Source organism: Sturnus vulgaris, chromosome 10, assembly GCF_052056855.1.
Source record: "Sturnus vulgaris isolate bStuVul1 chromosome 10, bStuVul1.hap1, whole genome shotgun sequence".
Lineage (NCBI taxonomy): Eukaryota > Metazoa > Chordata > Aves > Passeriformes > Sturnidae > Sturnus > Sturnus vulgaris.
In genome coordinates this window covers 7,384,409-7,456,497 of record NC_142252.1, presented here as the reverse complement: position 1 = coordinate 7,456,497, position 72,089 = coordinate 7,384,409, and the positions used below count along the sequence as shown (strand labels likewise).

The following is a 72,089-nucleotide window of genomic DNA, read 5'->3' as shown; positions in this document are numbered from 1 at the left end:
ACAGACCATTCGACAACATTTAAAACTCCAGTTACGGTCATTGCTCCATTTGTTCTACAGTTTAAAGGATAGCTCATATTCCTTTTCATTTAAAAGACAAAATATTTCCTTTTTAGTTTGTTTTGGGTCATATTAGTGAACCCAGCATGCCCCTCAGAGTGGTTATGTATCCCCAAACAATCCTGTTATTGAAGCTGATCGTATTTTGATGGAAAGCATTCTTTGACTGCAAATTCCCTGTGGTAGTATTTTAGAGCAACCAGTCTAAACCTCCTTAGCTTTTTTTCTCCAGAAAAAAAAAAAATTATCAGTGAAAAATTATTGAACCTGAGTTGTTCCAATTAGTTCACTCCTTATCAGTGTTATTAATTCAACAGTCAATGTAATTCATTCAATAACCTGAAGCAGGTGTTAAAAGACTTGACAGATTACATTCAAATAGCAAATGGCATATTTAAATTCAGTTTCTTGTTACAAAACAGGATTTTTTTTAATAACAGGATCTTGAAATAACATTAATATTTCCAGAGAATGAAATTATTTTAAATTATAATGGACTCTAACCTTATTATGGTTATAGGCTCAATAAGCTGTTTATTTGATCAAGTAATCCTTTAGGTAGAACCATTAAAACTTTTAAGTTTGTTTTTAATAGCTTCTGCTGTGGTAACATTTATGTTCACCCAGCATTTCTGAGGTTTCTATTTATTCTATTTAGCTTTGACCATATTACCCTGCTTCTTGTTACAGTACATCAGAGCACATTTGTGTCTCTGTTTAATAAAGACACCTGTTGCATTTGCTGACATGAAAAAACATGAAAATGATCACTAGGTGGGTGTGGATCCCATTTTATCATTATCTGTAGAACATATCTTCAATAGCTGCAAATTAATAAACTATTTTCAACTGAGGATGGAGGTCTTCATTCTGAACAACTGGCACATCTTTTCTTTTTAAGAAAAGCAATCCCTAGCCACATGTTACCCCCTTAGATCTAAATAACCATTATTTACATTGGAATATTTCTAATATTCCATTTATGTAACCATATTCCATTCCATATACAATTACACCACTTCAGAGCTAGTCTTTATCAACAATATCTGGATCTTTCTGAGTGTAAAAAAGGAGAAAATCTACAGTTTCCCCAAAAAGAACGAAGTCAAAAGAAGTTCTTATTGCTGAGGCTGATTGATCATTTTAGTGTTATAAACTGACTCTGTAAACTTTGTAAGGGCTTTTGCAAAGAGGTGCTCAGTGCTAAAGTCAATCCTGAAAGAATATCCAGATTTAGCTGGGAGTCTTTCTGCATGAATTGCGATGGAGAATACTTTAGTAAATGTGAGTTTTTATGTAAAGTTTTTAAGTTGGGAGATAGGAACAAGAACTGCAGAGGAATCACTGATGCTGTTCTGTACAGGACGATCAATGTACAAAAGTCTAGTGTACAACTTAGAGCACATAAATGAGAACTTTATTATTGCCTGCTCCTTTTCCCTCATCTTTTTTAGGTAAACACTGGTTGTTAGCCCAGAAATAAAAAGGCACCCAGCACTTGTGTGCCAGATGTGCCTTGGTATGGCAGGGCAATCTACCTGCAGAGCATGCTTCATACCTTCTGCTTTACAGAGCATGGATGGAATAAATTATACAATGCTCTCGGTCTGATCTCACAAAGTCATTAGTGTGAATGAATTTTTTTGCACAACATCAACACTTCAGAGTGGACCCCTGAGTCTCCTAACACAGGCATGAGTAAAAACTTCACAATGCCTTTAGTTTTTTGCCAGAGTATTGTGATACAAAGGGAAATGTCTATATCTAAAACACAGCTGGACCCCAAAGGCCTCTCAAATACTACTGGCTTGTAAGATTCCTAGGTAATCAATTAGACAATCCTGTGTTTTTCTTGGAAGCTGTTTGGCCAGGAAGAATCAGGTGAGAGGAATTGTTTCACCTTTCCCGATGAAGGTCATTGACTATTGTCTGACAAGTCAGCAGTAATTAGACAAAAGTGCATTGCAAGCCTTAATAAATAAAGCTGTTGCTCTGCTCTGCAGAACTGTGTCTGGCACCCACAAGAAAACTGAGCTGAAATTAAGTCTCCATTCATTACAAAAATAGTCTCACAGTAATTCGGAGCTATGGACTGTCTGTTGTTTGTCAATGGCATTGAATGGCTTCTATCTACTATAACAAATCACTCAACAGTAAAATAAATGGCACTTGATTGTATGCCAATGGTATATTTAACAGTACTCTATTGTATTGAATGCTGCTGGAAATGTAACAGGTCTTGATAGGGGGAAAATACATGCTATTTTTAAAAATAAAATATTGATGTAATTGGCTTTCCCACCCACAGTGCTTCACAAGCCTAGAAGCAAGATTAGTTTAATAGTTCGTTAGAAAAGTTAGGGAGATTGGAGAAAAAGAATCTTGTTGACTCCAAGGCATTTTAAAAGTATGTAATTAAAAAGAACAACTATCACAGACCTCTTTACAATGAATTCTCAGATTTTCCTCTGCCTCCCCAACAGTTATAAAAAAATCAAGTAGCATCCTACAGTGCTAAAAGAAAGAATGGAATAGTAATGTTCCTCCTAATGAGCACTCTCCAGCAAAGAGGAGCAATCACAGAACTAAAGCTGTAATCATTCCTTACTGGCAGCCAGTTTTACTGCCTGACTGGCAGCAGGCAGGACCAAACAATGGAGGATGGTTTGCACTTACTGCAAACTTACTCTCAGAGGGTAGAATTTTCCCTGCTGTCTTCTCTGCTTGCTGTTCTGCATTTAGGTCTCATTAGGTCACAAGAATACTTTCTCCTCCTTCACTTTTCTTTCCTTTAATCCCAGAATTCTGACTTTTTGTGAGCAGACAAGTTGACAGATACTGCAAGGTCCCATCTGGTTCAGTCTGGACCAACAAAGGGAAACTAAAACTGTTTTTATTTTTGTGTCTGTTGGAAGAGTAAGACCATCACTGTTTTCAGATGAAACAGCACAGCTCTAAGATCATGATAAAAACTTTTGTTTGGGGACTCCCACTCATAATTTCTATGGCAAACAAGAAATTTAGGAGTATTTTCTTTGTAACTTTCCTTGCTGGCCCATGAGGACACATGTATTCCTCTGTCCAAGGGATACCTGGATGATGATCCAAGAAAAAAAAGTCATTGACATGGACTACCATGCTACATTTAGAGAAATAAAGGACAGCAAATCTTCCTTCTTTGAAATGTAGTAATCAATGTTTGCTATCATACATCATAAAAACCTCAAGCAGGAGAAAGTGTTTTTCTCCCAGCAGGAAAAATAATAATAGCAAGCAGGACCAGCAACAATGGAAAGATCACCTATTGAAAGAGTTTTTTAAATTGGCAGCCAGCTGGTAAGTACTGATCTTTCACCTGGCCTAGCTGGAGAATAGGGTAGCATTTAAAAGGTTCCTCTCTTCCCATAGTTTACATTAATGAAATTTTCAGGACTTCAGTAATTTCTAGGTAATTTTGAGCTAGAAAAACATAATTAAATGAACAAACAAATGAAAAATAAGCAAACACATATGTTTTCCTTTGTGTTTCCTTTTCAGGTGTGAAATAACTTAAATATTTCCAGTATACTATTTGTAGGATCAGGAGAGAAGAGGGAAGAAAAGGAGACAAATTCTTACAGCCCACTAGGATCACTGTCCTGGTTATACATATGAACACTTTAAATCACACTCTACCTTCAAATCCCCATCTGACATATCAAGTAACTGCTCATGTATACATTTTACTCATACCACTAAAAGGCAGTGAAAACACAGCACTGTGCAAAACACGTGGGAACACATGCACACACAAAAAATTCTCTCCCCCCTTTCTCTTTTCCATGTACCTTTCCATAAGGTAAAACCAGTCCAATTATCACAAGTAATCAGCAACCAACATATTTTCTCTCCTATCTCTACAATGTGACTGTTTTCAATCGTTATTATGAAGTGGTTTAAGAAACTTCTAAGAGCAGGTTTAGCTCAAAATTGTTTAAGCCCAGGAGAAGTGGCACATTCCATGATACCAAAAATGGTAGTGAGACCAAAATATTTAGTAAGGGATTGATAAAATGTGCAAAATGTATCATATCATAGGCCAAATCTGATTCATTGATTTTACTGACAAAGCAAAATATACTCAAATATTTACAAATATATTCATACTCTCCTTTTGATCTATGTGAATGGATCCAAGAGACTGAAGACTACATAAGCACAGGTTTGTGGAATTAATCCTAATTCTTTGTATACATACCTGGGGAAGGATGCAATTTTCACTAAGGATTCATCTTCATTTTACTATTTTGTCTGACTAAAAATAATGCAAGTTAAAATATATTTTTATTTAGACTCAGGTACATGGCACAGTAATTAATATACTTTCTCAGCAGATTGCTTTTTGCATTGCAAGGATTATTTCTATCAAAATTATTTTTAGATTGAGTGTGAGTCATGTGGATGCCAACAACATAATTAGAATAGAATTGATACAATAACAACCCACATAGTGTCTGATTATATTTCAATAGCCTTTTTTTTCCTCTTAAACAAGCTTCTATTAGTAACATGAAACTGGATCATGCCGAGGGAAACAGGCACATTGCTCTGCAGATGAGCTGGGGATTCTCAAAGAAATGCTCAAGTTTATAAACTGCAGAATGGAGAATCAATTTTGCAGCATGGAGAATACTTAATTACAGGAACATTTATGCCAAGAAAATGACATTCTGAAAACTCCATGAAAAACTGACACTGGCATCCCACTGAGAGGCTTTTTTTGCTTTCCATAAATAGACTGCTGGGCCCAGCTATTTATTGCCTGTGATACTAAGAAAGGAGGAGCAGAATGAAGGTTTGTGAGGGTATTCTGTAGGCTGCATTCATTGAGAAAGTAGAAAACATGTAAATACTTAAAACTGCTCAAAGTCAGCAAAAAAAAGGCCTGGAGCATTTGTGAAGCACACAGATCTGTGAGCTGGAAGAACAGGTGAAAGAAGGTGAGCAGATGTGGCACAAAGTAACAAAAACATTCAAGCTATTTTATTAACCTCCTTATCAAAACTGGGGATCATGGAAGGCAATTACAAAGGGAGGGGTTTTCTGAGGTGATGACAGGAATGAACAGCTGTAAAGCAACTCCTTTACAGGATAGATGAGAATGGATGCAAATTCATTTTTCAAGCTCAATCCCTAATAGCCCAAATAGCCCCTCCAACAGCCTGGCAATGAAAGGGTGCATGGCTACTGGAGAGAAACAACTCCTTGCCCAAACCCAGCTAAGGAGGCACAGTCTCTCTTCTATTCCTTCTCTATAACGAAATTTGGGAAGCCTGGAGCCATCAGGCTGCCAGAGGTGGCATGACAAGGATGCCAGAAGATTTAAGTTAAATTACTATAGTTCCTACCTCAGCCTCTGACAGCATTGGTATATATAAGTATTGAGGGGGGAGGAAGATGAAGATGATAGAGGATGGAATTAAAAAACAATCCAAGTAACTCTCAAGGGAAGAAGAATGAAAAGGGGAACCACAGAGTGGAACCACATCCATCCAGGATCAAGCACTAAAAGTAATAATAAGAGTTACTAAAGTAATAATAGTAATAATAAAAGTCTATAAGGTAATAATAAAAGTTACTAAAAGTAAATAATAAGAGAATTTTCCTATACTTTCAAATAATTTAATGTTTATTTCTGTCAAATTTTTGTAATAAACTTCTGTAAAACCCTTCATAACCCTTCATATGCTGAAACTCAGAACAAAAATAGATCCTTTGAGAAATTTCATCTGTGACACCTACACCCACATACAAGTTCGTCAAAGACTCATGGAAGTAAGTAAATATAAACATTATATCAAATACACCTAACAACAGGTTAAAAATAAATTGCAATATGCAAGTGCAGACTTTACAATCAAAGATTATTAGCCTAACTCAGTTGAAAGATAAAAAGCAAATTTTCTGTATGATTGTACTATGCTAAAATATAAATAAAGGGAAAATATGATCAGCCTCATGGGTTTAAGAAAATAGTTAATAAAAACCTAGTTAATTTTTTTTATGATGAAAACAAACCTATCTTAATGGTAAAGACACAGTACTCATTGTGATCAATTTTTATGTAGCTTCTTTAAAGGAAAACTTATTGATGAAGATAAAATTTCATGCTTCTTAGCAGGCTGAAATTGTCTGATGATGGAAGCTACAGAATTCATTGCTTCAATTAATAAGCAATAAGTTAAGAGCAAAACTCTGCAAAAATTATTTCTAATCAGATTTTTTGCTTTGCTTGTTGGATAATTTTCAGATCACATTTCAAAGGAGGCATTGTAATAAAAAACTGATTAAATTGAAATATTGTACAAGTATTTAAGCCTGCAGAGCTCTAGCTCCTCTTAAATAATACTGACACGACAAATGCTGATGCCAGTGTGTGCTAATGCCAGCATTAAAACAGAAACTTTGTTTGCTTCTCAGCCCTGCCATTGGAACAGCACAGCTGTCACTCCCCAGCACATTAAATGCCCTGCCAGAAGAAAGAGCAAATCCTGCTCTGGGTACAGAGTCTGGAAAGGCTTTCAGGGCACCACACCAACACCAGGGTCACCTCTGAGGGTGCCTCGCTGCCAAAAGGAAATAATGCAAGAGAATTTTTATTTATACAGCACAACCAAACTGGAAAAGTTAAAAATATTAAAAGAACTCTTATTTGTTAAGAAATTCATCTGAGAAAGATGAATCCAGAAGTTTCTTTGACAGTAATTAATCCCTTTTCAGCTTTGCGTGCAGAAAGAATTAACTGGAATTTCATTACAATCCCTGTTATTTAATCAATTACGTTGGTAGGGAGGTTAAATTTACTATCAAGTGAGAATTAAGAGGAAATTAAAAGGGTGTAGGAGGAACCACAATAATGAGATATTACAGTGCTCTTTATGCAAGCCTGAATTTGAAGAAACCATTCATGAAAACATTTTGGATTGCTACTAATTAATCAGATTGATACATATAGTCTCAAACCCACATCTGACAGCTAATGGTACTTCTCAAACAGCCTGATCCAAAGCCTATTGAAGTCAAGAGAAAGATTGTCATTGACTTTGATTATGCCACACAAATGTAATTCCCATATGTACAGAGTGCCCAGTAAATGATCTGCATTATAACAATCATATTGTTATAGCAATATTATTGCATGTTTCTAATGACTGGTCTATTATTTATAAGATGCCAAGCATTTGTTGAATAGTCTATACATTCAAGAGACTCATTTTTAGGGCACAATACAAAGTTAGTGAGAGCCTTTACACAGATTTTAATAACAGATTCCACAGGACTAATTTCAGCACAGAGTGCCAAGCATGAATGAGAATGACAGAAGGCTTTCCTCTGAGGCAAAATTTATTTTTCCCATGTTTTTAAGAATGGTATTTAATTTTGTAGAAATATTAATTTCTTCCCCAAAGTAAACCCCTCCGGTTGTTTTTCCTAATTTTTCTAAGCACAGCCCCATGAAATCAATACAGGCAGGTTCTGTCCAACTGAGAGAAAACAACGTGCTGGTAAAGGTGCAGGATTCGAAGAAATCCTTTGATTTGTCTTCTTTGTTCCTTTCCTTCACCCACCCTCCTTTTCTTAATTTTTACCATGAAAACTTTTTCTTTCCTTATCTATAAATAATGATGTTTGCCAGCAAAAAGTCATTATCTTACATTAACTTATTGAGAAACTCTATATTAAAATTTCTTTGTGTAAGGGAAAATTAGAGAACATTTATGGAATCATGAATACAATTAGGATCAGCAGCAAAACCAAATCAACAAAGAGGATCCCTATTTAATTCTATATTGAATATACATGGAAATTACCTGTATGTTTTTTGGTGGTATGATAATTAGTAATAATGATGAATTTGGTAATAATGATAAATGATTACAGGTCTTGGCAGATACTTGTGATCAATAAGATTTGGAAGTTGCAGAGGATCTCACACTGACAGGATTTCAGGAAGAAACTGTGCTCGTCTCTACCCATAAGTAGAGAGTGCAGTTACTGACATTTCTATAAGATGGATATTGGATAAAGCACTTAAAATTCTAGAGAGCAATTAAAAAGCTGTAAAAATGGACCATTCTTATAGCACAACAGGATTTTCAGGAGTTCATTGCATTCCAGAATCTCCTGTTTTCTAACACCATACACAGCATCCTATCCACCTCCAAAAACAATAAGGTGACTACAATGTGTTAATATAACACTAAAACTGTTAATGCTATCATCTGAAAATGAACAAAATGAAAGGGACATTAAAAAGATAGTTAAAGCTCAGAACAGAGTCAGTTAACAGACACACTTGGAAAACTGAATCAACAAAACTGAATCAACAACAAAATTATGGCTTGATATTTCATTCTTCTTCCATTTCAATTTATTGCAGGCCCAGGTAGTTTTGCATATCTATAGACAAAATAGTGTCAGTCAGGCAGAAAGGTTGTCACAAGGATGGGGGAAGAACTTTTTTCAGTTTTTAATAATCAACAACCTCCCCAATGACCCAACACAATGGATTTCTTAATTTACATATGCAGCCTATAACTGTGGGACTGTCTCCTTTCTTTGTATGTTCGTGCTGTTAGCAGTGGTTAACTGAAATTAAACTGTCATGGGCTTAACAGAAAATGTCATCTGACATGAAAAGAAGTGTGCTGTTTCACTGGGGTGTGAAGCTGGAAACACAGTAGTGGTTGCCTTGTATTATTTTACTAAGACAAAAAGAAAAAATAGCAAACCTTTACCAATTTTTTTTTTTCCTAGGCTGACATCATTTTGCTAATCCCTTGGGCTTTTTTCTGCTGAGAAGGTTTCTTCAAACTTATGTCTAGAAAAGATTTTGAAATGAAGCCATAATTCAGTAACTTTCTCTCTGCTTCCATTTTGTTGCCAAATGGTTCATGACTTTCCCAAATATCTCTGTTGTAAGCAATTTTTAATACAGCTTAACTAGTCAAACACTGCCAACTCCCAGCCACACACTGTGAAACAGTAGCAATTAAGCTGCCTCCTGAAGGCTATTCCTACCTGGAAGCTCAAGATGGAGCTGATTTGACATACATGCTGACATCCCCTAATTGAAGTGGTTTTGCTGGAGAAGCTTAGACATAATAAAAAAAAAATAAATTAAAAAACCCTCTTGTCTCTATTTCTCAACTATTTGTCAAAAAGAAGAATAGCAATTTTCTCATAAAATAAAGTTTGTCCTGGGTAAAGGAAAATGGGCCTGTCTGAGCAGCAGTATCTGAACAAAGCTCTACATTCAAACAGCACTTCAAAATTTGACAAGACACATGAAAATGGCTCTGTATATGTTGCATCACCCACTATCATCTCCCACAGTTTTGTATGTTCCATGAAATATTTTGGAACATTATATACTAAATACTATAAGTGGAGTGAAAGCTCCTTCTGCATGTGTAAAACTGAGTTTCTTGAAACATTAACATTTAAAGAAAAACAAGCAATATTTCTGCCAGTCTTGAGGAAACATTATATGTTACAGGAAAATTAAATGAAAGCACAAGAATTTTTTTCTGTACATAACTGACCTCAAAATACAATAAAATAAATTAAAAAGCACACACCTTCATAGGGGAAGTTTATACTGGGGGGCTGAAGGAATCATTTCCCACATCATTATGAAAGAGTTCTGGCTTTTAGCCTCATTACCAGTGATATAGGCAGCTAAAATGCTTCAGAATGGAATTATGTTTTACCTAGAATTATAGAGAAGGTTTTGGTTGAACATTGCCAAAATGTTAGTTTATTGTGTTCAGTCCTTACCCCCTTACTTCATTTTATTATTTCACTTTGTTTCTTTCATTTTTTTTTTCCACGAGTGTTTCTTTACTGTGTGTGATTCTTTTGTTCTCACCACTGCTCTTTCATTCTATATCTTGCAGTGCTCAACACAATTAGGATAGCTAAATCAACAAAACCAACCTACTCAAATTTTCTCGGCACAGTAGCTATCATTTAAGATTTGTGTGTCCTACACAGCTTTGAGCTTTTTTTATTCTGGAAGGTCACTTCAAAGTCATCTCAGAATCACTGAACTGTTTATTGATCTCCTAATCATCCTCTGTTTGCAATTCTTCAGCTGCCTCTCTTTGTGCTATTTTGTTATATTAGCTTAGCTATTTAATAAACAAAATAATATTAATAAAAGGAGAAGATTATAGAATCCTTACGTAGTTCAAATGAACAGTTAATTTCCACTGAAATATGAGGATGCAGATAAAAGTAAGACTCTGAAGTTTGATCTACATGGCTGTGCTCTCCTGAACAAAGACCAAGCAAAGCAATAACAGCGTTTGGGTTTGAGTAATGTGGCTGCAAAGTATGATTATAGTGTGGAAATCTCAGCCTGTTTTTGCTGACTATATTATCCAGAACCATTTCAGACTTGGGTTTGTTTGGCGTTTTGGGGCTTTTGTATGTAATCCCTGCTCCCTGTAAAATCTTCCTGATAATGAATTTAGAGACACCAAGGAAGAGAATAATATTTCTTTAGAGAGGCAATTTGGTATTGATCCTTAAAGGTATTTCTACTGTTATAAAATACATTCAACAAATTAAATGAGACCAGAATTAGATTCACAATACAAATATTTAAAGTTTTTTAACTACAATTTACCATGTGGTTCAGACAGATCAGCCCTGCATTTTAAGAAGCCAAGCTTCTGTGCTGTGATCCAGACAAGGTCTGGAGAGTAGTTGTTATTTTAAAGATGCACCCAGTGACCCCACCAGCTAAAGTTAAAATAAATGTCTCTGACCTCATTTGTAGTCTCTAGCACACTGCTAGCTATAGCTTTTGCCAGCTCAGCAATCAATAAATATCTTCCAGATTTTCAATATTCCTCTAAAGGGAAGGAACACACCTTTCTGGTCCACCTGAGCACATTTACTTCATGAGAAAGACAAGATATTGTCCCCTATTTTTGGTAGCCATTGTTCACTGCTGACTTTAACTTCATTTGCACACTCGTTATTCAATACAAAGCTCGCTGTAGGGCATGACCTAAAATTGCATCCAGACCTTTCTTCCTCAAAGGGCAATCAAAGAATCCAAAAGGACCTAAGCAATCCATGGTGCATTTTCTCTGCACCAGCACAGCAAATTGCACTCCCTGCCTGCTTGGTGTCTATAAAGATTTAGCAAACCTAACCCATATATCTCTACTTGAACTACATCTTTACTGCAATTATCAAATAATTTTATAGGCAGAATAGCAACCCATTGAAATGCTTCTCAGCACCTCCTTCTGTTTTAACATTGAAAAATTATGATTTTCTAAGCAATTTTGCATGACTCCATGCTGGTTTAATCTTGATAATTTGCCCAAACTTGCTTCAAATGCTACTGATCTCTTTGTGGTCTCAAATGTTTAGCTTGGTTATTTGCAGCATTTTCAATTTCTATGGGTTATAAACTAACAGGCAATCTTACAGAGCAGATTATGGGAAAAGAAAAAAGCTGAAGAATACGATCCTGAGACATCCAAAAAAGCTGCAAAGAACTCCTTTGGGAAGAGCAAAGCAATCATTTGAGGTAGGAAAATTAGAAGCCTCCATATTTGCTTGGTAATTATTTGGAAAGCCAGTGGAAGTGTTTAATTATTAATGGAACCAGTTAAGCATAATTGTCTTCCCAATAAATCAAGATAACTCTATTGTGAGAATTAAACATTTGCAGTTGTCTTGTACTGAGTAACTTCTGCCACACTGCAATATTAAAAAGTGACAAACTGGAAGGTGTATAAAGTGCTATGATTTTTAAATTTTTGTTTTCCCACCTATGAGAAGAACATGGGCTTCACACAGTGGCTTTGGCTTAGGGAACACTTGCTGGAGCCCCTGCAGAGTATCATTTACATCATGATCAAACAAAACCATTTCGTTTTTCTAATGAGCTCACTGAGCCAAGATGACTACCATGTGCAGATAGCAAAAGCATAAGGGGTTTTTTGGTGTTTTGGGGTTTTTTTTAAGTGTTCATAATAATTACTAATGGTCTTTCCTGTCGATTTCGTGGTAGTTATGTGCACAGCCATACATTTTATAGTACAGTTGTTCATTATTACTGGTAAAAAACCCTACAGAGTTACATGAAACAACCACCTGGGCTGCAGGGTAGTATAAAATTTTCTACATTAATGTTTTATTTCTCCTTACTCTAAGTTATTCACTGCTTATCCCCATTCTCCATCCTGTTCAATATTTTTATCTTCATAATATTTTGCTCAGTTTATTTATTTGTTTCTATTCTTAATTGCTTTAATAGTCATTAGCCCTTCAAATTACCCAAAATGTGACTGATATTTTCCTTTGAAATGATGTAAGAATTTATGGAAAAATTATTTATTTGCATTGCCATTTTTCTTACTATTAGAGGGAGCTGAATCTGCTTCAGGTTGCAGAAAAGTCCTGTGTGCCCAGAGCCCTGCCCAGTCAAGCTGGCTCAGAGCAGTAAATCCTCCTTCCTCTGCAAGGATCTGATTCCTTTGAGTCTGATTGAGAGCATCGACTCGGATTACTCAAGTGCTTAAACACCAGCTTAAATCATTCATTTATTTCCTTCTGGATCTGAAGGAAGGGATTCTGTAGATCCAGAATCCAGCAGGATCCAGAGAAGGGGTAGAAGAGCTCTGTCCTGGGGCTGCAGTTGCAGAATGAGCCAAAGTACTGGGAAAGACTGACAGAAAGTTTCCTGCAGTCAATGGAAACACGTTCCCTGCAATGGCCTTTGGACCATAGCACAAATACTGAAACAATAGCACTCGACGTGAAGGAAACAAAATATCTCAACAGAGCAATAGGAACTGTAAACTTTCCTGAGTTGTACAGCTTTTTGAACGGCTGCCTAATTCTCACTGACGAAAGGCAGTGACACAAGTAAGTGACTCTACAGAAACACATTTAAATCAAAGCAGATGAGTCATCTGACAATCTAGCTGTTGCGAAACAAAAAAAGAGAAATGAGAAAATTGTGTCAGTTCATTACTCGATGAGATTTTGTTTCGTGTATTTTATTTTCAATATCTGATTACCTCTGTTATTTATGTTTTTATAGAATGCTTTCATTGGCTCACTTGCTGATTTTTAAAGACAAAAGTCTAAATTACAATTAAGTTGAAACTGGATTTGCTTAAAAACAAACAAGAGAAAGAGTAAGAATTTCCTGTGTAATGGCTGACAGCGAAATTGTTTGAAGTACTGGGGTCCCATTTAAATACCAAGAACTTGGCAGACCTAGGAGAACTGAATTTGCATAGGCTGTAAAATCTTAGGCGTATTTGGGAAGCTTGCTGGAGAGCTTCACAGAATAGAAAACTTTTTGGCATCGCTACAAATCTTGATAAATTAATAGGAGAAAGCAGAACACTGTTCACAACTAATTTTCTTTTCCTGGTATGAGGTCTTCTTCTTTCTCCATCCCCCCCTGCTCCACATTTGTGTGCCAGCTCTTCCCTCCGTGCCCCTCTATGCCTCACAGTGAGCAATTCCCACTGATTCAGGAGATGCCTGCTGGTGAAGGCACAGCTGATCAACGTGGCTTTTGCTGCTGCCAAACTTCAGCCAATGAGCTATTCATGGCTCCAGTCCCTGTTTCTGTTCATTAGGCCACTGGGAATTGCATGAATCATTTTCGTTCCCTGCCGGGAAGCAATGCCAGTGTTTACTATTACTTATGCAAAATAATTTTCCAGAATCACTTTACAAATGCTGAATGCTCGGTTGACTTATAAAAACTGAAATGAATTAATAAGAAATAAATAAACAGTCCCAACTGCCTGGGTTATCAGCTTTAAGCACAAGATGAGTAAAAGGCTTACATATTTCTACTAAGCTGGAATTACAATAACCCCCTTTCTCTAGGGAGAAACAAAGGCTGAAGTACAAAATTGAGATATGTGTTATTTTTCTTTCCTAAAAACAGGGAGTGGACTTGGTCGAATTGAATTTTACAGGGTATGCAAGTGATGCTAAGCTATAGTTTGCCTTTAGCCTCCTCTTTTTTGCCTTCCTTCTGAATGGTTTCTCATTCCTTTTTACTCACAAAGGACACAGCAGGGAAATAATACTCCTAAACTGTACAACTGCATCTACCCTGAGATGGGGAAAGGAAATGCTCTTGCAAGCATTAGATTAAACAGCCAAAGAACAAAATAAATATTGACATAATGGAGATATATAAATATATATACACATTTAAAGAATAAATGTGTAAATATATGAGTCAGAGCAATAAGTGTTTTTAATAATTTGTGTGTCAGTTAACTTGACTACATTTGATCAGCTATAAAGACATTACTGTTAACCCAATAGAAAGGAAATTCTATTGAAAAACAGAAAGAAGTCTTTGTTGGAAAATCAGCAGAAAATTGTGCATAAAACCTGATGGGAGCCTCAAAATAATCTCATTAAAGTGGAACACACTTATTCAAGACAGACAAAAAGGGTTCACAGCAGCCTTAAAATCTGTTTTAAGAATGTCATTTTATCTCTTTCTCGAGAAGGGCTCTTTCCAATTCTCTATATTAAACTCTCTGGTATTTTAATGTTCTCAGCGAAGTAAGGATTTGTCCAGAGAAAAATCATTTTAATACTCAAGCTACAAACCAGATCAACCTGATAAGGACCAACCCATAAATCTGCCTTTCTGCAACTCAGAAGGATACACTGGCCCTAACTTTTCCTTGGTGCTCACCCTCTCCTCCCAGCAGGATTTCTGCAGACTTGTCAGGAAAGCCACTCTTTGTCAGGCTAAAAAAATGGACAAAGGAAAGAGAGGTTTGCTCTGATTTCCTCACTACACTATTACTCATATCTAACTCTATTATTGATGGAGATCTTTTTTTTCTATGAAGATTTTAGTATTTGAGTGTTTTTATTTTTCACTCTCTATGGAAACAAATCAGTTTTAGCTGAAGGACTGAAAGGCCAGTGGAACATGTTCATATTCAAACACAGGAGAGTCTCTGTGTTTATGCAAGAATGTATTTGTATTTATTGTGAGACCTCACTTCTGTGGATTTGTGCCTGAAATCCCCACACTTCTGTACTTGAGCAGTAACTTTTGTTTACACCTAGGAATCCACCTTTCTTCCAGTCTTCAGCAGGATCTCAATGCATCCTCCAAAGCCTCCCCATATCCTCAGCTTCTTTCCTGTTTGTGCCTCTGCCTGCTCTGACAGGAATACCTGACTTGATCTCACATCATAGTGAGATTGTAGCCTTTATTGTCTCTTTGCTTCAATAGAACTATTAATTTAAAATATTATACTCCTGTCAAATTTAGTTGCAACAAGTTAACGAGCACAGGATGGACAAAAATTCACTATGTTGATCTCTTTTATTAGGAAAATAGAGCTAAAATAAAATGTAAATATTTTCATTTAGTCTAAAATATTTGAAACGTGATTTGAACTGTGTTTAATAATTCCTTTAGGCTCCCTGAAACAAAAAAATATCTAGTGATTTTTATAAAATCTGGAAATACAGTAATATGCCTCTCTAAGTAAGGCAGCTAGAGACTTAAGAGCTTCTAATCCTTGATTTTATGCCCTCAATGCAATGTTTTCTATGATCCAATTGCAATTTGCAGACTTTCAGCAAATTTTCCAATTATATAAATGCTGTCTTTCAATAGATACTTATGGTAATACATTATTTTCTGTTCTGCAATAAATCAGTGACTGCTGCCAATCTTATCACTGCAAAGTGACCTCTCGTTCACAGAAAGAACACAGAGCCACCTCCTCCCTTCCTTGCCACCCACAGGTGTGACGGCTGTGAAGGCAAGACCCAATTTTTGGTGTCTCAGCAATTGTTTCTAATTGCTTCATCTATCACAGATTATCCCTCCTTTAGCAATGGAAACAGCTGGAAACATTTCCCTCTTGTCTCTATGGACATCTTGCTTTCTACATCTTGCTTTCTACATCTTCAGTCTTTCCCTCCAGGGCCCCCACATTTTGTCTCCCACTGACCAATTCAGGGATTAGCTCAGCAGAGCCACTAACAAAGAAAGTACCTGCTTTACTGGCAACTATCTGAGACAAAAGCATGGAGCCCAAGACTGCTGTGCCATTTAGAGGAACGTGAATGCACTCTACAACACTGCAAATTAAAGTCGGAGAGAAGAAAAAGAGAGAAAATCAATACTAAACTCTTCAGTCAGATTACTGAAGTTTTAAGTAGGACTGGCTTTGAGAGTGTGCCCAATGCACCGTCTTGTTCAGGACAATATTTCCTGCTTTTACACTTCAAGTGACATTTTCTGCATGGCTGCTGACTACAATTGTAATGAGGCAGGAAGAAAAATCCTATAAACCCTTTGTGAAGTTATGTTTGAAGGATGCCCTTCTGTTTGAGCAAACAGCTTCTTAAATACTAAGTACAGTCAAAAATAATATGAGGTTCATCTCTCTCTCATAGAGGGGTCTTTTGGTGGTTACATTCAGGAATAATTTGCATAGAAAAATAGAATGGAATAATAGAATAATAGAATGATTTGCAAGGTACATAGCAGGAAGTACTATAGAAAATCCCATGATGCAGATCTAACGTCAAAAGAATAAATTCAAGAAGATGTTCCAAAACCATTTAAGAAATAGGAGAATACTTTTTTATTTTGTTTTGCTTATTTTTAAATCAAAAATGATGCAGTTGCAATTTTCAGGTTTTGAGCAAATTTTCCAATTATACAAATGCTGTCTTACAATGAATACTTATGGTAATACATTATTTGCTGCTGTCTGATAGATGAATGACTGCTAAAATAAGAATTCTTCCCTCCTTATTCACACCTTCCTGAGAGTTATTCTTTTCAGACCCTTCCAAGAGAAGGTAAATCCAGTAACAAATGAATGAACTATATATCCCACAATGTTCAAAATCACATTTTAAATGTGAAAAAATTAATACCTTGATTCCTAATGACCACCCGACCCATATAACTTCCTTTGCTGTCGACTGGACAGGTGATAAAAATTGTGCAGCATTCACAAGGTCTTGTTTATAGCTCAGATCAGTCTCAGTGCTTTTCAGTATTCATCTATGAGCTCGTATTCAACTGACATCGCAGACCAAAGGTTCTTTAAAAAAACAAAGCTTATGTTAGCTCTTATTTAACAGTTACTTCATATCCAAGGTATTTGTATTGATTATTGTGCAGAGAATGGAATGTCCTTTCTTACCATTTCTTCCTATTTTTCTTCCTCTGAAAGCACAATGCCAGGGTGAGATACAGCTACCAACAGGGCTGCCTAGAATTTAAGGGGAACATGGAATATCTGTGCTCAGATAACATCCAAAGAGAAATAAGAAGCTTTATAAGAAGCAGAACAGGTGAAGGTTGACTGAATTTACTAAGAATGTGCAACCAATCAGTAAAAGCTCCAAAGAGATTTTCCTGTTGTTTAGACATCAGTCAAGGTTGTATCAAGTTTAACAAGGACTGAACACATACTCTCACCTTTTCCTAAACAGGATACACTGGAGATATCCCTCTGTACCAAATGTTTTCATTCCACGACATTTGTTGCATTTCTGAGACCTGATTGTCTGGGTTCAGCAAAAGAGGCAATATTTCTTAAGGAAAGACAAAAATATCGCAGACATCTCTTCCTATATTCATTCACAAACAGCATAATGTCATAAACCTTCATTTCTATGGGAAAAAAAAAAAAAGCTGTAAGGCTGATTTTGCTTATATTTATCATTTGTAAAAGAGTGTCACTGATGTAAATTAAAGTTAAGGTTTAGACTTCTAAATACCAAACAGTGTGAAAAATAATCCTTCGTTTCTCTTTTTGAGCAGCATTTACTGGAGGAATTAAACTCTCCTGATATGCATTTTATTTATGTATGAGATATTCTACCCACTACAACACCAATAATTTGAAAAAAAAAATATTTAAAGGTTATTTTGAAAATATATTGAAAATTTGAACTTACTGAACAGCAGTAATTGTTCACAGAAATTCCTTTGCAGTGAACCACTCAAATAATACCAAAATGAATTTGAACTCTAATTTCTAGTTCCCTGGTTTTTGTTGATTTTAATTTTTCTCTTTGAACACATAAATGCATTCTAGGTTTGACATCTTAGCCCTAAAGAGCCTTTAGTTTGCAGAATATTGAATAACTATAAAAACATTCCACAAAATGTTAGAAGCTAATTTGGCTTCGTTAAGCATTATGTGACAATCGTCCTGACCCCCATGTGAACCTTCCCACACTAATTTCCATTCCCACAGTGAGATTTAACATTTCTAACACTAAAATCACACAAAGTATAACTTTCTAATACAGCTGACAAATCATGCTGCTACTAAGCAATGAAGGTCATTTCAATAAGTGATACTCAACCAAACTATGGACATTTCATCCAGGCTTCCTGGGGTCTAGAAAAGCAGAACTGGGGATTCCCCAGTATCAAGTGACATTTCTGCTGATTACTCAGAATTTCATTCATAAGAAGTAGGTGGAAAGGAGAATCCTGGAAATCTACAGAGTTAACTATCACTTTGTGGTAATAACATATCTGGGCTCAAGTATCCAAAGCCAGAATGAAAGTGAATTCCCAAGAGACTGCTGTTCTGCCCCAAACTCACCATAATATTTGTGTGGGATCTTAAAGAAGTCGTTTTCCTTCTCTGTGCTTCATCTCCTCGTCTTTCAGACAGGGATAATAGCAACTCATTCCTCCCAGAATGTGTGTGAAGTGTGTAGAGACCATGTGACAAGGCAGAAATACCTATGTATTATTACAGACACAGGGACCAGATCTATGGCAGAAATGCAGGTAAAGCTTCAAGGCCAGGAAGAGAGGGGTAGATACATTTTGTCATCCCGTGTACGAAGGATCAGAACCAAAAGGCAAATAAAGCAAGCAGCTTGTACTCTGGCATATTTCCTTGTATCTGGAATTGGAAACAACACAGCAAAAACTATTCATTCTTGGATGAAAAGTACATAAATATATAACAGACGAGCCCTTTTAGTGACTCATTGACAACAACTGCCTACTGACTGGATGTGTCTGGAGTATGCAGAGTGGATTCAGGAGAAACAAAGGGCCCTAGGACTCTGGGAATGTGTGCAAACATCTGGAGTACATACAACACATACCTGTAAACTTAACCAAACAAATCAGCTTGCTCTGCTCCTTATTTGAAACACTTTCCTTTTACAATGCATGGGAAAACCATAGCAATATCTGTTATACCATTTACGATTAAGAAAATCAGGAGGTAGACAGCTTAGATCTATAAAAGTGATTTGATATATTTGGCAATCCAACTTGGCCTGCCTGCAATGAGCTGTTAAATGAAATTTTGCACAGCCATGCCATCAGGCTTTATTCACTTGCCACATTTTATTCTGAAGGCTAAAACTGATGGCTAATACTAATCACTTCAATCACTGCCAGGATTGTGTCAAATTTTGGGATGAGATTGATCCCATCTTACATAGGGATGGGGAATGAGCATGATTTGTAAATAAATCAGAAATCACCAATCAAATTGAAGAGAGAGGTGGCCTAAAACACCACCAACCTCCCTTTCTAGGGGTGCAGTAGATCAGCATTCTGAAGAAATCCAGGTGAGATATTTCATGGATTTGTTTTACAATAAATAATTAATTAGATAAATACATAAAATAATGGAGGCTTTGGGGTTTTTTTACCTGCAGTAATTGTTGGATAAAACCTTAGTTATTCAGAGAAAATTTTTCAAATTATAGAGAGAAATGGCCACGCCAATCTCCCTGGGAACAGCAAATTCACCAAAAGCAGTGCTGGGGTGAAGGACATTCAAAGCTTTAAATCTATGACAGGTTTTGCCCAAGACTTTCTTTATGTGGACAAGGTGCTGACTTTTTCTCATTTCTATTCCCCTAACTTTTCATGGACAACTCCTCCTCCAGTACTTCTAGATAAGAATAGGCATCAGAGTAGCAGTAATTGCAGCATTTTCAGCTAGAAAAAAAAAAAAAAACAACATATTTTTATATAAAATATATATTATATATTATATATTATATATTTTACATATAATATAAAAAAAATCTATTTTTGTCACACATTGTCTGATTGAACTGAACATAATGGTGGGATTCCTCAGTGCCATATATGTGACCATGTCACTACCTGTTCTGTGTCCTCAAGTGCAAAGTAGAGAAACAATTCTAAGAAGAAGTAAAGTATTAGTTATTAAAGGCAGAAGGTTGAAGAGATTTCTTGTTCTAAATGTTTAAGGTTTTCCTTTTACAGAACCCAGAAACGATATCAGTGCCAGAAAAGAGTCTGGTTCACCCAACCTCCTGGTGCTGTTTAAACAATTTATTTCATCATTTCTCGCAGCCAACACTCGGTTGCATTTCTGTTTACATACTCAGCAGGGGCCACCACCTTTGGGAAGAAAGATGAGAACATACTCACATTATGGTATCTGTAAGATTCATTGAGTCTTTAATGATTTTCATGAAGAGTCTTGCTGTGAAAGCAATGAACAAAGTCAACAAAAGGTCCAGATACAGTATTCTTGTAATAAAATTAAAATTACTAAAGTAAACTTGTAGGTGTCTGACAAAGAATTGAAAAGTACAACATATTTAGATATAATGCATCAGCTGATACTAAATGCAGCACATGCGAACAAGGCTGGGCTCAGTGAGAACAGGCTGTGCAAACTGATCCAGACTCCGAGTGTGTGGCATGTAGATGGATGGATTTTGTTTCATGAACAGATTTTCTTTTCCCAACTTGCTGTTTTAATGACAACAAAACTCAAGACTCAGGCATGAAGAAGAAATATTGTCCTTAAAGTCTCATGGGTTTAGCCTCAGCAGCGACTATAAAATAGCAGTAATTTTTAAAAACACAAACTTAGAGATAACAAGAAATTCATTAAATTATATATACACACACAACTAGACCCACGATAGGAAGCTAATTCAAAGGAACTTTTCAATGAATATTGGTATAGAGATGCTTTTACTTCACACTAGAACTTAAGTTTTGTTTTAAGATTTACTACTTTTTGAATTTTTGGATGACTTACATAAATCAAAACTAGGTACACAAGGATTAGTTTCTAAATACTTCGAGTGTTTTTAAGCCAATTTGTTTTGTTTGATCTTGGTAAAGTTACTGAAAAGAGAAAGAATGAAAACCCTCTCCAAACCGTACTTGATAGCATTGTGATGATTGCTATTGCAGTGGCAAATGCAGAACCAGCCCATCTATCAATCAGCACCAGAAAAGTGAAATGCTTTGCATTGTCAAGAAACAGCCTCTGGCAGTTCAATTAGGGATTACTTGCTGTTGTTCAGGTAAATGTTCTCCCAAGTGCACCATTTCAAAAGGACTCTTGAAAGGCATTTCTAGATAAGTGGGTGGCTCTCCACTCCTCCTTCCCAGATGTTCCCAGCTGTATGGGCAGGAAGTTTCCTCTCTTTTCTTTCCTGTCTCTGGCAGACTGCTCCCAATTCCATCTCTTCTGCACCACAGAGCTACCTCCCACATGAAGCCAGATAATTCTGTTTTCTTCAGTAGTCCAATGTCTTTTTTTTATTAGGCACGAACATTTTGGGGTTCTGGCGCCTTTTTATCTACGGTGTATTATTTTATTTCCTTACTACTTTTTTACCCTCTCAAAGCAAAGTTCAATGATGTCTCTCAAGTCAGGAGTGTCAAACTTATATCTATGCAGCCAGCAGCAAAATGCAATGGCCTTATGCAGGATTCAGTGTCAGGAACACAACAAATGGGCAGCTCTGCAATTAAAAGTGGCTGTCCAGGAGAGAGAACTAGACTTCTAAACTGGGGGAGTAAAGAATCTCCCTCTCCTTTTACATGTTTACCCAGAAATTACTGCTGTTCCCAGAACCTAGACTTACTCTAACAAAATATGACTCTTTAGAGGGTATGGAAGCTTTTTGATATGGCAATAAAGGCAAAAATAGAGCAAAAATAGACATTTGTATCCCTTTTCTTTGGAAATTTTAAACCGAACAAGTCTATGAATTTTCTCAGAATGTCACTTGGTGATACACCAGTGAATTCACCAAATTTGGCAATTCAATGAAAACATTAACAACCCAGCATGGGTTGTTTTCAACTGGAATTTCCTATGCTGACCATGAACCACTGCATGAAGATCTAGATGATTACATTAAAAAGCCAAGAAAAGGAGTTGTGTTTTCATAGGTAAAATCACCAGGATAACAAACAGAAAGCAGCCATAAGCCTTTCGGTTTCCAAAGCACTGCAAAAGTAAAAGCAGTAAGAATAGGGATATACAAAAATGCTGACTAAACAGGAAGCTGTGCCTGCACTTACATTTAGGCCATGATACCACAATATTACTGATGCCCTAGGACTTACACACTCTCCCAATTTCTATCTTTGCAACAGAGTCAATTATTCCTTGACACCACCTAGTTGTTTTCTTTTATTATAAAATATAAATTGTCAAATACAAAAGTATACTCTTTGGTTACCTAAACTGGGATAGATTAAGCCTACCCTAAAACTTCTGGAATGCATGGGCCACTAGGGTATTTTGTCATTACTGGTGGCATTTGTTTTGTTTGGGAAAGAGAGGGAGAGGGTGTCTTCATTTTGGTGATCCCCTTTTTACATCCTCATAGCTAATACCAAACCCTGGGTTCTTAACTTTATCCCACTTATTTTTGTGTTTTGCTTTTTCCCCCGTCCATCTTTGTCTGCCTCCAATTTTCTGTCATTAAAGAGGGAGAGCTCTTGAGCACCACCACACCTGAAAAACAAACAGAATTTTATATGAGCTCAGAGCTTTTCTTTCACAAAACAGAATGGAAAACGTGTGACACTAATGTGATATTCAGAAAGCAGCACGGCTTATTTTATTTGTCTCTTACTATTGATTCCTTTATCCTTGGTCTGATTTGGTTAAGTTCTCCAGGCCCATTGTTAAGCACAGCATAACCCACCTCCTTTCCATCCTGACCCTACACAGAATAATAATGAGCATGTCCTTGAGGGAGAAGAGACAAAGTTACCTGGGTGGCATTTTATGTTTGAAAAAGGAAAGGAATAACAAATCCTTTGGTGTGTCTTACTTGTTGTTGTCATACCCATGCTGATTTCCTGAGCCGGGTACTGACTCATTTCCCAAATCTGAGATTCCTGCTGACTCCCAGGCCAAGTGGGATGCACTTGGACACCCTCATTTTCCAGCTGCAGACCTCTTTATCTTGCCAGGCACATCATTTTGATAGCTTGTGCTCAAAGTCACTTGGTGAACTATGAAAGAAGACTAAAGTAAATGTATTCTCGCTAAGGTGCTAAGGACACATTACAACTTTAAACATGCAAGGATGCATGAGGACAGCTGGTTTGGTTTATAGAAACAAAACAGTGGCTGGTTAAGAGAACCAATTTGACTTTAAAGAAGATTGGCATAGACACTTGACACATATTTCGTTCAGGTTACAAATAAAAAAAATCAATCACAGATTTAAGTTTTGAATCACACCTGACTCCACCTGTTTAAGCTTTGAAACCCTGACCCCCTGTTGCTCAGGAGGTGCAGCCACTGCAGTCAAAAAGGCAGAATGAGCACAGCAACTACCATGTTAATGCTGTGACAGACCAAGGGGAAGATGGGAAAGGCACCTTGGAGAACGAAATTTTAATATGAGCCAGATTGGACAAGGACTAAACTAGGAGATAAAATTCAGAGCCAGTCTGAAATTTTAAAAACTGAACCTATATTATCGGGACATAATGATATGGCCTTTGAAAGCTGGCAGAGAACTGCAATTTTCATTCAGTTATATGTAAATTACCTACGTAAAAATTATTGTTGGGCTGATTAAGTTCTTGCCTCCCACAACTTTTAAAAAGAAAAAAAAAATATAAAAGAAAATAATTTGTCAAACTCAAAAAGGTCCCTTTGAGGAAGACAATACTGTCATGTCTATCAATAACTATAAGAAATAAATTTGACTGAACAACACAATATAAAATTATCTTAGAAAAGAGAAAGCTTTGGTAAAAAACGAAAAAGTGCCCAAACTCTCATGTAAATTCTAGCAATCCAACTTTAATGCACACAATTCTCTGAATTCTCTGTGCCTACTGGCAGCTTTCTGAGAGCAATTGTTTCAACAGATATAATTTCTGCCCCAGACCATCATTGCATGATCTGTATGATGCACACTTGCTCTCTTATGAAAGTCCATTTCCAAAGAGGTAAACTTATTCCACAACAAAAGGGAGAATAAGACACTTTGGCCACGTAGTTGCTTCACTATTAAATTAAATTATAATATTAACAGCAAGGCAAGAGCTCAGTTCCTGGTCAGAAACACCTTTAAAATGGAAGCAGCTGCTTCACATAAGAGTGATGGTTATTTAGGCTGGAGAAGAGCAGAATAAAGATCCCCTGCTCATGGGAAAAGGGCCTGTGCTGCATTTTGCAGGATGTCTGCATCCTCGAATAAAAGTCTGAAAATTTTACTCTAGATTGAAAGGAAGAATTGCAACAGCTGAAGCTAAAATAAAAATTCAGTATTGCCAAACAAAATCAGTTCTGCCCACGGAAAACGTCAGAAAAAGCTGTGTTTGCCCAAAAGATGTGTCTGCCTACACAAGCAGGGGTCTGAGACACACAGGTGTGCCAGGTTTAGTTCTTGGAAATGGATGTACCCTCTCCTGCACACATTCAAAGCACTTTTCCAGTTAAGCCTGTATTTTATTAGAAATCTTCATTCCTATTCCTATGGAAGACCTATCATATTTATAAGGTTGCAATTTAAGCAGTTTTGCCTCTCAAAGGAAGTTTTATGTCCAACATTAATTCCGCTGAATCCATTTCACTAAGAAAATGAGTGATACATCTGCCAACTTCCATCAGTAAAAGAATTACTTTTTTCATTCTCCTTCTTTAAAATAATTTGTGGTAGTCAGTTATAGAGTTATGGGTCTTCAAATACTTCATAAGTATTTTCAGCAGATTTTTAAGGATATTTTTCATAGCATATCCTACACCAAGTATTCATAAGACATGAAATTACTTCATTTCCCAGCAACACAGGACATCTGGAATCACACCAAAGTTGCCCTGGTAAAACCTTGTTTAGTAGAGAGATATGAGGATACAAATGTCTCATAATGTCATTCATATCATAATCAGCAGGTAAGGAAAGGGCACTTTCCTAAAGCATGTATAGATAACAACATGATGCAGATAAATAGCATTTGACTCCTCTGAAGTCTCTGTTACCCTCCCACCTCACACACTCATATCAACAAGGTTTTGGCAAGCAAAGGGATTTTTTTGGAACAAAACCACCAAGCTGATCTGTGATAAAATTACAGTATTATCCTATCCACCTTGTGTGAACATCACAAAAGCAACAAACACCTACACAGTTGAAATAAAAACAAAATGCAAAACAAAACTATTATTTGTTATACAATATTTTACACGTTTCAAATAGTTTCCAAAGTTCTGTAGCTACCGACTTTTTTCAAAGGGGAAAATATTGTTTGTATTTTTACTTGCAAAGAAGGTATTTTAGCTTCCATTCATTGTACATGAATTATTCATTGCTAGGTAAAACATCGGGATCTGCTGCATTTCCTTTCCCCAGAAGATACTTTCTTTTTGAGAAAATGAGACCTTCTCATTGAAGTAGACTTAGAAGCACCAGAGTCTTTACAGTATCTTTTCAATCCACAGAAAACAAAAGGAAAAGGGTAATATTTTGACCTGCAATGTGTATGAGATACTTTATACATTCACATATATATGCATATATATATAATTTCTTACACAATATCAGCAGAAATATCTCAGTATCTAACTTATGTCCCAAGCAACATTCTTACACCTTAACTACGAACTAGTAAAGTATAAATACAGAGAATAGATTTCCAGAGGAGTAATATATTGTTTCCTTTTATCCAGAGGCCTACACATGTAGCAAAACAATTAAAAGCTGATTTAATATTGCCGCAATTTCAAAACAAAGATACACAAATAAATCCCAAAAATTAAAATACCAATCTGAGTATTGTCAGTAAAAATTCATTTCCTTTCCTTTGTTTTTTTTTTTTTTTTTTTTCCTTTTCTGTCTTGTAAAACCATCAGCACTGTTAGATCTGGCAGCAGTTCTAAGCTTATTTGCTAGATTCATTTTTCTTGAAAGTCATTACATGTATTTCTCACATCCTCACTGAAATGCTCTGCTTCTCACATCAGCCCTCTCATTCCACAACGGCCAATTTCCCATCCCCTGTCCTTCAACACGCTGCATTTCCTTGCACTTGACCATTAGCCTGCAAGCAATAGGGCTTTTTAGTGCCATTTTGGACATTAAACAATTACACAGGATGAACATTTATTTTATGCCTAGATATTACTTCCCTTAGAAAAATCACTCTAGTAAGACCATCCCTATTACCAGTATTTGACAGAGGCCAGTGCTCACTGACCAGGCTCTTTTAGATATTTTACAGCATAAGGTGCATTGTTTAATAGAAAATTTACAGATTTGAAGGCAGTCAATGTTACACCAGGTTTCTGATTTAGTGGAATGGAACAAAATATCTTGCATACAGGTAGGTTTTACTCGAAGGCAGAGATATATGTCAGCTGCAATATGCAGTGTGGTTCCCACAGCAGCCTGCAGGACAGGCTCTGTCAGGATGCTGGGCAGCACATGACACTGCAGCAGCTCATGGGTCCAAACAGCTCCAGCCTGTTGCTGTCTTCTTAATCCTCTGATGTTGGTTTTAGGGGACTATTGGCAAATCAGAATATATTAGCTGTTCTTTCAGATCTTTTTGACAATCTTTAGTTTCTTGTGTAGAGGAAGTGAAATCCTCTGTCCATCATTAATAAGCAGCATTCCTTACCCACATATTCCCATGGTCTCAAATTGCCAGGGGAGAAAGCACAAGGCAAGTCACAGCAATTTTATTTCTGAGTATTTAAATTATTTATATAATAACTTCTAAGAGAAATATCTTGGTACATTCCTTAAACACCAATAACGTATGCCTAACATACCAGATGAAAGACAGATTGAAACATATAGAAGAGCACAGTATTTAGCAAAGAAAATTAACACATTTCATTCAATGATAGCTTGCAGAAAACTATAAACTCCTCTGGCATCCAGCTCAGTTTAGCTAAGAGAACCAAGAACCAGCCTTTTGTTAAGAATGGTGAGAGCAAAAGACTAAGAAACTTAATAGCAAAAAGAAAAAAAACAAAGGTCTGTTGCTTTAAGAACTGCTTTACCTAAGAGCTATTAGCAAGAGTAAAATTATCCATTCCCTCACTCCACACTTTGCACCCCCTTGTGAAGTTGGGGGTAGTACCCCAGAGCTAAGATGTGATTAATGAATTTCAAGATCCGTATAGCAAATCTGGAGAAAAAATCTAGGGCCCGGTGAAAACAAATCAAGTTCCACAAAAGGAAGCACAAGCAGTATGGCAATATTTTCTTGAAATACTTATGTAGCTCTGTACTTCCAGTGTAAACACAGCCACCACCAGCCTCAATAACGACTACGTGTAGCTTGCACTGAAAGGAGATTTACAGCACACAACCTCACCAAGTCAGAGAGCATATTCTTGAAAACCTCCGTATTTGCAGGTAATGACAGAAGTCACTGCATGACTGAAAAGCCAAACAAGAATTGTTTCTTCTTTTCAGTTGGACAATGAGGAGTTGGGCTTGGACTTGTAATTATAAATCAGCTGTCCTGTGTGACAGCAGCAAAATAACCCATCTTGTACCCAGCTGCCTCAGCCAGCTCAGGCTGTCTCATTTTGACAGGAACTCTGTTCCATCAGGAACACAAAGTCTTCAACTCCGTGGGGCAATTCACATCCAATGTTGTGCAATTTAGTTTACAATGAGACCTAAAATTTTAATTTTATATTGTATATGAGCTGTATATTAGCTCCAGTTCACCCACCTCTATCTGAAATATCACCCAAAAATACTGGGGAAGTGCATCCAAAGCATCACCTTCAATACTTGAAGTATGGCTTTCTAGAAGACAGAAAAGATTTATTAACTCTTTACCAAGGTACTTTTATTTCACTTCAGTTCTGTAACTTTTTAAAATCAGGAGCAAACCTGTCTGAGATCTTTATACTGCCAGAAGGACATAAATATGATAATGTCCAGGCAGGAGAGAAACTAAGAAACAAAAAGGTGATCTTCTATACCATGGATATATTGAAAGTATCCAATATATTTCCAAGCTTTTTTAATTATCCCGGTCCAATATTTCTGTAATTCCATTAACTCAAGGTAATTTTTCTGTTTCTTTTATTATTTGCATTTACTAATTCTTAAAGGGAGAAGAGAAAGGAAAAGCAAACCTTAGGTCTTATGGAAATAAAGCACTTGCATGCTTTGTTACACTTGTGATTTAGCAATGTTTTTGGTGCAAAAAATACAGAAAGTGTACATGAAAACCTATGAAACCATGAAACTCTAATTCATATACTTGCATTCATATGACCTATTTTGTACTTCACAAGCATATATTTTGTGCCTCAGCTACATGTCCATTAGCACTGAATTTTTTTTATGTCTCTGGATTTGTAGATAATAATCCAACAATCACTGTCACCTGTTTCTTTTTTAGTACCAAATTTCAGAGGAAGAGAGATCTCTTTAGGACTTCCCTGTTAGATGATTGCATTACTTGCAATTCCATGCTGTTTAAAAGCTATCTTGCAGGTAAAAGCCCCTTGTTCTGCTGCCTTTTTTTGCTAATTTTTTTAGACATTCAAAACATGCTGATTTCTTTACCCATTCAGATCACAGAGTATTAAGGTGATGATTTTCTACTCAATCTTCCTACTCCAGCTGTGAGACATATTTCCCACAAATGCTCTCTAGTGTCAATTTGAAATTTGCTGTGTCAGTAACAATTCCTGCCAGTAATTTTCTGCTGCTAAATATTCAGAGAGTAAACAGCAAACGATCTATACAAACGAACAAATTTTTAAAATTGGCATCAGGAGGAATTCTTATGGTCCTCCCCTAACAGGAAGAAATTAAAGTGTTATGGGTATGTGCTATTCCTTACTCAACAATGAATAAATAAATTTCTAACACACTGTTTTGAGCACTGGGAAAAATCAGTGAAGAGGGAAATCCACACAGCAAAGTGGCCAGCACAGAATTTTGTTGGCTGTCCAGACACAAACCAACTTGGAACTTTTGCTTGTCACACTATCTTTTATTGAATAATTCACATGTCCCCAGTATACATTCAAACAGGAGATTCAAAGGAAGTATTTCTCATTAGAGAGAAGAAAAAGTTCTGAGTAAAACAAATTTTAAACCATAAAATTAGCTTGACAGGCTGAAGCATTGAGTGATTAATTTAGCTAAATTGCATCTTTACATTTACATCATATATATTCAATATTGTTAGTGATTCCTTTTACCCCAGAATTAAATGCTTTGATCCATATTTTGTTAAAGAGCCCATCAGTATTATCTTAAAACTATAAAATTAGTTATTGATTATTCACTAAGTAATAAAACATTTAATGATGCCATATGCCAACCATATTTTGCTCTCCTAAATTTAGGTATCTGTCCCATGTCCATTTAGTGGTTTTGATCTCCTAAAATGAAAAGAGTGAAAGCAGAAAACGATTTTTGAAATTTTTTTGGTAGTCAATCTAGGTTCTGTGAACAAATATCCACTTAACAAATTGGAATTCCTAATTATCAGCTTCATTCTTTGCTGTTATCAAAGTGATCAAGATCCGAATTGGCATTATCAGCCTAATTATCTAGTAATAAAATAATATCATACTAATGAGCACCATGCTGCAATTAACCAGGACCTGTAACTCTGAGAAACTCTCTAGAAACTTAGGTTTCAGTTCAGTGCCTTGCAAAGAGCATTAAATAAGTTCACCCCAAAAAGGAAATCAGTGTCAGGGGAAAAAAAGGGTTTAAAAATTTATATTTTAGTTGTACTTGACAGCTTGAAGAGGTAATGAGTTTCATACCTTTAGAGATTCTGGTTTTAGAGCAATACATTTCAGTCCTGGCAGAATTAGAAGATGCTCATCCATTTGTCAGGATGAATATTCCATTCCAATGCTGCTCTATTGAAACAAAAAGACCAGCATGGGTAGAGAACACCCAACACTGTTTTGCAGCAGCCTCCTGCACAGGGCACAGTACATAACCAGACACAATGCAGTTTCGTGGAGCAGCTCTCTGCCTCCTCCTAATTCCTAAACCTACATGGCTATAAATCAGAACTTGTCAGGAGTTTGATCTTATGATCAAGGGGTGCAGCTCAAATCAGTGGCCACTTCAACCCCCTGCTCCTGGAACAGCCTGCCAAGGCAGGAAGAAAGTTGCTCTATCTCAGCTTGAGGTTTTCAAGGGACAGTGCCATTACATTCTCAGGAACTACAGTCCATTCCTTAGCATAAAATAGTTTCCTTCCTCTCTTTAGAAATATCATACTATAACAGTGCTTCTAAATCAAAACTTATCGTGAGTTTCCATGAAAAAGAGTAGAGAAGTAATGGATGCATTAGGTAATTTATACAACTACATCCCAGGATAGGGCTTCAGTTTTCGTGTTTGTTAAAATGGATTTACTGTGTGTTGTATAAAGAAAGTAAAATTAATTTTGATCTCAGACTTCTTATTTTAAACCTTTTATAAAGTCCACCAAGGATACAGACAGAAAAAATAAGTACATACAACAAGAAATATTATACCTATAAGATAGCCAAAGTAAGGTAAATTCAGTTTTCAAACCTACCTCAGTATATTCTAGTGCAACTCTCTTTGTGATTTGTGACTTTGGTACAAAGGACTAATAGGATTTCTGTTCTAATAAGGTCATGCTGTACTTGCTAACACAATAACTGAGGAAAAATTACTGTAGATCTAAGTAGTGAGGCAAAATTACTTAATTTTATAACAAAGATTAACTTGTTTCAAATCCTATAAAAGCATTCTCCTTACATGCTATGCATGGTGACATGTAATGTTGTCTCATGTTTGCTTATCCAAGAAAAGTGACACGCAAACAACGTATTTCCCTCTTAAATATAGGCTGGTTTTTTTAAGACACCACTCCTTAAGTAGGTATTTGATTTTAGAGAGTCAATTAGAAGTTATAACTCTTACAAATAAGAGATCATTTATAAACTACTGAGAGCTGAGATGTAAGATTGAGATCAACTCTTGCAATGGTCCCTCTTCCCCTGTACATGAAGGATATGGACAGATTTGGTCCAGCAGAGTAGCTTAAAATATTGCACCCTCACAAATGAAATTCCATGGAAGACTGCAAGTTTGGTTCAGAGCAAAATATCAACTTCAGGATTTTTTAATCCTTTAAAATGGGTTTATGTGTGCCTGTGTAAATAACCTTCTAACACCATGTCTCTTTGCACACTTCTGACACTCCAGAAAACATTAGTTTACACTAACAAGGCTGGCTGTGCACCAGGAGTGCTCACAGAGGAGCTGGTAAATGTTTGCAGTGGGGCAATGGACAACTACAACAATAACTTTTTGCAGTTACAGAAACAAAAACAAAAAAAAAAAGGCATAATTTAAAAGCCACCCATGCAACTGTCTTGGGAGCACTAAACTCTTTTACCCTTCTCAAAATTCTTAAAAATTACTCCAAGGATTAATATTTTGGGAAATGCATTCCAGGTGTTTGGGGGATTCCATCCCTCTCAGCCCTCCACCAAAGGCTGGCTATTCATTTTTTTATGATTCTGAAGGCCATAAGGTGGTGTTCTTCCTCTGTGACTGAGTGTTTGAAACAAAGGAGAAAGACACAGGATTCAGGAGAGCACCATAAATCACACTCTGTATATCTTTGGAGCATTGAGGATTTGCAAAAGGATATTGGGGGGCACACAAACTTTTGTGAATAGCACTAGTTCCAGATATAGTAGTAAATAAAACCTCACATTTTTATGAAAACTTATCTTTTTGTTGTGACATGGACTTTATTAATTTGTAACCCTCAGAATGCTGAAGAGGAAGACATATAATAGTATACTAATTAAGCCAGATCCACTTAAATTGAAAGCAAATTTTGTTTCTAGTTATGGAATGCATTGTTTAAGTTTACAATGTGCATATGAGCTTAAAGACAGAAGTATTGAATGATGCATACTCAGATCACCCACAAACTGAAGATTCTAGGGAAAACCAATTCGTTTTTGTGATCACGGAATGCACAAGAGTTGAATCACTAAGCAAAAGCAAGAGCACTCCTAAATGCAGAGAAGTAAGAACCTTTTCATTTAGGAGAGCATCTCCAGGGAACACGTGCCTGGGCAGCACACCCCATCGATTGGAGACAATCAAACACAATGGTCAGCTCTGCAGTCCTGCCTCGTGTCCTCTCTGCTGCACAAGCACCTCTCTGGCATCACCTCCCCGGCATGATAGGCCAGCTAAACACAGCTGGGTTGCTGCACAAATTCACTGAATGCTTTCTCTTGGCTTTTTCCAAGAGAATTTCAATCTCCAAGTTTTACTAGAAAGCCCCAGGTTGAAAAGAAAACCAAAAAAAAATGTTTAAAAATATCCTAGCAATTATACCGACCTTCTTTGCATGTTTATATAATGCCACAAAGGTTTCTTGATTTCAGCAGAAAACCCCCCAACTCAGACATGCTTTGAACTAAGGAAACATGCTTTATTTTTCTGTGAACATTGATTTACAAAAAAAAATTCAATTAGCACTGTATGTTTATATGTAGGAGAAACCAGGAAATTAGTTTGGTTTTGCATGTCCTCTTATTAAATATACATTCAGTTTACAGAAGTGGGAGGGGGAGAGGTGATTTCTGAGAAGTTTAAAAGAACTGAGAGAAATTTAATTTCAGCACAGTTCTAAGAGCGTAAGGAGCTTACCCAGGAGAATAAAATGATTGCAGCACTTCCCTCTCCTTTTGGTCACTTTAATTTGTCTTCCATGACCTTTCACAGTTAAAGTAGATTTTGCTGTTTTGTTTCCCATCTCACTCATACAAGTGAGTGAGTCCTGTGTGCCAAAGCACGACATGGCATCATCAGCAAACGAAGGGGTGACATCTCTGCAACACCCAGCTGAAAAATGCACTAAACTCAGGAAACTATAAAACAGGACAGCAGAAGGCAGCTCAACAGGATCACACAGAAATACAATCAATTCTTCTTCAGCAATTTTTAGTAGGCGACATTAAACAGTCGCTTTCTCAAATTTGCTTTGAATGAGAGAAGGACCCAAAGGTTTGATTTCAGAGGGGCTGCCCTGCATTCTTTGCCTCCTAAGCTGAGCCTGGAACAATTCGAAACCCTCCACCACCAAGACAGAAATTTACAGCTGACCATTCATTGCCAAGACTGCAGATAAATGACAACAGGTTTGCAGACTTTGATGGTTTCGTCATCCAGAGCAACAGTTTCAAGCAAACATCTCTGTGCAATGGTTCCAATGCAGATATTACCCAGTCCTCTCCAGCTCAAGTGCCTATTGGCAATTCTCTGAGTATTTCTCCACAATCTTTTTATACACAGCCTAAGGACTCTGACAAACTCTCTCTTTCCCTTCAAAGGCTTGTTAAGTATGTGATGAATAAATCTGTCACTTCCAATTCTAAACTTACCTTCTGTTTTGATTGCTGCAGGTTCTCGTATCCATGGCAACTTTTCAGCACTCAGAATCGATTAGAGAAGTGATCGGTTTATCTAAACAGCCGTGCTGACGGAGGCAAGTGGTTTTTTCTGGAATAGCAACCCTGACAGGCACTGTAAGTTTCCTTGACCAGTTAGTTTTCCAACACAGCATGTAATGAATTCTCAAAGAACACACTGTGGTCAGCTGAATGCTCAGTTCATTTCTCCTCTCTAAAACAGGTCTCTAATTGAATACCCTGTAAATCAGTATCTGCATTTCTGATTGATATGTCCTGCTCGGTTCTTTAGCAGAGCACCAGTGTATTGATCTCACTGGAGAAAAATCCGGCTCAGACCTTCAAATACTTTTTTGTTTTATTTGCTTTGGAATTTAGGACAATCAGATTTATTTATTAAAGATGAAGCCGTCAAAAGTTTTCAGTCAGGCGTAGATGAATGTTTACATGAATTACACAGCGTGGAAGCCAAATTTACCAAGAAAGTGTCAAAAGCACTGCTACAAATGGAGGAATGTGAGGCAGAGCAGCACTTGAAAAGCACAAACCACTTCTCAAAGTGTTTCAAGCTCTACAGAATGTCTTTATTCTGCACGTTTTTCAGTATGTAAAGAGCTTTAATTCACATGTTACATGTGAAGCCTCTTGGGACAAAACATTAAAGACCTGAAGCACACACTGGAATTTACAGTGATTAATGTGGTAACACATCTTGTAAAGTCTACAAAGGCACACGTTCAAAAAATAAGGAAGTGCTTGAGGGGATGGAATCAATTCTTAAGGGCAATAAATGGGCATGAAGCAGCTTAGTGGGCTTTACAGGACAATATATCCAGATCTGAAAATGGCAGCCAGAGAAACACTACAACTTCAAAGTAAAATGTTATATATTAAAGTACAGAAGAGGATTTCAACCATAATTAAAACATCTTGATTTGAAGACAGAAGCTTAATCTGCCATCAAAATTAATAATCAATATTAGGATGAACCAAGCAGGATGTGAGCCATTTTATGAACATAGGGGTTCTATGCAGATTTTCTGGGCAGAAGCTCAGGATTCCAGGTGCAAGATCACTCATTGCAGTGACTCCTGCCAGCTTCACCCAGGGAACAAATGAAAGAACTCTAAGCATGAAGTGGCTGTAATAGGATGCCTGACACCAAAGCATCTTCATTCAGATGGTCTGACAGCTGAACAAAAGGTTTGCAATGAATCTGAAAATCTCTACCTATGCCATTCTTCTGTGCTCCCAAGCTTGGTAGTATTTGCAATGTGTGCACAATGAATACAGAGAGATCTTTTAGGAAGGTGTAAATAGTGTAAATATTATTTTTGGTCTGAAGAATGGAGAAGATTTTGTTTCACCTACACAGAGAGCTCTTTTGGGCGATACTGCTTACAGCACCTCTACAACCATGTTATAAGCATCAGGCTATAAAGATTATGCTGACAGGGTGCTGAAAATATGAAGTCTCCAACAGTGGCAACTGTGTTGTGAAGGTTTCAAATCCTCTCCCTGAAGTGCCAGGAGACAGGAAAAAGAGAAGGGTAGATGGAAAAATTCAAAGACTGAATGGTGAAAGGTAAAGAACAAATGTTAAAGTCGTCTGAGTATCCTTTTGTCTCCCAGGTCTCCCGTGGGAGGAGAAGCAGCTCAGAGGAATCAGATTCTTTAGTTCTGTATTTCGGAGTAGGAGATTCCCATACGAGTGTAATATGAGGTTACTTATTTATTTTTAAATTATTATAATGTTATTAAACTATGGCTGCAAGAGCTGACACTGATGACATTTACAAGGAAGTAAATTACCTGAGTGACAATTAATTACCTTTCCCTCTGTCCCACATAAGACCATGGCAATCAGTGGATGCAAGTTAGTTATTTTGCTTTCTTTGTTCATAATATGTGCCTGTAACTTAAACTTCTCTTGCATGGTCAGCTGGCAAAGTATGATGCTTTTCCCCCAAAACAAAGATCATACATTTGGCCATCAAAAGCACAAACTGAAAATTGCAGTCTTGGTTAAGCAGACATAGCTGCTGACCAAAAACAAACCTGGGAAACACGGAGAATTAGGAGTAAAACTACCAAACCTGTCCTGTTCATGGTGCAAGATACAGTAATATATAGATAGATATCTCTATTTCTCAATTATTTTTTCCAAACGTCAAATATACACTAAGAATGAGGATCACAAGAGTTCTGAGTATCTTCTTTTTTTTTCTTCTTTTAAGAGACCTGCATTTGACTGTCTGAACTTGAAGCATTATTGACATCACTGACATAAGAATAGGACTATTATGATGGTTCAGCAAGGAATAGATTTATAGATTTTAGTTCAGTGTGCAAAAACTTATCCAAGTTTTAAAAATCAAAGGCACCAAAAAGGGAAGAATAAACAATATCAGTAGTATGATACTAAGCATATTAACACTAAATCAAGATTTCAGAAAAATTAAGGGAGAAATACTGATGCCTATGAATGCCTCCCATGTTATTTAATGCCTAATTTTGTGCTGATAATTAGAAACTAGTTTTAGATTGTTAACTTCCACTCTCTAATTAATATTTCAGGTTTTTTCCACACCTACTGCCTAGCACTAAATATAGCCAAGCAAGCATGAATCCATTTTTTTAAACATTGCTGTAGGGAGAAACAACCTTCTTTGCCAGGAGAGGGTCCTCAGCATGGACATGCACTCCTTTCCCAATCATGTGGCTCTGGTCCCTTCTCTGCTTTGAGGATTTTAGATCCACCTGATTTCAGTTACATTTGGCACTGGTCTACTGTTCTTAGGGCAGCTGCCCAAGGCTCTCTCCAGCTAAAACACAGAGGAACCTCTCTGAGGCAGCAAGCCCTGGGAATTCACCAAGGGTTAACTGAACTCTTAATCTCTCTGGTGACCTGAGATTAAAATAAATTTTTGCAGAATATGCTCGCCATTCAGTCACTCTACCTGTGTGACATGTAACATCACTGATGCTTTGTTCACCCTCAGAAGGGCAAGAGGACTGAAATTTTTTCCATCTTTTATAGAACTTCACCTGCAAAAATTTTTTTTAAATCCAGCAAATTCTTGTCCCTCAACCCCATAAAGCCTTGAACACCCATCAGCTCCACCTGAATTTTAAATTAAAAAGTTCTAATAGCTCCATATGAAACTTTCTACACCTTTGCTTTGATCTGCCAAATTTAATATTATATCAATCTGGATACCAAGATTTTTCCTCATCATATGAGATATGAGAAAGAGAAGACCTAATTCTAATTTTATTTCCTATGTAATTTTATTTATTTATTCTCCTCCACAAAACCTGAGGCACCTTTGGGGGCTGTTAAACCAGTCTTACACACACAGCTGTTCAGAGATTTGGATGTGCACCAGAGAGCTAAACTTTAAAGCTGACACACTCAGAGCTGGGGCTCCAAGATTACAATAAACTGTGGAAACCTTTAACTACCAAAAACACAGAGTGCACATCACCCTTGGGTAAACAAGGCAACCTGACACACTGCTGCATATACGAGCAGGTAAAACAAATGTTGTCATCAACAACATCCTCTGCAAAACCTCTTACTCTTGACACATTTCCATTTTTCATAGAAACAAAAACTACTGGCTAAATTACTCAGGAAAAGGCCTACCCAGAAGGAGGCATAAAGTCTCCCTGGTACACATCAACATCCTTCAATCAGTTTATTAAAGGCGGAGAAGACAGCAGAGCTAAGATGCCATTTCCCTCACTCTCCTCCTTGCCCCGGGTAAGAAAACAGAACCAAGGCAGAACCTGAACTCATTTCCCTCAACCTACAACACAATGGTTAATCCAAAGAATCCAGTAACATACAGGAATTATATTCAGTAATTTGAGTTCACTCATGCATGCCTGCAGCCCACCAAAAATAAGGGCGACATTCAGGATTTCTCTGTGCATGTGTGTTTAGAAAAGGTTAAACCCATAAATTGATGCAGTGAGCACATGGGTGGCAGAGAGAGTAGTTGTGTTTTAAAACTGAGAACAAAAGCCATTCTACTAAACCCAAATGCTTTCCATATTCCAAGGATGTTAAGAGGTGGAGACAGAATGAATGGCAGGAGAAAGCAAAAAGAAAGAAACGGGCAACAAGAATCATTGAGTTTATGGGGCAATAGAATCTATTACTTGAAGGTGGAAAAATGCTACTTGGCTTAGCTTGTATGATTCCAAATTTAGGCTTCATAGCAAAAAAAAAAAAAAAAAAAGTCTCCAACTGTTTAATAGCTGAGGTGTAAACCAGCTCATTAACAAAAAAGATCAAAGCATTGGAGCAACATCATTTCCCACTCCTCTCCCTCTATACTACAGATTAATGAAATTCTGCCTCAGCTGGCAAGTGGGCACCACAGCAAACTCCTGATGCTGTCAAACAATCTGGACATCTGACACACCACAAAGCTCTGGCACAAACCATTGGCCTCAGTGGATGGAAGATTTTCAGCAAATGAGAGACTTTCACACATGGAATATTTTGCAGACTCACATAAACATTGCTCCTACTTGATGGCTTCAAATGGAACGTGTGGTTTAGTACTTAGAAAACTCAATGTGGTTTAGTGCTCAGAAAAATTTCATATATCTGTAGCTGCCTGGTTTTTGAGGTAGAGATTAAAAGCTAGAGGAATGGTCTTGAAAAAAGAAAGGTATTAAAAGAAGTCACAAACCATTTTATGGGCTACACAAAACCAAATCTGGCCAAGCAGGTTGGGACTGTGTTGGTATAACATGAACTGCAAATATTCAGTTTTATTGAAAGTAATTGAAGAAGACAGTCCACACAATTATCTCAAGTAAATTTTTGTGCTGTTGTTCTGAGCTGAAAACTATGTTTTATGGACAGCTTTGTATTATTTTTTTTTTCCTCAGACAGAGTTAATTTTATAAGACACTTTGAACAAACAGCAAAGTCCTCGGTGACCTTTTGGGAGAAAACAACCCTTTGAATTCTATTTAACAGAACATGTTAGAGCCAGATTTAGGACCATTGGGAGAACAGAAAAACATTTGTCACAGCACTTCTTACAGTACTCTGCTGATAGGGGTGGCTTTTTCTCATTCCACCTCAAGGGTTTCTCTCTCCATTTCATCACTGGGAAATGGGGGCTCCTGCAGCCCCATAACACAAGAGATTTGGGGCCACCCAGCCCTGGGCTCTGCACTGCCCCAGCTGCTGCTGCTTCACAAAGTACAGGTACTAAATTGCAATTTGCAAGTTTTTGGGGACAACTGATCTAACCCAACAGGATGTGCAAGAACATGTCTAACTAGGTATGAGAATAGCTCTCATTACTCAAGACTTAATTGGGGTGAGTAGTGGTTATGGTCACTACTTAAATGCAAACATTTTCCTATTTTTGCTGCTCACAGGCCTGTGGCTACAAAGACTTCAAATATTTACACCCATTTGATGGTAAATTGGACTCAGAAGCTACTCCTAGGACAGACTGGAAGATTAACCCTCAGCATTCATTCTTTCCTCACTCATAGCAATACAAGGAAGAAAACTACAAAATATATTTACTGAGTAACAGTACACTATTCATATCTTTGATGTATATTATATAGATATTTTATCTATATCTCTCTATATATCAATATTTTGCCACTTCAATTACCATTGTTCAGGGTTATTTCAATTTTTTAATCTGTTACCTAAATATATGAATATATTGATTTCACATCTCAGATTTCTTAAAAGCAACAGCCAAAAGCTAGAATAGATACTGTCATCCTTGGAAGGTCTCAACAGTCAGTAATGAAAGTTCAAAGTAGTTAAGTTATAATACCAATAAAACAGTGATCTGTAAATTCTCTGTAGTTTTACTACGTAGTTAAAGACCTATAACCCTTTAAAGATTATAAGCCATATATAATTTTAAAGTTACTTGCTGTATTTTTAGCCATTATCCATTAATAATGTAACTGATTAACTATATAAATATTTTCATAACTCATTGGTCCTAAAAAAAATAATTAGACATCAACTGCAAATGGGTAGCTCCTAAAAAATCAAATCTAAAGAAATTTTTTAAATAGTTGCCTAAAGGTAAAAAGGTAATATATCCCCAAACTGACAAATTAAAAGAAGAAGAATAAATTAAGGTGGCCCAGTTTTTGCTATGAGCAGCAGCAAATCTGGACATCATCAAGGTTAGGATCAGGTCAATTAAAAAGTTATTTTTTAGTAACAACTTTTGGCAGAGGGAACACTTGTGCTTAGGCATCTTACCAGGGACTGCCACAGTAGACCCCAATATCCAGAGGAGGGCCTGGGTGTGCTCATGTCCTGCACAGCATTTCAGTCATGACCAAAATGAAAACACACAAGGGCTCACTAAGAAAGCTGCAAATAGAGGTTCTTGCTATACTTAGTTGGATTTACTGGAACCCATGCCTACCCTAATCCTCTAGACTGTCCCTGTTAACAAGAAGTTAAAAATGACCTTTGCATCTTGGGGGCAAGTGAACAGTTTCCACAGACTTGTGGCATTAGCACTGAGCAAACAGAAGAGATCAGACCCCTCCTTGCATAAACACACAGAAGATCCAAACAGTCATAAAAATGGAGCATGTATCCTACAGCAGGATTTTGAATTTTTTTTTTTTTTTTATTTTTTATTTTAACAGCCAGGACACAAATTGGAATTGTAGTCATTTTTAGAGGAGAAAAAATAATCCTAAATAAAGCATCCAGAATTATACTCATAAACTACTCCTGCTTTACTTCTACAGGTAGATATATTCCTCTATTCATATGCATATCTGTCAGTGTAATATGATATCTAATATACCTTTTTCCCATAGAAGAAAAAAAACCAACAAAGTAATCCAAAACACAAATACAAGAAGTTTTCAAGAGACAAAGTTCTGTACGAATATACTCTGAAAGTTATTAGAGAAATAAGCCATCATTCACAAGAAAACACATAGCTACTTCTAAAAATTAAGGAAAGGATAACTCTGAAAATGCAATACCATGTGATAAAAATTCTCCATCACGTTAAAAAGTTTCCACTATGGAAGAACAGTCAAATAGAAAAAACAGGGATATGGGCAGATGTTTTAAATCACTGAATTTAGTTACATAAAAGACCTCACATTCCACATCAGCTGGCACAGAATCACTCACTGGACAGCTGCTTATGTTCTGCTTTCTCTTAAAGGTGAGCCACAAAGCTGAAATGAAAATCAAGATAATTTTGGATGTGTGAGATGAATTCACTCCCCCCCATGACCACACAAACGCTGGTCTCACACAGATACCAGCTGCACATGCTCTCAGCCTCTGATCCAGGGCAAGCATTTCCCAAAGGATGGAGAATGAGCATCCCCCCCCTCACAAGTGTGGCTCTAAACTAAGCTGGGCACATTGTCCACATCAAGCTTCCCGTGGCTTCCATCTCTTCCCATTGAGCCCCTACAAATCCCAGGGGCTTCTGATAAGGGTCTTGATAATTATAATGTGCTGCCTCACTACCCAGGACCCTAGATCCCTTTGAAATGACTGCTATTGCATGATAGGACATCATCACATCAAAATCATAATTTTCCAGAGTATTTTCAGCAAACTTCATATGCCCAAGCATTCTTTGAAATTTCTACCAATACTGAAAAGCTTGCCTATTTTTACGTTATTTCAAAAGTTTGTGAATACATCCTCCAAATTCAACTAATACACCTCTGTTGCTTTGTAATTCACATTAAGGAAAAAAAAAAAAAAACAAACAACAAAACAAAACCTGAAAACCCACACATGCATTCAAGACTTAAAAGTAATTAATTAGTTAAATATCTTCTTAATGCCTTCTCAAGGACTTTCCAGGTCTCAAGCCATAAAAAGAAGCTCTAAATAAAGAAATTGGAAAACATATAATTGTCAGGCACAGGTCCACACTGCACCTACTCTGCCATTTCAAGAGAAGCATTTCCTCTAATGATCTGTGTATGAGTTGGGCTGATTGGCATTTAGAATACCAGCTTTTAATTATATTCAAGTTCATAAATATGCATCATATCACAGATCAGAGTATGCGGGCACTGATGGTACATGCTCTATCAGTACTTTTATTTACATTACTTGTGTAAAATTGCACCAACTTCATCTGTATTGGAATCAGACTCCCCACCCTCCAAAGCACCACTTACATTTTCTCCATTTTCTTCCAAGTGCAAAGCATAACGAGTTCCTTGTGGGAACTTAAGAAGACTTAAAATGCTTAAAAATAAAGACTGTAATTCATTAACAAGTAGGCTGCTGTGAATTTTGTCTTTGAGACTAATTCACACTCAAGGCAAAATCCTTCCCCTTAGATCTACATGACTGATCTCAGATCAGATATTCTACTCCTTTTATAAATGAGCCCTTTTAGAGATTCACATATGTACCAAAGATAGTCAGAACACAGATCTGGCATCTGGTCCCAAAGGAAAGGGCTAAATCTCAGCATCCTATCTCAGCACGAAAGAACTGCTCCCACACAGCTCTGGTACATTTTCCATATGATTCACATTCTACATGAGAGGAAAACCAGTATCTCTGGAGGATTTTCCCCAAAGTACAAGAGTCAGCCTCAAAAAAAACCCGCACATAAAAGACCTAAAATTTAGGTCACTCCTTTGCAAATGGAGAGGTTCGAAACTTTGAGTGGAAATTCGGAGCCTCAGCACCACACCACAGACCACCAGCCCAGCTGATGTTTCACTCATCAGCTATTTCAGGGTATTTTTTACCTTTCTCCATTTTATTGATCATTTTTCACTGAACATAAGAAGCATGTGCCTTGATAAAAGATTCTCTGGAAGTGCTAGGTTGCACACCTGCAGTTTTAATTGGAAACTCCTCCATCTGCTCAGGTTGATGTGACTGCAGCAGAGAGCTGTCCACCAGAAATTCAGAATCCCAATACTGCTGCTGAACAGAATGTATTTGAGAAAGAGCCTAAGGACAGTACTTTGGAACACAAAGCCACGTGTCACCTGTGTTTTTAGTGGAAAATAAAAAGAAGGCGCCCAGACCTTACTGCTCTTGTTAATAGACGTGGCCCCATGGCCAGGAGCAGGCAGGGTCTGTAGGTCCATCCATCCAGTGGTGGAGTACTGCCAAAATTCTCCTTGACTAGATAGCAGATGTTTGTGTTCTTGGCCAGAATTCATGATTTCTACCTATAAACCATTCACAACTTTATATTCAAATGAATATAATTTTTTTTTTCCAGGTAGGTAGCCTAAGGATACCTTAAATAGAACAAAAAATGCCCTCTGCTCACCTTGTCAAAGGACACTTTCAGAACCATATCAGTGGATGATACCTTTGTGTTTCCCAAGTTTTAAGGGATGCAGCATCCACTGAGCAGCCTTGGTAATCTCACACACTTTGTTCTGTGGGTTTTGTTAGTTACTACTGGTCTTGAAGAGAAGAAAAGGGGGCCTTCAGCTTACTGCTTATATTGGAATATATTAATTAAAACTGGATACAGGTAGAAGGGGAGATTTACCCTGTTGTTCAGAACCAGAGAATAGATGACTGCCCTTCCACTTTCAAGCACAGTCAAAAAACTCTGTGCCTCTATTTTATTATGCTTCCATTAGAGTAGCTTCTGCTATCTCTCAGTCATGCAGTTTGAAGACAAAGGTCCATTTAATTAAGTTTGTGAGAAATATCTTATAGATAGGGAAAAAACACATCAAAGGAAAGGCAGAGGTGTTTGAAATTATGAAGGAACAGAAGGTGGACATCTACATAAGAAAGAATCAAGGATATAAGGTGAAACATAAGGCAAGGAAAAAAAAGATGAAACCTCTTCTGACTTCAAATATACTTCAGAGAAATGCAGCTTCTTTTCATCAGAAACACATCAATATCAAACATTTGGATACTTCTAGTAAGACACAGATTTATATTGCACTTGACAGAAATATTTGGATTTTGACTGAAATAGTGTTTTGCTTAAAAATTTTTCTTCAAGAAAAACTTAGCATTGTTGTGACTTTCTTCTGAAGTGACATTAAAATAAATTTTTAAATCACACAGTAATGTGTTTAAACAGAAGTTTTACATTAAACAATTTATATCTCTCACAGAGTTTGATGGCAGCAAAAAAAGTTCCCGGCTTCTAGTCCTATGATAAAAAAATAGGACTATTCATCTGCCATAATTCCATTATTGCATGTTACAGATGGTAGAAGGAGGTGAAAGGTATTGGTTGTATGTCTATTACAAATGATGCTTTCAGATACACAGGCTCTTTCATTGACAAGTTTCTACCTGACACTGCAAATGGTCAAACATGAAAAACTGTATTTGAAATAGAGTTTACTGACACCATGTGAGTCATACATACATCTTCATCTGGAGACCTTCCCCAGAATGATCATGTTTAATTAATGACTCTGCAGCTCTTATTCTTGGGGAGATAACAGTTATTAAAGTGAATGGATGTGTCTTCCTTATGTGTTTTAACCTCGGGAGAGAATGCTGCCAATGAGGCTAAACAGATAAGCAGATCAGTGTATCACACTTAAAAAAGATGAATGAAACACTTAGGATTTAGCAAGTTATTTATCAGATAAATTCCACTAAGAATGTAGGTTTTGGATTGCTTTTATGGTCCATTTTCCTGATGGTATCTGGCAGGCTCTCCAGGTATTGCAGTGTGCATCAGGGAATGGTCTCATGGGCTATTATTTTAAATGGCTCGCTGTAAACAGCCTATTGCACATAAAAAAACATTCCACATAGAATTTGTGGATAAGCACGATGGAGTCTCAGATGTTATTATTCTCACCCAAACACAATAGTTGATTTTGCATTTCTTTCTTTTGCTTCAAAGCTTTGAATGAATTTTGATGTGAGACTGTCAAAGCACTTCACTCTTGGCATGTGAATGTAATTATGCCATTCACAGGAAAGTCATGTAACATTGATTACACTTGGGTTTACAACTCCAAACAAAACAAACACAAACATATCTAATGTGTCTCTGTGCCTCCAGACACAGAATCTTCCAGGACAGGTGAGAAGTGATGTGTATTACAGCAACAGGAAGCTCCAGGCAGAGAGGTACCACTATTCCTCAACAGCACAGGCTCAATGGCCACTAACAACCAAAGCATTTGGAATATTTTTGTTTGTCTCCTTGGAATCATATAGTCTAATATAAAACCAACAAACTACTCTCAAAACAAATAAACAGAAACCTGAAACAAAACAAAACAAACAAAGAACCTCCCAATCCCCCCAAGTTCAAAGACTAGGACCTAGGAGAGCAAGACATGTATTTCTAGAAATATATGGAACTGTGCTATAAAAATTATAATTCTATCTGACCTTGCATTTGGATCCTGCCAAAAGAAATTACCTAAATAGAGAATATCCATTATCCTTCTCAGAATTACAACACCTATCTCTTAAAAAGATGGAGCAAGCCTTCTTGAGCATGCAGTCCTGTTGTTTATGGAGACCCCGAGGATTTTGTCAGGGTTTCCTTGCAAACTTCCTTGGTATATCAACATTTCCTGTCAAATGGGAAGAGAAATCAACAAGTCACACAGTACCAGACAAAAGGTACAAATGGCAACAAAGATAGAGAAGGTCACACTTTGCATTTCTGCAAAGACAGCAAGTAGATGTAAAACCAACAAATCCCTTCATTTACTGCCCAGTCTTCTACTACAAGTGTGAGGACATGGTGGCACCAAGTAGAACCTTTCAGAACAGAGGATGATCACCCAAGCACTGGCTACTGGAAATAATTTTATGAATACAACACGTCTTAATTCACCTAAATCTCTATTGTTCTCTCCAGTGGTTTTATTATAAAGGAATTCACTTTTACTTCAACTGAAAGAAGCAAAGTGTGAAAGTTTTCCAAGTCAGGAAACTGAGAGGCAAGGGGAATAGGCAGACTAAGGCAGATCTCCTTTTTTAAGGTATAGTCCAGAGCCCATTAAGGGCTTTCTTTAAACTGAATGGATATTGCTTCAGGCCCCTGGAACTTTTTCAAACTATTGGGTGAATAATTGCATCTTCAACCTAAGCACATCTAAATTTTAGATTTTTTTACTTGTGAAGTCCTTTCCTACTGCTTAAGTATTAGAGGAGTCTGATGGTTAATTAGATGGGATAGAGGTCAAATGTCTTTGCCCTCGCTCAAAAAAAACTCCCAAAAAACCCAAATAACAAATAACCTTCAGCAGCTTTCTTCTTGTGCAGGGACAAAGGTTAAAAAGAACTTTTTATGCTGGTCATGAGAAGACTCACACATATTGAGACTCCTCTCTCTGATAGCTCTCTTTGCCCATGTTCTTTTGGTTTTCTCTCAGTGCATTTAAACCCCACCTTTTTCACAGCCAGGGTTCTGTCTTGCTTTGATGTAGCATTTTTTTCAGAGTTATTAGCTTTTTTTTAAAAATATTCTCACTGCTATCAGCTCCAAAGGCAGTACCCACAGATAGGAAATCAGACAAATAATGAAATTTTGGGGAGAAAAGCCCCTCAGTGTCCAGGTTCTGCACCTACCTGACATTGCACCAGGCTGTGCACATGCAGAATTCTGCTTTCAGAATGAGCTCCCCAGTACAGCAAACAGCTCCCAGTGGTGGTTCTATGAATGATGCTCAGTGATTGCCCCACTTTCCTCCAAAGAAATTTCCCACTGCCAAAGCTGGGCTGCCAAAATTCAGAGCTCTGCTGATGAGAACAGGGCAGAAGCAGCACAGTGCCTTCCCCAATTCAAGTGACAGGTATCTACTCTTACATCTTAAAGAAATATAAAGTAATAATTAATCTTTTTAACCTCTCCTCCCCATCAGTAGGTTTTTTGGTGGAGTGACTCTGAGACAAATGATTTTTCTATGCTGAATATATGAAAAGTAATACACAACAATACCACAGCAGAAGTTTGCTTCAGTCAGAGTATCTGTGCAATATGAATCAGATTGTGCAATGAAAACACTTCTCAATCTCTTTAAAGTCCTTCTCTAACTAAGATCCCCACAATCTTACAGCCCAAAATCTCAATACTCCAGGAAAACCCTCCCTCTCCTCAGCTCACCAGTTCTTTGCCTCAAAATAGGCAATATCTACCAGATCCTGAAGAGTCTCTGATTTAGGAAAAGAAAAACAGTGTGTCACACAGATGTTAGAAGGTTACTAACCCTGTGGATAAGATTATTGTTGGGGAAATCCCTGGATTAGTTCTGCAGACACAGGCTTACACAAAGGGTTTATTTCACATTTCTGTAGTTCAGCTGGCATTTTTAATGCTGTTTGAGATCCATGTATTATTAGAAATTAATTTCTCATTATGCTTCATTAGAACTTGTTGATGTGAACACTAACAAAATTCTAACGTGAAATTCAAGCAGATAAATGTTTATATTTATTGATTGACACAAAAAATAAGTTAAAATATATATTATTTAGCACACAACAACTTTGGCTTCACACAGATGCCCCACAGTTTTCACCCACTGACACTGATAATGCCTTTTAGTAAATCCATTGTTGCCCATTTCTTAAAATAGTCTGCACAAAGTTTTTGAAAAACTGACATCCAAACAGAAAAAAATAACACACAATTAAGGTGTGATGACCAGATTTGATGCCTCTTGTCTCAAGCCTCTCAAGATCTGGTTTTGAGGGACCAAACCACCACAACCACAAACACTCAAAACTGTAGAATAATACTTGTAAAAAAACCACCTCACTCTATCTTTCATTCTGTTATTTCCATATGCCTCCCAAGATGAAAAAGCATGCAAAGACCCACATTTGCACAAACATTCCTTTAATTTCTCACTAATTCCACTTGAAGAAGTGGCCATTATTGCTAGAGTGAATTCTGCAATTCTGATTATCTTCAATTTAAGACAAGGTAATTGTGCTTGAAGTAGTACTGCCATCACATTACTAATATACTTCAGGTTTCTTTTGTCATTTGTATGAGAAAGGGTACCAATTAATCTACAAATAGAGCTCATTTTGTATTTTAAAGGTAGAGCTGCATGCAAGATTTATAGAGAAACATTTGTCCTTACAGATAATATGAAGATTAACTCACACAGGACTAGTATTATAAAAATTTAACAAAAAGCCCTCACAAGCGAGCAGAGCAGTATTAAACTCCAAAAAGAAGGGGGAAAAAATTATACATAACTGATAGTTAGTTAAAAATAATTTCTGGAAATAGAGTCTAATAGAAAATTCTTATTTCCCCACTCTTGCAGCTTCAGAAAGTATTGAGTGGAGTTTTAACTTGAAAAAAAAAATCTAGTGTTCTGGTCTTATCTGTAAGTCTCAGTCATCTCTACCTTTTTATGAAACTGATTTGATTTAGAAAAGAAGCTAAATATCTTTTCCAAATGAATCAAGATGATGTGCTCTGCTAGGAATTGACCAGCCCACAAAATAGAACTCATTTGAAAGACAAGATCTGTACTCCATGAATCATTAACACATTCAGGCCTTCTGGATAGGATTCAACAGAAAAAAAAAATTAAAAATCAAAACCTCATAAGAGCACTGTGCACACACATCAGAAATTAGAGATACAGAGGACTGAAAATGGCAAACTTACTTTTTCTCTGAATCCACAGGTTTTGAACTCACAATAGATTTAAACTGTATAAAGCATCAGGAACTCTTAGTTTGATAACACTGCAATCTTCTCATTTGAGTTTTGTAACAATGTGGCACCAGCTTCTATTCAGAATAATTTTCTATTAAATATCCTCAGCTCATACAAGCACTCCTGTGCACTCAAGAATTGATTATCCTGCATTATCCACCTCACAAGCCACCCCCCACAAGTGAACTTCATTTGCAGACTTAGAATATGCTTTGTTCAGCTATAGGAAAAATGAAGAGTGCACCATTTTTTTTCTCAGTAGTTTCAAGCCATATAAAGTTGCATGAATGAGATTCAGCATGATATACAGATTTATGGATTCGCTTAACATCTTAATGCACAGCAAGATATTTCAATATATTTATATTTATGCTTAAGAGAATCAGCAGAAAGGTTAGGGATGGGAACAAAAAGCTGATTTGTTGTGACAAATTGAGCCCTTCTTACAACTGCCTTCTCAAAGAAATGCCTGCTCAGAAAAGCAGGCTGGGTTTTCTGGCACACATTGTCCTTTTACAGCAATCAGAAGTGTTGCTTTAGGATATTCCCCAGGCAAAAGGGAGAAGGCAGTGATGCTAAGTCACAAATTGCAACTGAAATCTTTGGTCCACTTTACAGCCCGTTTCTAAAAAAAGGAAATTTTATTGTAAAGTAAAATAAGAGGAATAAAAAAATACCCAGTAGTTCCAAAGACAGTAGTGCCACTCCTTTCTCTTTGCAAATAGATGGCACCTACGTTTTCAGAGGAAGTATAAATAAGGATGGTTTACTTACTCTTGATGGCCTAGGTTTAGAACTGGTGCCCTATAAAAGTCACTTTCCTAGTATAGCAAAGATTTGCCATATAAAAACAGACTACTCCCCAAGAAATAAAGTCTTTAATATAATATTCTCATCTGCTAAAATGAGGGAAGATTTCTCTCTTCTACCTCCATGCCACCAGCAAAGCCTCACTGAGCCCAGCCCCACCCCTCTCACATTCCAAGGAATTTAAGCATTGAAACTTCAGAGTGAAACCCAGCAATGACAATTCCACATCCACAATGGAAATGCCACCAGGAAAACAAGGAAACACCTCAGCAACGCTGCAGTGGGGGAGCAGAAAGGCTTTTTTTGGCTCACACCTGCACCACGGACAGCAAACACCTGCAGCTCACTCTCGTTTGAGGCAGAAATGCTTTTGGCAGCTGCAGCTCCATCCCTGCTCTCCAGCTTTGGGGGCAGGCTGTTCCCAGGCAAGGTGTTTGTGTTTGCACTGCAGCAGACCTGGTGAGCTTCGGAGACTGCTTGATCAACCTGCCCTGGCCTCAAAAGCCTTGGCAAGCTCGCAAGGCTGGTGGCAAAGCTCTCTGCTCCTGCAGCTGAGCCTGGGTCCAGAGATGGTGCTCTCCTTTAAAAGGCACACCACTGGGTGACAACATCCCAGGAATAGGCTGGAGGGTAAGGAGCAGAGCTGTTATCCAGTGGTGAGGCAGCTACATTATTGTTGAGTTAATTGCATCATCTATTAGTAGGACATTCAGCCATCAGATGTCCCTGCATTATGCTTGGTTAGGTGAAAACTTGTGGTCTGTTTGCCCAAAGGAAGATGGAAGATACATTAACCTCCTTGTACATCTTCTGTTTGAAAGACTGTGTTTAAAGCACCTAGCAGTCAAGTGATTAATAGCCTATCAAGGAAATATTAATATTAGAATACTAAAATTAATTCATATTTCCTAAGTCATTTGAGAACCACAGAATTCACATTTCATTTATTTTTCTGATAACTGCTTGAAATACAAGAAACAGCTTTGTTTGTTGCTTTTACCATCTCTAGAAGTATATGATGTCTACAAGATTCCTAGAAATAGCCCAATAAGCAACCATGTTTGGTCCTTTCCCTAGCATACAGTCATTCATTTAAAACACAGAGATGTGTGCAGTTTGCATCTCTAGGCCACTATGAAAACACTATATTTTCATTATGTTATCACAATACCATCATCATCTGTAGATGGTAGCCTTTCAAGTTATTAGTAAAAATTATAGTGATGAAAAAAACCACCATCCACAATAATAGCTGAGATCAACATAAAGCACCAGCTGATGGCTGAGACTTCAAACACATCACCATTAACTGCCTATCAAACAAATAAAAGATTGAATTTCATTACAGTCTAATACAGAAAGCTTTAACAATTCACTTTCATAGTTCACTTAATAAGAAAATGGAACAAATATTAACACCCTTTCTTTGTGAAACATATATTTACCTAGGTGCTTTTCAACAGGTCACGCCAACTACTTCTGATGGGAAGGAAGTGGAGCAACAAAACACCTCCTCAAATACTTTCTGTAGTGCTTTTATACCTTCTGCACATTCCCAGGCACTAACTAATTAATTACAACTCACTGATGCAGGCAATCACTCAAGCATGCACATGAAGACCAGAAACAGGGCTGGAGTTTAGGAGCATCTGGTTCTCAATTATGGGGCTGCTCTGTGAGAGCACAATGCTCATCTGCCTGTTCCACACATGGCAGCAGAGCTTATTTATAGTTGCTACTCAGGAAGCTGTAATTTGTATTAAAATATGTAATGACTGAATTACTCTTCAGTGCCTGTGCTTGAGAATAACAAAGTGTTCCCACCAATCTCCATACTGTATAAAGCTGTAGCTAATACCAAGGATTTGTTCAAAAGGCAACTTTAATTGGAATGAAACCTGGCCTTTCTACCACGGAGAACAACTGTCACAATTTTATCTGGCATGTTTCGCTAATACCACTATAGCAAAATTTGTGCTCATTCATACCAGCCTACAGGTGGCTGCTGAGCAATTCCAGGGCATCATCAGGCAGTGGTCAAACCCAACAATAAAGCTCAGAGTCATGCCTGAAAATAAACCTGGAAAAACACAACCAACCTGCTTTCACTCCTTGTCTGTCCTTTCCTCTCACACCCAAGACCTCTTGAGCCAAGTGCTAATCAGAGCTCTGCTCACTCAGAGTTTTAAAGTGCATTTCAGATTCCTCCTTGCCTGCTCCCCACCAGCTACCCCTTCTCTCCACCCTGCTGTGCATCTCCAGCACCTGGCAGGCAGTTCCTGGTCACAGAATTAGTTGGTAATCTCCACCAGTTACATTATCACCTGCTCTGCCTACAAATCCCTCCCACCTCCTCCAATTAGCAAGTTCTTACTTAATCCTTTCTAGTGTGGAGTTGGGAAACATAATTCCTAGGTAGAAATTAACACTTTGCTGAAACAGTTTTCAGTTTGTTACAGCCAGGTTGTGTTTCCAAGTGAAAGAACACAAATGCACAGGAATTCTCCAATCGTGAGAGCAAATACCTCACTCTCCTTAGCAGCCCAGAGGCTCTGGCACTTTAGGCAGGGGTGCACCCTCTTCCACACGTGAATTACAATGCCTAGGCCTTAATAATCCAATTGTAAAAGGCTATGTAAATTAAAATTAGATTACATGAAATGTCCTTGTTAACTGGTTTGTAATAGATCTGTAGAACACAGCATCCCAAGGACATTCCATTTACCCCAGTAAAATCCATAAGTGATGGGATTGAATAAAGAAGGGATGATTCTGCTCATCATTTAAACACTTGGGAGTTTTGCAAAGATGTTTCTTCTACCTAAATCCCTGTAAAGGAAGCATATGAGTCATAAACAAGTTCAGTGGGTGCAGTAACAGCAAGCAGAGTTATACAACAGCCCCAAAAATCTCTGGAGTACAGATTGAACAAACAGGCTTGTTTTGCCTAAGAAGAATGACAGTGCATGTAAGTCATCAAGTGTGTGACAGCCTGGTGAAAAGAGATAGGAACAGTCTGTCTCAGAGTACACAGAGCAGAGGGCTTCAGATGCAGAAAAAAAAGATTGATCTTCAGGAAAAAGGAAAGAAAAAAACCCCAACTTTTGCATGGAAAAAGTAGTGAAAGGTAAAGAAACTAAGAAGTTTCACAGGTTGTTTAAAGGAGTCTTATTATGTTTAAAGGAGTTTCCCATTATGTTCATATATTTCCAGAATTCTGCTCTGAATAACTTGATAGTGGCCAGAATAAAAGATTGTGGTGAAATCAAAACTTGAGATGTTTCCCCACATTCTAGGCCAAGTCAAATAACTTAATCATTCCTCACAGGTGTGCACATCCACTTCTTGCTGAAATAATCCAAAAGGCAAGTTCTGCACCTAAAAGCCAAGCAGGACTGGAAAACATTCACAGAGATCAGCAAGCCTCCAAATTCCTCTTTCCTTCTGCTTTATTCCCTATGGTATCACCTCAAACGTCATTCTCCAAACTTACTTCAGATATCTTTATGAGAGATTTCCAGATATTATAAGTATTTAAACTTTCTGAATTCTTCTCAATATTGTTCATGGATCTCCTAACTAAATGATTCTTTACCCCATGATTACTGTTAGCTTGTCTTAAACATTAAGAATAGGGATATTGAAAAAGAAAAGTCACAGGTCTGAATCCAAGAAAAACATTGGCATAAATGCCCATAAGAATTCCTTTTCATCTCAGTTCCTAAAATGCATAAAACTAAGACAAAAAAAAACTTTTACTTCCATGCACAACTCACTAGACATATCATTAATATCTGTGTTCTTCTTCTATCCCTTGTGAAAACCACTTAGAGAAAACATGGACAGAGAAAACTATATTAAAAAACTGTGAGATGCTGCCTATTAATTTGTGACTTTAAGGATACTTCCTCATTTTCATACGGGTTGTAGGGAAAACAGATTCTGATATTGCAAAACCAATAACAGAGATGCTGGGAAGTTATTGCCATTATATTTCAAGTACAAAATGTGAAGAACATGACAAGAGTGACATCTTTGTTTTACTGAGCTACATCTATCAACTCTCAGGAAAATATGGGAAAAGCTGATCGCAGCCTTGGATAGAAAATTCCTGAAACGTTTTCCACCCGTGGCTGGGAAGTGTTGACACTGACCTGGGGGCCAGCTCTGAAATCCAGTAGCACTTGTCCAAACAAACAGTGCATGCTCACTGGGGCTCCTGGGCACACAAACTGTTAATATTACACCCCTGATACAGATTTCTCATTTGTTCATCTACTTAACCAAGCTCATGATACTGGAGCTGAATCAGCTTTCAGCCCTGCTGCAAACTTCCACCACGGTTTGTAGTTTCATTGGAAAAAATATCACAACATCACTTGCTGAATCAATAATATTAATGCAAGATAGAATTTATTTTACTTCTAGAAAAGGACAAAAGCGCTGTTGATCACTACATCAATTTCGCTTCCCTGAACTACACAACAATTCTGTCAACACAGCCTTTGTTTCAGTTTTTGTGATTCTTTTTCTTGTTTCCATGTACCTAGGACCTGAGGAAAAAAAGGAACAGGACACACAATATTTACTTTTCTGCCTTTGGGCTTGTGCAGCTGAACCTGAACAGACCCAGATGACACAAGCTCTCCTCTGTGCTGGCCAGTTTGGTGGCCAAAGAGCCAGTTAGTGGACTGGAAATTCAGAATTAGTTCATAAGTACCTTCTGAGTATTGGATCAAGGATTTTAATTGAAAAAGAAGTGATCAATTGGACCAAGAACTGTATTTAACTGCATAGCGACAGATGCAGAAATATTCCTAAAATCACAGTACCACAGCAAAAATATTGGTTCTTTAGCTTACATGTAAGTTGTACCTCTAAAGATATATAATTCTCTCACACGTGTCACAAAATTGTTCACAGTGACTATAGAGACATTACAACCTTTGCATAATATTTTTATTTTATTCTAATAAATTTTGCAAATGGACAAATAGTAGTATTTTCTTATGCACAAGAGTCTAACATCCTATAAACATATCTGTGGCAATTTTAAAACATATTTTCAATAAAAGCCTTCTCCTGCAAAAAGTTATATTCATGTTTATGAATGAGGATGGGATATGGACATGAAGGACTAACCCTGCCAGATGCTGATTTCAGCAGGGACTTTGCCACTACAGTGCTGCTTTCAAGAGAAATTTAAGAGAAAAATTATTTTTAACATTTCAAGTCTATTTGCCTAAAAGTCTTTGACATTTTTGTGATAAAATTCAGAACTAGACCTTACTTGTATTTTTAAAGTCAGACAAATTCTTCAATTGTGACATATAACTCTCATCTGATCAGAGGCAAGAAAAAAGAGACAGAAAATGATTCAACTCTTTGTACATAATTATTCTATGCAGATAAAGCCACGTATCCTCCCTTCTCTACCCTCACTCTGGGAGCTTCAAGCAGTTCTGCTTCTGCAGCTCATGTTTAGTTGTGCTTATGTTTCATCTGAGCCAAACTATGCCATTCTTTAGTGACACAAAGCAAAATTGCCATTTTTCTGTGCTTCTGGAAGATGTTACAAATAAGGAAGGAAAGGGGGATGAACATGACCTTATCCAAAAAGCCCTGCAGTTTTCCTTCCACCTTGGAAAAAGCTGGGTTTATGTTTTCTTAGGGTAGAGGAATGTTAGTTTAACATGCTGCCAATCAAACTCTACAGGTTAAAAGGGCATAGATTGTTTATCTTCAGTTCTGATATTTGCCAGTAAAGGGATTGAAAAGCAGCAATCTGGACTTTGGGGACAGTATTTGAGATAAAACCATTGCAATATTTGTATAATTAAAACACGTGCTCTGCAATTATTTATAATTTGCCATTTATTTTGACAATATTGTTAAACTGCAAATGGATTGGATTACCCTAAAATTTAAAAATTCAGAAATCCATACCTTAACTCACGAGGAGTTTAGTTTTAGCTGTTTCATTTTATAATTTGAAAATTCATTGGAACTGGCATTGCTAACCACAAAATACAGTAGGAAAATTGTAGGTTATGCAAGAAAAATCTGAATCTGATCTACAAAGGACCACTTTGTCACTTGTTTTTATTATAGTATCCATTTTAGACAAATAGTCCGTTGACAAATTACTATGTTTTAGAAACAGTGGTGGATAACTTCTGTCCCCTCTCTAGATCAAAATCATGTGCAGGGAGAAAGAAAAAAATAAAATGCTTGTGTGCCATTTCTTCTGATAGTTTTAGATTTAGGAAGCATTGTATTGGTTTTGTAGGTTTGATTTTTTATTTTCTCTCTCCTTTTTTCTTATGAAATTAAATAGGATTTATTAACTTCTTTTACAGAATTCTATGTAAAATCCCACCATGGTTTTAATCAAGATTTCACTATCAAACTAAGCTCCTCAGTCTAGTCATCAACTTTAGAAGACTCAGAGATATGTTAAAGATGAAACTATACCAGAGTATATTGGCACAAGTGCCATCTTTTATCACCCACTGTTGATTAAACCATCAGATCCCCATGGAAGCCATTTACATTTTCAAGTGCCCAATATTAGGGCAGGTTTATTTCAGGTGTCAAAAAAGATGGCACCTACTTACTGAGTTCTCCTAGTTTGTCCCAGCTTCCCAGCTGGAAGGAAACTAAAGTATTTTTAACCAAAATTTAAAAATGGACTGTTAGCTTTGCTAACAGTAGTAATTGGAGAATTAATATATATCAGAGAAAAATTTCATTATGAAAGACCCTATTATCAGTGCCATAGATAAGCAGCTTCAGGCCTTAAAAGGACATCAAGGGCAGGGCAAATGTTTTGACCTCCCAGCTCTGGTGATTGCAACACAGGGGAGTTGAGGGCATCGTCTTGAATTTTTATAACATGTCACACTTGACTCAAAAAATACAGCAGTTATCCTGACCTGTTTTTTAATGGAGCAAAATGCTCTTTATGCAAGATTCAGGACTATTTGCAGCTGGTGCAATGACAACTGGCCAGCTTCAAAAGTTTCCAACCTTATCTTGCAAGTCCCCTGAGCTGCTTCAGAGTCTTTCCTGCTGAGGTTTGCCCCCCATGTGTGTGCTTACCTATAGTCTGTCTTCTAGCCATGGCTTTTATAAGTGATCATCTCTCCTCTGATCAAGTTTTGTGTTCAATCTGTTTGAAATCTCAAAAGAGCACAAGTTTCTCAATAGCATAATCTCAAATTCAGAATATCTTTCAATGACAAAATCTGACATTTTTGTAGCTTCAGCCTTGGCAGGGGGTGGCTACCATATTTTAAACCCCCTGAAAACTCAGACCTCTAGGTCTTGTTGAAAATGCTCACATAGAATTTTGTGCATCAGCTGTTACAATATTAATAACCACTGGGGTAAAGGATTTGAAGTCCAAAGGAAAAAGTCAGAGTTATTGACAAAAGCTAAAGCAAAATCACCCCACTTTCTTTCAGATTTAGAGCCCTTTGACATTAACGAGTAACTGGATATGACTTCCAGTTTTGTTGCACAGGTGTTTTCTAATATTTAGAACAAGCTATAAAGAAAAATAGCAAACATGTCAAAAATCAAGCAGAATAGTAATCATAGTATTCTTCAGACCTATGTATTGTACACAGCACACTTTGGAAAATCATATACATGACAAACCCAGAACCCACAATGGAGTGGAATGTGTGGCCTGATGGAGGAGGTGGAAGGCTGGGTCTTAGGCTTCAGGCCAGGATAGCTTCTTGAAAAATAAAACAAACTTCTGTTGGGAAAAGACAAGAAATGAGTTAATAAAACAACAGAGAAATTAAACTTGTTCATTCTTTGTCCTCTACAAAGAAATTAAAGAGGAAGTTCCTGCTGTGAATAGCACACAGCCATAACTTCACTTTGCCCCTTAATTTGAACGATTCCCCCCCAAATCCCGTGTCAGGGCTGACCCTGGTGCAAGGCTCGAGGCCATGACATGATCTGCTGTGCTCTACCACGTGGGGAACAAGCCATTCCTTCATCCCCAGCCTCTGACCAAGGCTGATCCCTACAAGGAGGCTGCCATGGTTCATCAGCTGCTCCATGTGCACTCTCCTCCTCCCAAACAATTTTGAGTGGGTGTCACAGCCCTTTTTCAACACCAACATCTGCACTCACCACATTCCTCTGCCTTGCACAGACTTGTTCATGATTCCTTAGCTACTGTGATGCTCAGTACCCTGGAATGGAAGTTGCACTGAAAAGATGAAAGTTTCAGATCAAGAAAACCTTCTCATCATTGACATTACTTCATTAGCAAAACCAAATAATCACTCTGTGTTAACCATAACAGTTTGAAAACTGTGGGCCAGGCACCTTCAGAGTAACAGGAGTTCACTGACGTGACTGGTTCATTGAAGCATTTCCCCCTTCATTATGAGTATTAGCTTATTAGTGCCTAGGTTTAGTTGAAACCAGATGTTTCTGATTTTGTGAAGACAACCTTGCTGTGATGGCTCTGAAGCCTGTGTTACCCTCCAGCCCTGGGTGTATGTGCAGTTTGGGAGTCAATTAAATTACAGATCAGCTATGAAATTGTTCATAATTCCTGATCTACACTATTTGCTGAGCAGGAGATTACATCACTCATTTGAGACACTGGAGATCCCAATGTCTTCTTACATTTCAATCAAACCCCAATTCTCTCCCAGCTCAGGAGCTTTACACTTGTCTCTAGCAGAGGGACTGGTCCTTTACAGAGTGGGCACATTTCTTACCTAGGAGAGCAACTCCCAGGTCAGTTAAAGCAGCACAAACCTTCCATATCTCCTTGATGTTAACAGAACCGTCACATTTATGCTGTTGCAGCAGAGAAACAGAAATAGGTTCATGACACCTCAAAGCTAAGCAAATCAATCACACAGTTCTCATTCCCAAATCCTGGACTTCATCACATCATGTGAGCCTCTCCTGCACTGACTGGATGCTGTTGGACCTTTTGATGCTGCAGGACAAGACACGAGATAAATAAAATGTACTTTTTTTTTTTTCTGCTTGCTTCCCTCACGCTGACCAGAGAGGAAATGACAACCAGATGCCCCTGTGACCCAGGGTTCCCCCGAGGTGACCGATCCAAGTGTAACATGTGGTCGCCTCATTTGGGAAGGAGCCAAAGCCTGCTCTGTTTAATTGGCCGAATGGTCCCCTACAGCTGCAACAGATTAGGGACAAATTCTCTTCAAATAAAGCTGTGCTTTTTTTCCTCCCCATCCCCCCTCTAATTTGAGGGGTGTTGGGGAGAAATCATGCCTGGAGAAACATGTGCACATACACACACGACTGAAGTTAATAAAAGTGTCAGGTAGGCAAACAAAATACCATTTATTATTAAGCAGCAATAAAAGACCACATTGATGTGTATAAGGAACCAGGCAGCCGGGGTGCTCCAGAGAGAGGCAAGGGAGTGGTGTCTCATGAATCATTACAAAAGTTTTCTCTGATCTTTAATAGTGGACTCAGTGACTTTGGGAAGGGGGGAAGGGTGCAAACATTTGCAATGCCAAGTCCTAAGCCCCCTCTTCCCAATTCTCCAGCGGTTCACTGTGAGGGGATGAAAGCAGCCTGGCTGGAGCAATCTGCTGCAGAGAGCACTCGAAGCTGTGAGAGCCATCTCAGAGGGCACTTTCAGGCCTGGCCTGGCCTGGCAGTGAGCTCTGTAGTTATTTTAAAGAATAAAAAGAATATTTCAAAGACTGGATTTTTAAAGATAAAGACATCTTTAGGGCAGAAGCAGAATGTTCATTTACCTAGAGATCCACTATCTAAAACTTCTGATGGAAATGCTATATTTAGCAGCCATTCAGCTGGCAAAGAAGTGCTCTGCTATTCATTATAATATCAAGTTTTCACCAAAAAAAAAGCTCATTTTCTGAGACTTTAATGTAGGGGCTTTTGTTCCCTCTCATACAATTCTTGCTGTGTTTTTCTTTCATTGCTTGGTCTTAATCTTGGGTGTGGAAATGAGCTCATTAGGAGACCTATGTAGAACTTAGTCTGGGGAAAAGAGGTGCCAAGAGCTCTCTCCCAGCAGTTCTGGAGGCACAAGCAGAAGCCAAACTGTTCTTGCTGCATAGATTTCTCTGGATCCTCATAAAAAGCTTGTAAGTTTTTGGAGATCCATTCATCAAGTCCGATGTAATATAAAGATTAGTGTTCCTACTGGAGCCTAAGGAAATGTTGTCTTCCTTTACCAATGGCCCATTAGGAAATGAAGTGTAACAGAAACACAAATGGCTATATATCAAATATTCATTCTGAACACTTTGGGGAATAAAAGAAAGAATAAAATACATTACTTTTGCCACATAAGCTGTTATGCTTAGCTGAGAAAAAAAAATATTCTTTTATTTACACACTAATTTGATAACCCAGTATCATCTACTTTATTATAATCATTACATTAAACATCTCCACATACCATACAGTCAGACCAGTTCTACAACTATAGTAAATGTTCTAACTCAATTTTTCTACACAACTTCCATGACAACTTTATGGATTATTGCCCCTGAAGACAGCAACAGCCACTTGTAAGAAATAATTCAACTGGAGCTGTTGCTGTGCCTTAACTGATCATTTGTTTTTTAAAAATAAAATAAAATAAAAATCTGTAGACAGAGTTGTTCATTTAACTGAAAGGATGAATCTTAGTAAGAAGAGTCTGAAGTTGAGAACAAATACCTGTGTGTAGGTCAGCAGTGTGTGTTCAGCTCCCAGTAAGTTTTGAATGCACTCAGAGGCACAGACTTTGCTCGAATAATTTTTCTATCCTCAAAAGATTAGACAGAATGAGAAAGCTCCTCTCACTCTGGGATATCAAAATGTTTAATTCTCACAATTCTTATTAATTATCTGATTTGTTTACTTGCCCAAAAATATCTTCTAAGGAGGGAAGGACTCAATGAGCAACGAAAGATGAAATGAATCATTGCAGAGATATTTTAGAATATTTGAAATACTTTGAAGAAAACCCTTTACTTCTCTCTGTCCATAATATATGAGAGGTATTTTATTTCCCCCTCACTGCATACATTGGCATTAACTGGTTTTGCATGTGTCCATCATAAAGACAAATATACACATACTAATAAATATTTTGAATAGTAGTGGTGGGCTTGGCAGTGCTGGGTTTATGGCCAGACTCCATGATCTTAAAGGTCTTTTCCGACCTAAATTATTCTGACTCTATGATTTACTTCAGAACAAGGCAGTTTCCTCAACATGAGAACTCGTAAGTATTTGCTGTGTATTCATCTCATAAAAAAACCAAATGTAATTTCTTGCATCACTAAATAACAGCCTTTTCCTCAGGCAGCAAAATGGTTTTACAGCACTTTTCAAACAGGATGCCGAGGGGGTGGGAGCAGGCTGAGCCCAGCAATGCTCACATTGTTCTGCAGTGCTGTCATCCCACAATGGGGCAGAGGAGGAAAAGGAGCCCCTGTGCCAGAAACATCTGCCTGGACGGCTCAGAGGGATGGCACAAACGTGATGGCACAAACGTGATGGCACACTGGGCAGAGCCCGTGGGCTCAGGGATGCTCTTCTCTTGTGCTCAGCTGAACTTGGAGTGTTTTGCATTGGGAACAAAGACACTGAGAAATTCTTAGCTGGACTCTGTTTATTCAATCTACCACCTTTCTCCATTTACTTCATTAAAATATCAATTATACTCGTGCTATATTCCTATCAACATTTGTCAGATATAGGACTGCATTGTCTAGAAAACCATCAAAGGCAAAAGCAAAATTCACAAATGGTTCAATGCAGAGAACTCGTCAGGCTTTTTCCTTTCCTATTCCTGGTTTAGAACTGTTTTCAAAATCCAATTTAAAACAATTGAAAACCCGGCTTTGAGGCTGCTGTGACAAATCTGTTTCATACTGGTCATAATCATAGTTTCCATCAAAGATTCTGAGATAACCCAATGTCAGTTTATGGTCTCCTTACACATCATAAATAGTTATCTCAAGTTTTTCTCATGTTGATATCCAGGTTGAATAACAAAAAAGAGTGTGGCTCTGTGCTATCCCTTGCCTTTTTTTTCCCCTCCTGTCCTGTAGCCCTGGCCACAGAATTCCCACTCTTCTGCTGTGACATTGGTTGGATAAATTTGGCCAAACCAGAGGAGCACAGAAATCCAGAATACTAATGAGCTTTTCTGCAAATGGTTACCTTGGACACATATCATTCTTGACCCATTTTTTTATTACAAATAAAATAAATTTTATGCAAATGCAATATCATATTGAAAACACACTACGTTTATGGTTTTTTGATCCTTTGAACGTAGTCAACTTTTTGCTGACATTATTGCATAAAATACACTTTTGAAAGCAATTAATTTGGAGTAATTCAGAGTGTATGAAAATTTATGTGTATTTGTGGGTTAGACTAGTTCTAACTATTAAAAAATATTTTTCTGTAAAACCCACATATTTTAATATTGGATAAAAGTGTGATTCAGAGACAATTTTGTGATGGTTTTTCACTGGTAAAGTCCAAACTTCAGACTTGGTCTCTGCAGTACTGGATGTGAAGGTACCTCTGTCAATATATTGATAAATGTGCCAGCACAGTCATAATTGAGGATAACTAATTCTTTGTAGAAAAGTACAGAAAAACTGAGCAAATCCAACAGACCAAATCCTACACCAGAGCTAATGCAATTCTTTTATGCCTTCTCAAAAACCTAGGGAATTCTGCCCAGCTCTGCTGACTCTTACCACTGTCATGTGCCATAACACCCCTCAAGCAGGGTGCTGGACAAAGATGGTTTCCTGTGGAAAACAGGACAAAAATCTCTCTGTAGAACCCATCACCTCCTGCAGAATTCACCAGCCTGTACCTCTGTATGGCCATGAAGCTTTGCAGTGAGCTCCAGATCAATTGCAGCTCTTGACATTTATCTAACTTGAATGCAGGAGAACATACATTTTGGGTTGATTCCTATCTGTTGCCAGCTAAATGGATCAATAAGGCTTTTTTTTCTTTTTCAGTGAGAGAGGGTCTTCACTTGACATCTTTTAAAGTTGGGCAGACAGTTTCATTCAAACTGCAATGCTCAGCAACCTCCGATATTCTAGCAGCACCCAGCTGCTCTTCTGTTGTTAAGACATGGTTCAAATCTCTATTATAAACCCTTTTTTTTCCCCTTTTAATTAGTTTAAAATGCAGCTGTAAAAATTGCTTTGGGATGAACCTTGGCATGCTGACCTGACTGCTGGCCTCTCTTTCTCTTGTCTGCCCTCCCCCACTCCACTTTAAAATTTGAATTTATATTTATTCTGCCTGGAGATAGAGGAAGGAAAGCAAGTAATAAAAATAACTTATTCCAAAACTAATAGGCAGACACGGAGCCATCAGATATCAGGTGTGTGGCTTGACTATGTATTAAAATAAACGTATTAGATAACACATACTTTCGAGTGCCAGACACCAAAATCTTCACAGCATTAAACTAAGAAATGTAACAGGTATGTCGGTGTTAAAGGTCCTACATCTGAAAAAGAGCCTCCATCACTAAGCCAGGATTTTCCTCCAGGCCACCGATTCAGCAGTCCTTGAAGCCACTCTGAGGACTGAGGAGGTAGTCAGGACTGAAAGCAGTGCCCTTTCAAACACTGCTTTTACCAACTGTGTACGCTGTACATGGAATATTTTCGCAGGTCAGAACACACCTCTGCATGGCTGTTCGGTGCCCTTGCTTCCTCAACAGGGAGTTCACTCTCCACAGTAATGCAAAACACAGCTATTAGGAGGCAGACAGTTAATTATCATGAAAAAAGGTAATAATATTGCTGTCTCTGTGAGGCATTCTCAGTGACTACCACACTGATATAATCAGCAAAGTACAGAGGTTCAGAGTTAGCCTTTGCTTGTGCTGGAAGTAATTAGCTATCAAATTGATCTCCAACTATTAGAGCCCACGGATAGGATGCCTTCTGTCAAGTTTACAACTAGCTATTCCAGCAGCCTTCCATTATGCCTGGAGCATTAGGATGCACTGCAGAGGACCCTCAAATTTCACCCAGAATTTCCATGCTTTTGTAGATTTAATTAAGATTGTGCTTAGTCAGTAGAGAAATGCAACACTTTCTTCTTGAATCCGTGCCCATATTTGCTAGCAGCTATTAGGATAATAAGTATTAAAAACAAAATGCTAAATGGTGATATTTAAATGTCTTTAAAAATTAGTATAAAAAAAGTTTTGTTTCTGAAAGAAAATTCCAGAAGCTGTACTTGACAATGTTAGAAACCTCCAGAAACGTTCTGAAATCTCAGCATAAGTAGCTGTTTTCACCTGACACACACATTACATACCTCAGGAAAAGAAGCTTCCTTAGGACCCAGTGCCACGGTGCTCCTCACTCTGACAGCAGCAGCACAGTTTAACCAGGGTGATACAGGTAACAATTGGAAAATAGTCTGCCAAACAACAAATTCAATCACAATCAGCATAGGCTTTGTCACAGGCAGATCTCCAGCCCTTGGTATCACCTATCACGTCTCTGTTCACTGATAAAAATGATTTGGCCTTCTACAAACTGTTACTATGTTCTGCCTTGAACAATATCTGGCAGCAGTGAAGCTCACACATTAATTAAGAGAACAGGCTTCGTTTTACATTTTAAATATAATAAAGAAAACCAGAAGCATTATCAGTAATATTCACTTCACACTTCCACACAAATAAATAGATAAAAAATCCAATTCGTATAATTCGTGTTTATCAGAATTAATAATTCTGTTCCATCTCGGTATGGTAGAGGCTTCATAACTCGTCATATCTTTCAACATTATTTACTCCTAAGCTTCAAAGTTATATTTTTAGAACATATTTCCTGCCTCAGAAAACTCTCTTGTAAGTTGTTTTATGTGATGGAAAATATTCGTATTTTTCTAATAGCAGTTAAATGCTAAATCATAATCAAAGCTAATGCTAATAACAGTTCTACATGAAGTAACTTGTTAATTGTTTTTTTAAATGGTTTTGTGCCTTTTATTATACCTTCCATCAAAGGCCCACAGAATTATGACATTGTGGTGCTTTTGCAGAAATTCTTATGCCAGAATTTTTATGGCCTGAAAGGACAGAAACAAATTCCCAGTCCTTTCTAGGGAGCCAATCTAGGACAAATCCAGGGCTTTCATCTTCTATGTAAAATATATAAACTGTGGAATCCAGGAAATAGGGTTCTTTATGTTCTGTGCCAAGGAAAAAGGCTCCAGTGCTGCAGCAGGGAAGCACCAGAGCTGCACGCACTGCATACCAAAGACAGCTCCAAGGGCATCTCTGCTTTTCTCTTTGCACTAGAATGTATGAACAGTGCACCCTATTGCTAAGCCCCAGGATGCAAGTTACAGTTAAAGAAAGGAAGAAACTATTACTTCAGCCAAAATATATCTGTGTGTGTATTTAGGTATAAAGTAATAATGTGAAAGCTTATAAATTAGTGCAGTTGATTTATTTAAACCTTAGCAGCCTTTGAGCCAGAGCTTTGCAGAACAGGTATTCCTGAGGGCAGTGGTACAGCACAGCAAGAAACACAACAAGCTGAAGCTGCTAATTAAGTTCACTTTAACTTTCCATTAGGAAGCTTGGATCGGTTACTCACATTCTAAAGGCTCACTGCTATTTGTGTTAAATGAAGTGTTCCTTACAGCTGTAATCACGCTGTACAACACAGTTTTGGCCGTGGCCATTTCCTCCCTGTCAGAAAGCATCTCTAGCTCCAGTTGGAACCCATGTGCATGTGAGGATTGATTTCTTGACGTTTTGTCAGTGCCACTTCTCCCTGCATGACTGCAGGTCTGATTAGAGGCAGAAATGTGCCTGGGTGGAAGGCATGTGTTCCATTTCCTGCCCTTGGCAGCAACCTGCTCCACAGGGTTCCAGCAGCAGCTCGTGTGCAGCAAGTCCCTCCTCTGCCTTGGCCTCACCCTGAGCGGGGAAAGGGGAACAGAAACTGGTTAGAAAACAAAGAGAGAGAGGGAAATTCAAGTAAACAGCGTAGGGAATTTAATAGAGACTGATAATAAATCTCCATCCCTAATCCTTTTTCACCTTTTTTTAGATCGGATCAGATTAGATTAGTGTGATTTCACTTTCTGGTGCAGAGCAGCATAAAACAACAAAGTTTAAATGGCACCAGAGAGAAGAGGGGAGGGAGACAATGAACTCCCGTGCTAGAATTTTGGCAATGTTGTGAACGGAAGGCAATGTTTTCTCGGGTTTTGGTTACTGTGCATTATAAGTGATGCCATCTCAATTTCACTTGCTGTGTGGCTGTAGAACAGACTGCAGAAAACTGGAACCAGCTTCCAATCAACTGCCCCAATGACAGCCATCACAGAACTGGAAAGCTGCTTCCAAGCTAGCTCTCATTAATTGTTCCCACACCATCTTTGCTGCTTAACACAAGCTGTTGCAGCCAGCAGCTTGTTCCATTAGGTTCTAAGAGTCCAAATTAACCCTGAAAAAAGAAAGACACTGAGAACAGAACAAGATGGAAGAGGGAAAGAGAAGAAGAGAACAGGGGCCGAGAGTTGAGGAGGCTCCTGAATTAGCTGGATTCACCATTCAGCCTTATATTCTTCCAAATAAGTATCCACAGTCGTTGCTGTGAAGGAAGTGAAAAAGGAGAGGGTGGCACACAGACATCACCTCATGGGTTTGGTTATTTTCAGAAGTATTTTTAATTAAAAATTTGAAAAGCAGCAATTTTGTTACAATCACACATTCGTGTGTTTAAAATCTGCTTTTAATTAAGACAGATTATTTAATCAGCGACAGTTAAAAAAGTATTTTATAAATGCAGACATTACACAGAAATCTGAAAACTTGTAGAGTTTTTGATGTCATGAGGACATGACCCTAAACTGTTCTTCCAGTGCAAAGAGGTAATTTGTTCAAAGCCAATCTGCAGGCTTCTGAAACACAGACCTGTTGGGCTGGTTTCTGGTACTTTAGACACCTCTTTCATGGGATCTAGGCTTTGTTACCAGAAATATACAATTCTGGAGAGCATCCACAGACAGCTGTCTGAGACTGAGCAAAAGACTGCATCTGGAACTATAAAGACCTACTTCAAATCTTGGGAAGAGAGGCAGGGTTTACTACCTACAGGTTTATTTGGCCTTTGGACATCATTGGAGTGCTCTCTACCTCCACTAAATATATCAACTGTATGTGAGATCAAGGCTGGATTGCTTTGTTCAACCAGAGAATGAGCAACAATGACACAACCAGCAGTAACCACAACAAAAGTGTCAAATCACATCATCTACTTGCAAGCACTATGATCATGGAAGTGAGAGGGGAACTTCTCTCCATCATCAGCTCACAAACCAAATCACTAAATCATAAATGAATACCCACCAGCACACAGAGTTAAGAGGCTATTGGTTTGAATTTATCCCCAAGAAGCAATTTTGTCTCAATCCCCCATTACAGTTTTCCTCAGGTGTGGCAAACTGGGGGAGGTCCACAAGAGCCAAATGCAAAGCTGAGAATACCAAGCCTCCCATCTAAAAATGAAAATATTTTTACTTAAAGTCAAGTCTGGACTGAATGCAAAAGGTGGAAGCTTTCATGCCTCATTTCCAATGCAATGAGACTTATAAATCCATCTTTAGTATGGCAAGAAAAGAGGGGGAACAAAGGAGGAAAAAATATTGTTCATTAAGCTAAGGTCAGAGAAATACAGCATTACTAAAGAAAAAGAAAAGCATTTTTGAGCTGCACACTGAACAAAAGAGGATGACAAGGCTGTTACATTACATTACCTCACAACTCAATGGCCTGTGTGTGTTGACTGTACTGGTTTCATTTCATTCATTTCCTAGAGGAGAGCTGTGTTGTGTTTCGTCGACACTCACTGCAACTGGCAACATCAGGAGTCTTGAGTGGATGGAAAGTCAACACTTCATCTCAGAGATTGTCCTTTGCATGAAATTTGAAGGACACAGGGTATTTCAGGTAAAATTTACATTTATTTATTCTACAGATGTAATCAGTATTTGTAGCTTCTGATACTTTTCATGAATATTAAATCACTTTGAGAAAAGGACAGTTTATCTAAAACTATATATGAAAATTAAGAGAACCACTGATGAGTTATTGGAACAAGATTACATGTCCATAATGTGGAAGCAATGGTTGTGCTGAAGTAAAATAATTCTAATTGGCTTAAAGACTTTCAGAATAAATGGCAATTTGATAATAAGCAATCTCACTTTGATAGCATTACAATGCCAAGGATTCTTCCAAATCAATTCCTATTTCCTCCACAAAAGAGGTCTGCAAATAGTAATTGCAGAAAACACATCTTTACTGTCAGAACAGACCAGCCTTTGTCTCTGAAATTGGATCAGCTCACCTTCTTCAGCTGCTCTTCCCCATTGAATCTAAAGCAGCACAGCCATCAAACAGCTGCACAGTGGGACCAGACAATGGGAAGAGACACCAGCACTGAGGGCTGTGCATACAAAGTGCCCAATATGTTACCTGGAGCCCTGGTGTGTTTAAGGACAATGCTGACTGAACTCGGCATTTTAGACAGGCCTGGAAAATAAACCAAAATGAAACCAACTTTGATCAGCAGAGGTCAAAAGCTTAAGAGACAGCGTTACCCTTCAGCATGACTCCTAAAGAAGTAAGACTGTACAATATCAGTCTCAGTCTGTCAGCAATCTTACTCCTTTCCACACTATATTTGTTAAGACTGAGGTTTTCCAGGAGTGAATCCTTTAGAAGCTCTGACGCAGCCCTTCATGCACTAACACAAACCATGTGACAGCACCAGCTCTGCCTGGGCGCTGGCAGCAATGGAGCATTTGTGACTGAAGAAGCTGTGACACGTCAGAGAGGAGGCAACACCACAAAGTCCTGTCATGTTAGAAGGCAAAATTAGCAGCTAAACAAGAGAAAAAGTAAATATCAAAAGACATCAAACAGGAGAGAATAATCAACAGTAAGCATCAAGGAGGAAAAAACATGGCCAGAATGTATCTGGTGACTACATGGGTACATGAATATTTTGAAGATTATGTCAAGAGATCTCTTATATTTGCTAAAAATCTACAACAGATATTTTTCCCATATCCCTCCCTGCATTTGCAAGAAATCAAAATGCCTACAGTGATGTACTTCTAGATCCCTAGGGGTTTGCATGATCCAAGACCATGGCAAGTTCAATGTACAAAATAGGAAATGGAGAGACGTCATTGTTTCATTACCCCTTAAAGATAAGGCTCAGGGAGTTTCTCAGTGCACAGAGTGACTGCACCAGCTGCTGCCTTGAAAGAGTGCTGGCTTTCCAGAAGGAGAAAACACTGATTGCACATAATGCATGGGGATTTTTACTGAAAGAGAGGATGCCAACAAAGCTTTTGGCACATACTGTGATATGGCTGTTAATGTGAACCTCTCGTGTCCAGCCTTGGCACTGAATGTTTCATGGCACTGTGGGAGCTGATCTATCCCACCTAGACAATTAGGGTTTCTTCTCATTAACAGTTATGCAGCTTGGCCATGATTGAAGCTCTCCCCAGATACTCCTTACACACAGTTCTCTGTTTACAGCACTTACAAAAAGACTAATTGCACCTATAATCCTCTGAATTCTTGTTTCTTAGAGTTTTCCACAAAGCCAGTGGCAGAGGAAGTTGCTGTTAACTTGGACTTCACGAGTGACCCAGACAAGGCTTCAGTGTCACTGTGCTGTGCCTTTTGCAGGCAGTTCTAGTCCAGCCACTCTGCTCAGGGACAACTTTCTTTTACACTGCAGTTTCAGCAGCTTCACTGCAGCATAAACATCTCGTCCCCAGTGGCCACTCTTTAATAAAGGAGAGACACTTGCTTTGAACAACACAGTAAATACTATTCTGGAAGTCAAAATGAGGAGAACCTCCTGAATCCTATCAGAGTGAGGTATATGGTCTGCTAAGGGGAATCACTGCTCTCGAAGTTTATGTGTTGCTGAATCACCACCCAATACAAACTTTAAATATTGTTCCAGCATGACAGGTGATTGAGGAGACAGAGGAGCTACTCAGACAACTGTGTCAGTATTCTGCTGTCAGCTCCCTGTTCAGCTCCTGAGTTTGCTGGTCTTGTGACAGGTCTGCCAACACTACTTAGGCTGGGCTCTTCTGTTAGAAGCTGAACAAGGAACATCATCTACAAAAGCTGGATGATTCAAACCACTTCTTATTCATTTAAATTTGAAAAGAGGTCTACGAGGGACAGTGTGATAGAATAGGAGGCATGGATATGTAGTGATGAATTCTGTGCACTTCCACTTGACAGCAATACAGGAAAAGTATCTGGCTGGGGAGTTCAGGAGGGATAAGAAGTTGTTTTGCTATGAGTTCCATTTGCCTTGAAGGGAGAAAATAAACCTCATACATTACAGATTCTAGCACAGCTTAAATAACAGCACTACAGAGGGCAGAAAGTTTTGTCTTAGTAACATAAGTATTTTTCTGGCTGTAAAAAAAACCTAAAACCTGGAAGATTCTGGCCAGCTCTCATAACTTTCATTCCTCCCATATAAATTTTAGGCTAGCCAAAATATTAAAGTTGTGTTTCACTGCTGAGATGAATGACATTAATTAAATTTACTTCACCATGCTTTCCCACTGTTGGGTTTGGCAAGTGCACAGAGGCAGACTGGAGATCCCTACACGACTTTTGTGCAGAGGGAAGATTTGTTGAACCAAATGAAGGTTCCCAAAGTACAGCACCTCAAAGGCAGTGAGATAACTGCAGCTCTCTCCCAGCTACACCCCTGACCTGCTGCACACCTCTGAGCTGGGTAGCTTTACATTGTCCTGTTTTCTGCCTTGTCAGTTTATACTGTCCTGCTTTGGGCCATCAATTCCTGCAGTCTGTGATGGAATAACCACAGGCAAGATCAGCCAGAGGCTCTTGGTGCTATTGGAATAGCTACAATAGATAAAAATTACTTTGCAGGGTGCAGGTAAGCACAAATTATACAGAAAAGAGTAGATAAATTATGCCCAAATATATTTGAGAATACAGATATATCTGAGAGTACAGATTTTGGTTTTCACAGAATTCCATTAATTCTGTGGAAATCTAGAAAGAGTGTTTCTGGGATATAATGCCACCAGAAGCACAAAGTATTCCCAGTGAAGTAAATGGCATTAATGTGGACCAAAATGGCAATATTTGCTAGCTATCGTTGAAAGGAGGGAACATTTTTATCAGCATATAATCCTAGTTCCTAATGGTACAGGCATATTATGATAAAATGAGGCTTTGAAATTAGATTTTGACAGAAAAAATGCATGTGCTGTTGAGAATGGAATACAACCTTTCTTCTTTCCCTCTGCAGAAAGCAGTTTAGGAAGTTCTACAACAGGCTCCAGTGAGAGTGGATGGCAAAGGCAGCAGTGGCGTGGTTTTAACTTACCCTTTTTCTGATCCCTGCAATCACTTGCCAGATCTTGATTTCCAAGCCATCCTCCCTAGCAAAACCTGACCTATGATTAGGGAACAGTTCCTTCCACAGTATGGGTCTGCTAAAGTGCTGGGCAGGCTGAGTGACAACTTGAGCAGAAAAAAGAATTCTAAGGGTGAAACAAGGTGAAGGAGAACACCTGGGATATTATATTGAAAGGCTTGTGGAAGAGGGGGAGATGAAGAAGTGTTATGTGACAAATTTGAAAGCTAACAATACAGAGAGATCTGTTAGTCTCTTAGTGAACAAGAAATTAATGTGCAGTATTCTTACTGGAGCTAAAAAGAATGACAGACAAAAAGAGAAAACAGCAGAATTCACACTGCTGCCAATTACCAGTTTCTTCCCAGGGCCTGTAAATTAGTTGTGCTTAGAAAGTTAAAGATAAATGGTATTGATTTAAGCACATTACTAATAGCACCTTCACTGTTGCAATTGGATTTCACCCAAATTTCTGCTGCACCTAAATTATTCTGTCATTCTAGCTGCTCCTGTAAAAATGCAAATTTGTCTTCTGAAAGTAGGATATATTGTGCCAAATTTCCCCATAGCATTTATGACCAAAAATATTTTATTAAAAATGTCTGGATATTTTCAAATAGTATTCCAATGGGCTGTCAAATTAATAGCCAAAAAAAACCCTGTAATTCAGAGCTGTAAGGTAATAAGAAGCTGTGCTATTGCATGGACAGTTGGAACCTACCAGCAGATAAGAACACAAATTTGGACAAAATATAGTGCTTTCAAAGGTCTGTTTTCTACCACTGAGATGTGAAATATGTATTATTTAAACAAAGAAACCAAATGCCTACATGGGGCAGGGGAAGGAGTTTCCCTGAGCAGTTATTTCAATTATCCATCTGTTTAATCAGAGCAGTGCCACTCTGCTGTAGCAGCAGCAGCACAGACAGACACACCACAGACCCATTCCCCTGCTCTGGGGTAAATGCAGAGCATTCCACTCCTCTGAGTGCTCTTACTCTGTGGTGTACTGACAGAATTCTGAGCGTTCAGTAAAAGGACCAAACAAAGCAGCTACCAAAACCCTGACCTCTAGGACTGAAACTGCTATAACAGTTCAAGGAGATTCAAAATCACGTTTAAAATTAACAGTAACGGAGCACAGATGGAAAAGTACTTCTCCCACAAACTGCATGTGGTTAAACAAAGAGCTGATGTATCAAGATCATATGAAATAAGCAGTGTCTAACTATCAGGGTTATCTTACTTCAACAAGCCTCCCTGCTTAGAGGTTTGGGTTCTCTTAATCAGAG

The 72,089-nt window shown here is 37.8% G+C and overlaps 1 long non-coding RNA gene across 1 annotated transcript; it reads right to left on the bottom strand.

Moving 5' to 3' along the window:
- Nucleotides 1–16,706: 16,706 nt before the first annotated feature.
- LOC148222625 (uncharacterized) lies at nt 16,707–65,258 on the bottom strand. Its single transcript, XR_015805648.1, has 7 exons — nt 64,945–65,258; nt 63,650–63,754; nt 20,549–20,603; nt 18,720–19,028; nt 17,579–17,773; nt 17,301–17,369; nt 16,707–17,198 (listed from the first exon to the last, which is right to left on the bottom strand). It is a non-coding gene; the product is annotated as an uncharacterized LOC148222625 (long non-coding RNA).
- Nucleotides 65,259–72,089: the final 6,831 nt, after the last annotated feature.